The sequence below is a fragment of the Leuresthes tenuis genome, unplaced genomic scaffold (genome assembly GCF_036924035.1).
Source record: "Leuresthes tenuis unplaced genomic scaffold, fLeuTen1.0.hap1 SCAF_10, whole genome shotgun sequence".
Classification (NCBI taxonomy): Eukaryota; Metazoa; Chordata; class Actinopteri; order Atheriniformes; family Atherinopsidae; genus Leuresthes; species Leuresthes tenuis.
The window spans coordinates 16,032,362-16,104,450 of NW_027325364.1; the positions used below are offsets into that span (position 1 = coordinate 16,032,362).

The following is a 72,089-nucleotide window of genomic DNA, read 5'->3' on the forward strand; positions in this document are numbered from 1 at the left end:
ATCGAGACAGCGTTTATTTCTTAGATGTTTACAGGCATATTTGTCTTCGCAAGACACACAAATCTGTACTGTAAGCATACATAGATTATCAAAAGATAATCCAGAGATGAATAATCGAAATTAGATGGCAAATATGGTCTCCTTGCAACGCATTATTTTATTCTGTAACAGCAGAAAAACCACAGGGACATTGCAAAGTTGCACACTTTAATTTAGACAGAATCACAATGCTGTGGCATTAGAAGTGGAGATTCCTTTGTCATAGTAATGGTCTTACTTCTTTTGAGCAATTACGCCTCAGCCTATGATGAAACTAGCCTACAGGGTCAGGGTTTGCCTGGTCTGACAGACACTGTGACAGATGGAGCTCTGGGCTTTTAGCCATCATTAACTTGGACTTGAGGGCTCGTTACCACTCACATCACCCTATCCAACTTGAGAGTAATTCGTAAAGATCATGGGTTTGTCAACTCTGGTTAACTGTGATACGTGCCAGCTTTGTCACCGTTAAAATTGTATACTCGATAGTTTTTGTCCTTTTGCAATGGCAAGTTACTGTTTTTTTTTTGTGAGAACAGTTTTCTCTGCTTTCATATCGAGTAATACCCAGATTAAAAAGATGTAGTCATTTTATTTGTCCGAGTTTGTGCTTCATTCAACAGGTATGCAAAGAGTAAGCATAAATGTGCGTGCACAGTCCCTGTTAATTACAATCACTGCAGTCACACAACACATATGCACACGTTAGCCTCAGAGTTGTTTTGTGTCTGGGGTGAGCTTGCAAGCTGTGCATTTCCTTCTCAGCTTCTTGGTTATGTTGTGATAAAAAGGATTGAGGGGTTAAATGTTTGTCCAGCTGAAACAACACAGTAAAACTCCTTCTCGGTGTCTCTGTAGCCCAGTCGTCAGAGCTCAGGACCTAAAAATAGCCGCGCTGGCTCCACGCCCCTGGCAGGGGGACAGGTCAAATTATGAAGGAAGATGAAAAATTTAAAGGCACAGGCTGCTTGGCCACAAACCCAACACCACATCAGTGGTCAGATAGAACATTTGACTTGGCTTTTATGGGATGGAGGCAGATTGTATAACTGTGGACCTTGGTCTTGTGATATTAATTGAAAGAGCCTTGCTATAGGGCTATTTGGAGCCAAGTAAAAGTCAGGTTTCAAATTCTGTGTCTGCCTGTGTGGATGGTAATGTGTTGTTTGTAATTTCTTAAATTCACCGTTAAACAGCATCAAGGCTATTCTGAGGGATTAGGATTTCTTGTCCTAAAGAGGTGATCTTGACACAGTTTGAGAGGTTTATGTAATTCTAATCATGCTGTAATGCCATCTTACTCTTGGCTACCTTTGTGAGCTGAAAGCATGCTTCCTGAGGAGCAGTCCTGCCCTGGATACACACTGAACCTCGTGCAGACACTCAACTAATGCAGCGAGGTTACACTCCGCATCTTAAATGTGAACACTGTGTTCATTTAGTGTCTCGCTTGTCTTAATACATCCTGTCGGGTTTTTGTCACACAAGCGGCTTATGCTTAAATGCCTCTGGCTGGGTTTTTTTTTTTTTTCCATATCACCAGGAATTTTTCCACCGTTTCCCACAAAAATCAATGCTTTTGTGAATCATATAAAGGGCAAAAAACAAAACTGCTGACATAACATGCAGATGTCAAGTTTATGCGCCTCTTTTAGGCACAGCGAGGTTAAAGGGGCTGATTCCATCCAACATACCTGGGAGAACAAAATAAAGACATAAATAGAGTGGTTCAACAAATCAGAAAAGAGATGTAGGGAGAGGAATCAAGCCTCCATCTGCAGAGAGGGAGTCAGGAGACATGCCTTCTGGCAGGAGCTGAAGAAGACAGCTGTGTTTGGTGTGGTATTTTTAAACGCATCAATGCTGCTCCAATCCCTGCGCCTCGCCTGACCTATTTTTAGCCAGGGCTGGCCATTGTTCTATTTCTGTCACCTGTGGGCCACGCAGTTGTTGATTCACATGCAAATGAAGCTCGCTCCCTCCCCGGCTTGCATTACTGCCTCTGCGAGGTGCTCGGTACACAGCGCTGCTGCCGCTTTCCTTGCAACTCAGCTTTCCATTTTTTTCTCAGCCTCTCTCCGCTCAGACACTTTGCCGGGGAGAGAGAAAAAAAAAGAGGCACAGACTGGAGAAAAGAGGGAGCGAGGCAGATAAGAAAAGGAGCCGGATCTTCCCCATACACCGTGTCGGTGTTTGGACCAGACTGAGGCAGGGCACCCGTGAGAGTACCGTAGCAGCCCTGCGGAGAGAGTGCAGTTCGTGTTATTGCTCAACAGTCAGAGTCGTCTCTCGGAGGAGGAGGCAGAGGAAGGGACAGAGTTGCCTGTTGTCGCGGTCTCTCCCCTGAGTGGCTGAGGGGTGGCTCTTGGTGACAGGAAACGCAAGGCTTGCGATGAGAGCTGAGCGCTGAGTGGAGTATGCTGCAGACGATTTACGAGGGCGAGTCAAGTTTCTCCACAACAGAGGGGCGCGTTGGACACCAGCAGCTTCCCAACCAGAGCAAGATGCACAACATGAACAACTCAGGTGATCTCATAGCCTGGTGTTTCTACTCTTCTTGAGGAACCTTTTATTCATTTTCCCGCCCCTCATCTTTGCATTCCAATCTGTCTCTTTGCTTTCACTGAATCTCTTCATACTTAACTCCTATCTTTCATCCTTCTGTGTCTCTTGTGCACATATTCGCTCGGTGTCTCTCTCACTCTCGCATACTCTCAACTCTTTGCGCTCCTTCTGTGTGAAAAGAGAGCTCGTAGCTTCTCAGCACAGTAACGTGGTAGGACCAGGCACCTCTTCCTGAATCAAGGTATTTACTCTTGGAATTACACGCAGTGCTTCAGAAATTGTCGTTTCTCAGTGGGGTTGTCGAAAACATGCGCTAAAAATCCTGGCGTGGATGTAGCTGTTTTGAGTTTAAAAAGTGCTCTTTGTGCCGCCTGACTAAAATGAAAAAACTGTGTTAACACTATTCCTATGCAGTAGTTCCTCGAAATGAGTCACTGTGAACGTGACGGGGATGTTGTGTTTTGCAAGCTTCCATGTCAGCGTGTACTTTTTGGGGAACAGGAAGAACTATGACAGGAATACTGAAAGAGATCTGGAAGATTTCTCTTTTCCACAGACTCTAGCTGTTCTATTTTTGACCTGAGAATTGAACCGAAGAGCACACGGCTGACATCAGAATGAGTAACGTCTATTCACTGCATTGACTCCAGATGACTCATAGTTTTGTTCTTTTTTTCTTTAACGTGTGTTTTGTTAGTGCGACTACTGACAAAACTTTAAAAGATCATCTTCGGAAATGACAGAGTTGAGTCGTGGTGCTGTGTGAGAAAACATGGCCATCTGCATTACTTAGAAGCAAGTGCAATGAGAAAATACACACAAATGCTAAATTACCTAAAGATATAGATTCAGACCCTTGAGTTGTCACTAGGTAGTCAACAACTTGAGAAATGACATGATGTCAAATTAAGTCAGCTAGCATTTTGGTCTTTTAACACTGATTGTCAATACAGTACATTAACTCTTCAAGATAAGGAATAACAATAGTTAAGACGAGAAAAACGGGTAACAGGAAACATCCAGAGGCAATGGGATGAGCGTAACGAGATTAAAAGACAAGATAGCAACATGACAGAGGGATGACACACTCCATGCCGGTCAATAAAACAGGTTTTTTTTACTGTCAGACCACAGGAGCGAGGTTTTTCTACTTTTGTCTCGCAGCTTGTGAACCAAACAAGAGCTATAGCGAGCACATGAATTCAGGCTCCTTGCTTATTCTGTGGGTCAGCTATTCTTAGGTGAGTTATTTTGAGCTTATGGCATTAGCCTGCTAAGATTAGGCGTCTGTGCGTTATCATTCCATCTCGGCATGCTCCTGATATAACAGCGGTTTGGAACAGATATTTATAGAGAATTCTGTCATTTGCCTGTTTAATTTGTTCCTTCCAGTTTAGAATAAATCATCTGACTGTGACTAACATTATCTGTCTGAAAATGTGACACCAAACCTCTCTGTGAGTTTGAGGGGTGACGTGTAAATGTTGTTGTACAAAAGACACTTTCTCCTTAAGACAGAAACGGAGAAGATTGCAATTGTTCACTGTTTGATTTTGTTAGATTGTCTTCAATCATGAATTCGAATGCCGAAGTGACCCTTTTTGTGGGCTAAATAGGTTATTTATGATTTTTCTGAAGCGCAGTTCTCGACCTTTAATGTACTGCACTTCTCTGCCGTTTCATTTCAAGTGGCTCAGGAAAAATAAAAGGGCATAATCACAATTTTATTCTGATCAGTGTCAGCATCATCAAAGTTCTGAAAAACAAAAGCGGTCCTCAGGTGGGCTCTCAAACAGGGAGAGACTAATGAGTTTCCCCCCCGAGTGCAAAATATCATGCAAATATCAAAAGGGACCTTTCAGACAAGAACAATGCTGCTTTTCAAGTCCACTTGTCTCGTGTCCTGCATCTATTGAAGTTCTCGACGTGTGTATTTGAAGTGTTTACTGCTGAAGAGATGGTGCAAAACAACATGGGAATTAGTGGCATCACTGCCTAAAAGGCCACTCATTACAGGAATGAGGAGACTTATTGAATATCATTAAAGGACAAAGAGGTGAACTAAAACTTCAAAGGATATTAAGTATATTTTGCCTCTTAAAATGCATGTATCAAAAAGCACAGTTCAAAACTTGTGTTTTGTCTTTTTTTCTGTGGCAAGTAATAATGTCCTGACAAATCTCAACAGAAGGACTTCCCACTTTTCATCTATCACGGATTCTCCATATTTTCTCATGGTTTGGTAGATTCTGTTTCACGTGTTTTTGTTTTTGGTGAAATGGTTTGAGATGACGGCAGCACACGAGGCGACTGGACTCTTGGCTTCAGTGAGCGGCCTGCGTTGGTTCAACTCAGCTCTCTTTGTTAGTAGATAGCCTGCAGACCGCAGTTCTGGCTCAGCTGCAAGGACGAGCCTGAGTCTTAAAAATAAAGACCTGTTTCCTGCTTTAGACATACCAGCTGCTCAAAATAACAAGGCACTTAATGAGAGATCCAGCACCACATTGCAGGCCCAAGCATCAGCTTATTTTTTGCCCTCAAACATCTTCAGTATCTCTGTTTCTATTTATACAAGCAGACAGGGAATTTAGATCAGCAACCAGCTCTATTTCAGCTAAACGCTTACATCTTACACATTTAAAGGTTACGCTAAAAGGGTTCAGTGGAGCACAAATAAGCTTTAAATTTACGCTGTTCTAGTTATATTTCGTTTAAGCCAAAATATAATTATTTGGAAAATTAGTGAAAGGCATGTTACCCACCAGCCTGGAACATGATCTTGTAAATAACTCCAAATGTTTGATCCTGAGGTAGCTTGTTAGATATAATTTCATATGTTAATTCAATTGCATTTAAATATTCATCTTTCTTTCTTGTTACAACTTTAATACTTCTCAGAATATCTGAGCTGTTTCGTGTCTGAACGCTTTGTGCTACAGCAGTAGCTTTTACCCATGGGTACTTATGAAATGTTACTGTAAAGTCCTGTTTAGGGACACATAAAGGTGCCTCCTGGTACAAACAAACTTGTAAAGGTGTAAGAATAGCTACAAGAAAATAAGTAAGAAAGAAAATCTACTCACTCAAATTGAGTGAGTAATGCTCACAGTATTAATAACTTTCTTCTTCTCACTGTTATAGTTTGGATGCAATAAAAAAAAGCAAACAAAGATAACAGTCAAATGCTAAGGGTCATAGTTCTGCTACAGGACTATTTAGTGAGTCATTTTCCTAAAATTTTCATATCTATTTCAGATTCCTCACATTCAGTAGTAGGCTAATATCTACTGATGTGCGTCTCTGTCTGGGATGGGAAGCCTGCTAATGTGGCCTGAGGAAAAAAAAGAAAAGACATCTCAGATTAAAGCTGCGATTGTCACTCTAACCACCACCATAGCTAATGAGAGGCAGATCGGTTATAGAAATAAACACTTTGGGGACACTGACTGTGCGACGCAGCAGTGGGAGTGTGGTCACAGGCAATGAGTCACCTTATCCCCCCTTGGCAGGCCCCCCACAGGGAGGAATTTGGGCAGGGTGCTTGTTGCTCCCTTCTAAAAACAAATTTGGGACCTGTCATTCATAAATCTCTTGTTTACCAGCGCCTACAGACACTTTCCTCGACTCAAGGGGCACCTCACTTTCAAATATTCTCATTAGGTGTCAAGATCACCAGCAGTGCCGCAGGACAGGTTCTTCGTTTAGATGATCATTTGAAAAATGACCCAAAAGTTACGTGACACTGCTTTTTATTTTTGCTCGTGTCAAATTGAGCAGACTGCGTGAGTCTTTTGCACATTGTCTATATTAAGATCCTGCTCAGAGAAGCATTTTATATTTAGTACCAGTTACTGCTGGTTCCGTATTCTCCTCTGCTTAAGTAGTATTTTTATGACACGGGGAAACCTGATTTCAGTTTGGGTAGTTTCAGACTGCATTTTACATGAATGTGTCAACTGTTAGTTTCAAGCAACATAGGCGCAATGTGTTCTGTGGTTGAGTAAAGGACAGAGGAATATTTTTTTTTTACCCTTCCTTTTTACGTAGGCCAGCAAAGAGAATATTGTCAATCACGAGGAAGGAAGCTGTAACTTATACTTATACTACAGGAAGTGGCTTTAGTGTTGCCGAAACAGTGGCCAATTACCTTTTAGGCCTTATTATGTTCAGTCATCATTGTCATTCAGTTCAATGTTATAGTTGTTGACACAGTGGACAGAGAGTAGACGAGAATAGAACAGACACATGAGGCTGTTGTGGTTTCCTCAAGGGCCATTTCATACAGCGTTGGTTATCAAAGGTGGCTTAAGCTTGCACACCCCCCACCCCCCCTCCTCCCCTTCCATCCTGTTAAACCACTGTCAGAGATTTTCTGACGAAGGCTCAGTTTGACATACTGATCAAAGTGGAGATCCTTAATGCCAGTCACAGTGAGGATACAGAATGAAATATGAGATTAATTAGATCTCACAGTGGTGAATTCTCCCGGCGGTGGGTGGGGATTTTTTTTTTCATTTTTCTTTTTTCTGAGCTATATTTGGGTCCATTAGGCAAAAGTAGCACTAAAGCTCACTTACTCAGTGAGCCCTTCAATGGTTCACAGGTTCACGGCTGCTTCTGGAACAGCGCCTGTAACAAAAGGGTCCTTTGTCAAGTACTTACGAGCTAAGATTAATATTCCCTGTCAGGAGAGAAGTGCCTGTTCTACAGGTGTCTGTTCTCTGCGCCTGCCGTGTTGTTGCCCTCCTCTGTCATTTGATTGAAGCTGTTTTTAGAACAAAGAGAGGAAAATTACAGAACAAGAGTCTCCTCTAGTTGTCTTCACTTTCTGAACACGTTTAAAGGCAACCTATCTCTCAGCCATTGATTTTTTTTCTTTTTTAACTGAGAATCTTTGTGTGTTGGAGGGTTTTGTAATGCCTCCTCTCAGTCTGTCTCAAGTGGGGACTCCTTTCTTATATAAGAGCTGAAAGGCTGATATAATAGTCAACATGTCACACTGCCACTGTAGGCAGGAGATGACATGCAGTGAGACTCGATATCTGCAGAGTGGGGAGACATAATTACGTCGCCAGCGTTACCATGGCAGCGGCAAGTTAGGGTGGTGGATACTAGGGTGTGGGGGTTGTCACAGACCAGGATTGCGCCACTTGCTTTTATGTTTCTATTTATATTCATCACCGCCGCATACACATGGAATGGTGGCAGCGAAAAACAGAATACAAGACAAAACAAATGGTCGCCAGTGAGCTTCACAGCATCAGGGAACAGGAGGGCACTGCCTCTTAGTTGATGTCTGGCGTGGAAAGAGGCCCACTCTTTTGGCAAGCTAAGCTTTTCTTTTTAATTGTACATTTATCGTAGTTTGTGAGGATAAATGCATAACCAAGCCACTGCGTGATTATTTATGCGAGCATGTGAAGTGTAATAAGTTAGTGCGCTTCCATGCTGCCAAAGAACAGGTGGTGTGGTAACACTGCCGATATTTGTTCTCTCAAATGTGACCCTCGAGAAGATTAAGTCAATGAATGCACTCAATAAATCTCCCTCCAGCCACCGGAATTTTAAGTAGGTTTGACTATGTGTCTGGCCTCACAACGGAAGCAACATTATGCAGTCTGGACAGGGCATATCCTAGTCTGAATGTCACATCATATTCAGCTGAATAATGTTTGATTTGATTTGATCCGTGCTCAAATACAAACCTAAACATCCGTCTTACCTCTTGGTGTAGAAGTTGCTTAAAGACGTCATTTAAAGATAAGAAAAAAGCAGCTTACTGAAGCAACCTGATAAAGTCAGCTCGATACGGTGGTACGAATTGAAAAAAAAAACAGAGAGGAAGAGGAAAATACTGAATAATCATAAACGATCTTGATGGAATGGACAGATAAAGTAACTCTGCTATGTTTTCAACTGGCAATTGATTTTCTCTGTGGAACAGGCTATATATAGAGCATGGAGACCAAAGGGATGCCCTCTCACTTTGTATTAGGCAATTACTTATATAGAGGCAGTTTCTACCAGTGTGCACTCTGCAGCATCTGCACTCAAGGACAGAGATGGAAAGACCATAGCTACATGAATTTACAAACTCACAGCCCGCATTGTCTTGAATTATTTATGTGAGGAAAGGATATCTGAATTATGCTCTGGTACAGACAGGAACAAAAAAAAAAAAGACTTCCTTTGTTTATTTATATGACAGTGGGAAGACAGATTTCATGTAAATACTTTAAATGACCACTTCAGCTTTTCGTGAGTTTTGCACTGCACACAGTAACTCCCAGTAGACTCTGCAATGATGGATGCGATGCTGTTTGTTTACAGATGCTATTATAATTGCATGTTTCCTAGGATCATGGGAGGAAAAGATGTGCTTCTTATTTCTGAACTTTTTCTCTCTCACAAACACCATATGAAATCCTTGGCTCGAAATGTGTTTTGTTCTGCGAAATCATGCAACTACCACTTAGAGCCACTTCTGGTTGTATGGTTTGAATGACAAAAGGTACAAGTAGGGACTGACAAATGTTATCATCCCTTATGTTCTCTGCAACAGTGGATATTAAGCCAGACGTGCCGTTGGCTGTGGAACCGTTGTCTCCCTTGGACCTGCGCACAGATCTGAGGATGTTGGGGCCAGGCTCAGACCCAGGACTGTGGGAGAGGCAGCTGCAGCAGGAGCTGCTCCTCATTCAGAAACAGCAACAAATCCAGAAGCAGTTACTGATCAGCGAGTTCCAGAAGCAGCACGAGAAGTTGACCCGTCAGCACCAGGCTCAGCTCCAGGAGCATCTCAAGGTTAGCATTGCACGTAGCACTTGTATGGAGGTCAGCGCAGCACCATACACACTGGCACAGCACAAAACAACAGAATGCAACACAGCAGGACACAGTGCAGATACAGAAGAAAATCGTATACCTCAGGACAACATTACAAAGCGCAGCAAAAGAGAAACAACTCAGCAAGACTTAATGTTGAGCAATACAATCCAGCTCAGCACGAGTCTGGTTTTCACTGGGAGGCGCAGATTTGTCCATTGCAGAGAATTTCTGTGCTAGTAGAATTTTAGAGCTACATTTATCAGTATGTTCTCTACATGCTGATGTGAGCTGTGTGTTTCCCAGCTTCAGCAGGAGCTCCAGGCCATGAAGCAGCAGCAGGAACTTGCAGAGAAGGAGCGTCGTTTGGAGCAGCAGCAACAACAGAACCAGCAGGAGAAAGAGCAGGAGAGGCATCGACGAGAGCAGCATGTCTCCAGCCTGAGCCTCAGGGGCAAGGAGCGCTCCCGAGAGAGTAAGTGCTCAAAACCGTCATCATCACCATCTCATTGCTGTCAGGAGCTGAATTAAAATAAAACAAAATGAAGGGCCTCGGGCTAAGGCAAGTGTGACATTCAACCATTTCAGTAGTTTTCTTCTGTGCGTTACTGAAGCAGTGGGATCTGAGCAAAATATGCATATAACAGCTGAACAGGGCAATTTTATTCTAGTTGAATGTTGCACTGACAGAGAAAGCTCAGCATTCCCCTTGGGCCATGTACATGTTCTGTGATCATTATTATTACTAGGAAAATAGCCTTCAAGTCATGTGTCAGAGTTGCCTTTGTTGGTATGAGTGATTTAGCAATGAACTCTCTGTTGTACGAACGTTGCTGTTGAACTGGAAAGACTAGCTAAGCTAAATGTTAGATACTTTGTTTAAATTTTCATTATCTGTTGAAACAACTGCTATCTCCTCCCATAATACTGAGATCAAAACAGCACGCATTAGTACATACAAACAAAAATCCCTCTTGGTCTTAGTTCTATGTATACCCGCTGGTATTTAGATGATATTTGTTCAGTTTAGGTTGGAGATGCAGCCGTGAGTCAGATGCAGTTTTATTCTTTGTTGCTGGTACTGCATCTCAGATACTGTGCAAATGGAGGCAACACTATCCACAAGTAGTTTAAGAAAACAAGAAAATGTGTTTGCCTTTGCACTGAGTAGCAGCCCTTTAAGACCACCCCCTCACACTTACATGAATAATGGCATTTTCAAGTGGATCACATTTGGAACTGCACCCGCAAGGTTAAAAATTCATGCATTTTTCTCACTGTGTAGGCTAATTTTTATTGCCATTCATAAAAGGGACAAACTGTTCAGATTTTATATCTCTGGCTGCTGGGGTAAAGATTTCTCAATAACAGCTCAAGCTGTCTCGGAGGCTCGGTGGCAACAAGGCAATTTGCAGTGATGTTGCTGTGGCGGCTTTAGACCTTAGATAAAGACACTAATGATGATGGGGGCACGATACTTAGCCAGCACATGCAACTGATGACATAAAGTTGGCCAGTGACATTTAAGCCTTGAATTTAGCAGAAAAACATCTTTAAATAGCATGATGGAAATAGTACCAGATATAAAATTTCATTACTGTTTTTACCTCATAACTATTAACAGACAAGATTTAGGTCCTTGTCACAGCAGGTAATTTGAAACTCCTCTCTGCAACCATAACTATCTGATGGGGAAAAAGCTCTCTGCAATATCACTTGTGTAAAAGCAATATAGAACTCACTGACCACCAGGGGGAGATCTTCTTACATAAGAGGCTGCTCAGGAAAAAAAAAAAAAGAAACACCCCAAATAACTCAGTCACAAGAGATTAAAAGGGAATACATTATTTTCTATTTCAGGCCAGTTTTAAATTGCAGCTGTCAGTTGAATGTGATATTGAAAATAAAATGTGGGAATGTATAAGCTGAAATAAAGATCCAGGCAACTACACGTTAGGGTAACCCCAATCCCTTTGCTTCTGCCTTTTGGTCTCACAGGTGCAGTTGCCAGTACAGAGGTGAAGCAGAAACTCCAAGAGTTTCTGCTGAGCAAGTCAGCAAAAGATCCGATTGGCAACGGAGCCACTCATTCTTTCATCCACCACCAAAAACTCTGGTACACGTAAGTACTTTCTGTTGCTTTTTCCCGAAAGAGTTCGATTAGAATGCAGGAATTTAGACAAAAACTAATAAACATAACTGCATCCTATTGCTATGTGAAAGTTGGCTGTTTTTGTGTGCTATCAGGTCCTCTCACCACACATCATTGGACCAAAGCTCTCCACCTCTGGGCGGCACATCCCCCACCTGCCAGTACACTCTGCCATCACCCATAGAGAGCAAGGACGACTTCCCCTTGAGGAAGACAGGTCTGCTAATTTGCACGAGCACACAGCACAGACATAAAGATGCAAATGCATACATGCACAAGCTGTACATAAATCCTACCAGACACACAGGTAGTTTGAAAGATTTATGTGTGTCACCTTGTATTGATAATGATCTATTGACTAAACAGGGTTGCTAATACAATGAGTTTCTTTTTGACTCTTGTCAGTCAAACAGTGGGAATACCCATGGAGTATATCCTGAGGGTTGCTGATGACCTGCTAATAACATCAGTTATGCTCATTATGACCCCTGCCCCCTCCTCTTTCCTCCAGGGCTCCACACAAATTTCCCCAAAGAAGTGGCACATGCAAGTCAATTCAAACCTTCCACATCGCTGTTTTGGTTATTCTAAAGCGTAATAGCTGCACACCATTTAATTGCACGGTTTCACTTAGCAAAATAAAACTTGTCATTATTTAGAAGGAAACCAAATGTGTCCCTGAAATAATAAATCATGTTCCTGCTTAGACTGCTAAGAGGTAAAAGGGAGAATTTAGGCAGATTGATTTCTCCTGAGTTAAGAACAATTCTGAAAACAGGACACAGGTTCCCACCAAAAAGCAGCTCGGGTTTGTTGGTTTAAAGTTTGAGGAACCCTTTGGGAATGGCTGTGTAAATAGAAATAATTCCTGCCTCTGTTTTTGTACGAGTATAAAAGCTTGCCATGGTAAGAAGCTTCATAATTTGACAACGAGGTCACAAAATTATATTACGTTCCTTTCCCCTCGATGTCCCTTTTAATTACATCTTTAAACAAAATCGTACTTGTTGAGTTAGAGAACTACAAACCTGTCATTTTGTGTGTATACACAATTTAGAGATCAATCAGATGAATTATATCTAGTTAAATAAAGTGACAAGACAAGAGCAAATATTAGAAAAGTAAATTAGAGCTGTAGGATATGTTCTATTTGTTGTAGTCTCTGTGCTCCTCGCCATGCTAAGAACAGAAGAATATGGCCTCTGAAAATGTATTTACACTTTTGGGATACACCTTTGGAGTCTCAGAGAGAGTTTTAGGTCGCATTGTTTAGTTTTCAGTGTAAATATAACAAAGCAGGTTTAAGCAAATACGGGAAAAGGTAGAATTTCAGTCTACGTGCTGCTCAAACAGGATATAACCAAGCATACATTTACGGTCAAACAGCCTGCCACTTCTGGAGCTCACTGTCTTCCACTGATAAAAGTATTTCTTACTCTTTGGATTCCTAAACCTATATGTGGTCATTTCCTGCTTAGGCCTTCTTCCCCCACTTCCTGTCTGTCTTCATTAAAGTCCTCTGAGAGTTTGGCACGCGAGGGGGACGCACAAAGGTAGTTTTGTTTCCTGAGCCACTGGCTGTCACCAGTAACTGATTGGCAGGTGTTGCCGACTTAGAACTGGCACAGGCAGGATGAACTTCGACAGGACTATTTGTTTAAGCTAAGATAGCTCTCTGAAAACAAAGTAGAGGTGACTTGAATGCTCCAAGTCAGACTCCCCACTGTTTCATTTGGCCAGAATGCTGAGCACAAGCTTTTCTTGGTTGACTTGTAGGCTTTTATGATGTATGTAACATGCAAAAACCTCACAAAGGGTGATGAGTGAGTGTCTTTGAAAACACGAAAATATTACATTTGTATTTTAGTAAAGTACCTTATGTATTTACTTTTAAATAGAAACTTAAGTTTAGTGTGAGTACTAGCACCTGACTGTGCTTTAAATAACCAGTACAATAAATAATCTGTGCTTTGATCTCATGTCTTAGCTCCAATTAATACAGTAGTTGCATTAAACCTAAAAACACAAGATGTCTGTGACCCACCTCTCTTTATCCCACTCACACAAAAGGTGATGTAAAGAATTTCACATGATTAATGTGTTCACTTGGTATATATCCTCTTTGTTTCAATTCCTGGTACTAAAATAGACTGGACTGAGGGCACACGATAGTCTGTGGCAGGAATAGTTGCGGCTTAGCAGTAAGAAGTGCAACACCCTCTCTGGTCTTGACCCAGTTACCAAACGTGTGCATTTGGCAGGTGCTGGAAAGATTTTCAAAAAGAATTCTGCATAGGTGTAATTGTGAAGCTATCTATCTATCTATCTATCTATCTATCTATCTATCTATCTATCTATCTATCTATCTATCTATCTATCTATCTATCTATCTATCTATCTATCTATCTATCTATCTATCTATCTATCTATCTATCTTGCACAGCAGGTGTCCTGATATACAGAGACTACACCTCAGCTTTTCTCCAGCCATCTGTCCACATCCAGGCTCTAATGGACACACGTGCTCACACAGCTAGGAGAGACACAATTCTGATTAAGTGGAGATAATAATGAGATTGATTTATGACTGTGGCATATTGCAAGCATTAGTTTTGTCTAAATGAGACGGCGGAGCAGAAGTGACCCAGGTGTTCGGCGTACATGCTTTAGCGCGGCCATGTTTGCCTCCTGTTGCACGGTGCACCGGGGCTTTTTTTTTTTTTTTTTTTTTTTATCCCATAGAGACATCTGAGAAAGTGTTTGTTCCCGTGTTACTGTCTGGCGTTCCCGTGGCGACCAATTGGGATGCGTAGCTTGGTGGCAGCAGTGTGTAAAAATAGAAAGCAATCAAGGCAGCAGGGCGTGAAGCAAATTCATACGACTCCCAACAGCGTTTTCTCTCCATTTATCTCTCCTGCCTCCTTTCTTCCTCCCTCGCTCTCTATCATTCTACCTCACACCCACAGGATTAGAGGTCTGTGCCACGTATTAGGGAAGAAGGTTTTGGTGCTTTTGACAAAAGCCAGAAATAGCAGCATCTGGCCCACTCTCTTAGCTGTGCCCCCATCCCTCTCTTCCACCCCGGAGTGTTCCCACGTCATACACTTTCCTGTGTATAGCTGTATGATATACACATTGTGAAAGGCCTATTTAATTATTGATTAGAGCTAAATAATTGAAACGGGTTGCCCATTGTGTAACCGAGGGTTTACATAACTTCAATAGAGCTTTGTGCTCTGGCTTTCTCTAAAAAAATCAGCTTATCTATTCTGCTTGTTTATTTGAGTGTGTAAAGGTGGTTGTGGGACTCCATCTGAAAGGTTGATGTGAAGTCTTCTGTGTGACATGACCAAGTGAGTCACAGTGGCTAGACAGGAACACGGTTCACCAGCTGGACACAATTGCTTTCTGTTGCATTCATATAACTGATGGTTACATCATTCAGAATTGATTTCATGCTTTGATTCAACCACCTGTCTTTTTCGAATGTTTGAATGATACAACACAGTATTTCCATTGTTACAAATGAGCCTCACACATTTTGCAATGAGTGACATTGTCTTCTCTACCAAAAGTTTTTTAATTAAAGGTGATAATTCATTTGAACAAGTGACTCCGATATCTGGGATGTTTTTAAAGATTCCTATCTGATCTTCAGGTGTCTATTTAACTTACAGAATGCAACCCCAACAATCACATTTTAGTATCAAATTTAAGGAGAGAACAATAGAATTCTTGACCTCAGTCTTATCTAAGAAATAGGTGCAACATTTTTTTGTAACAGTCCTTAAGCAGTGTTGATGCAAGGAAACACACTGGCCAAATAAATCTTCAGTGACTATATTGTCTGCTTTCTGCATATCGTCCGTATTTTTGACTCTACGACAAAACTGCACTTAAGGAGGGACCCGTCAGTTTTGGACAAAGAGAACCGAGTGAAATCCACCCCAGTTAGGTTGGGGTTTAAAAAATGATTAGATTATCTAAAATGAGACAAGATGCCAATATTTGCTTCAGGTCTTTAAATCCATAATTAAAACCAGATGGACTTTCTGAAAGTAATATGTTTATTGTGAAAGATATTACATCAGCATTGCGGTGGCTCAATGCTGAGGGACTGTATTTGCAAGTCTGGATCATTCCAGGCCAAGCTGTGTGTTCGGACCATGTATTTGGGTATCTCTGGTTTGCATTAGGGGGAAGGGGTGTGGAGAAAGCCTGAAACATCTGCCATGTTTTTGTGTTAGTTTAACTGTTGCTACTGTATCAGACTGTGGTCACCAGGGCGGCAGGTAGCGGACTATTTCACTTAGGGCCTGTGTGTTGCTTAACCTAATTTGGTCCAGATGATGTGGAAATGGGGCCCAATCATGACTCATTTAATTTATCTGAAACCTGCTCAGAAACTGAAAATATGAAAGCATGACAGGATTTCTAGCTTTTAACCTGATTTACTTTTTATGTCTTTCTATGTTTCCTCTTTATTGCATGATACGACTATTTTCTTTGGTGATGTTATTTACTTAGGACTGTATGAACGGCTTAACTCTCTTAAAGTCGTCAGCGAAAGCTCACGGGATTGAAGCCTATTCATGTGATGTGAAGTCTTCATTGTGTAAACAATGCGCGCTAAGACTTACACAAAAATCTCCGTCCTTTACAATTTAGCATCTGAGCCCAACCTAAAGGTACGATCCAGACTGAAGCAGAAGGTGGCGGAGAGGAGAAGTAGCCCGATGCTAAAGAGAAGAGATGGAAACATGATGACTCCTTACAAGAAGAGAGCTCTGGAGCTAATGGGTAAGTTGAACTGTAACACTGTAAAAAAGAAGGTCTAACATATTCAGAAAGGTTTCTGCGTGTGATGATCACTTTTATCATCTGAAACAACGTAACCAAACATATATGTTTGTGTTATTGAGCTGCATTCTAAAAACACTGTAATAAAAGTCTGTGGGCGTAAACATGAAGCTGTTGTGACACTGGAGCCTTTGTACATGTGTGTTGTATTTAGAGTGTGAGCATGCAAACTCTGTCTAACGCTTGATGTTTCATAGACTCTGCGCCAACTAACAGTGCCCCTGGGTCTGGCCCCAGCTCTCCTATAGGGGCCTCCAGTGCCTTGGGGGCTGAAAATGGACCCTCCTCTCTGCCTACAACCACAAAAACTGAGGTATGTGTATGAATCACAAGCACAGGAATTGATTTGTCAAAAAAAAAAAAAAAAAAAAAGCGAGAGAAAAGAAGATGATGTGAATGTCAAAACAATATTTTTCATATCAGGGCTCTAGATTTATCTCTGCCCTTTGGCTTGCAGCCATAAAATTAGCCAAATGTCCTCTGCCTGTCCTCTCCGTGTCCATACTCTCCAATAAAAAAATTGGATACAGCTTGATCTATGTCTAATTACCTGAAGCTTACCTTCATAAAGATGTTACTGAATACTGAATGTCACAGCAGATATTCAGCTGTTTTAGAAGTCAAATATTTTGTTCTTCCAGATATGCTGCACACTCGATTTGACTTGTTTTTTTTCCAAGCTTGAAAAAACGTGTGTAGCTTGGCTGCTAGTTTGTTGTTGGCTTGTCATAGTATTTCTGTCATTGTCCTGGCTGCACTTCTGTACTGAGTTGTTCTGAGGAGTCCCAATAGATTCGTGGCTGAGTTACTGACCAGAACTCCCCTTAGAATCAGCTCACAAGCAGGTCATTATCGAATGTGGCAGATATGACACATCTCTGAACTATCTTAACAGAGCAGCTGTGTTTTCCTTAACCATCCCTGTTTACTCTCCCAGGGGCCTCCAGTGACATAGAGAGGGGGAGAAACGCCCTGACACAGGTCTGAAGGTTGGGGCTTAGAGAGACAGACGAACTGTGGATTTTAATTGATATCCCAGGCACTGGTAGCCAAAGACACCCACATGCTAACAACATAAACACACAGGATTGCTATTGTATTGGCCCAAGCTGAGACTCTCATGAAAGTCATTGGTTGACTGTGGGGCTTCTCGTGGACCCCATGCCTGTTGCAAAAGCAAGGCATGTTTGTACACCGTTACATTAGGTATCCTTTTTCAGAGGGAACGGGTCCCTTGGGTCAAATATGGGCCGGATATCCACATACAGGTCACTGAGTACTGGTAGGGGTTGGAAGGATAAACATGGCTGTTCCAAAACCACATGCTGGTCCACTGCTCTGCTGGGTACAGGAAGTATGCCCCAGTGCTGATGTTCTCTGAGAGAGTAGCCCGAGGGTGGGGACTGGGGAGCAGAAACAGGCAGCATGGCGACTGGAGACTGAAGAACTGAGGATGGAGCAGCAGATATCAAAGCTTCCACTGCTTTTTCTTTTTTAAGTGTGTATCATCCTCACAGGTGCTATTCTGTGATGGTCTCTCGGAAACTTTTGCTGCCATCATACAGACTTCTACCATTCTGTGGGCTGTTGATCGTCATAGAGCATTAATATTTATGCCACTGCTCATGTTGCCTTTTGAAATTGTCCATAGTGGGATTCGTAAATCAGCTACCTCCACATAAATCTGTCTTTCTTGCTCTTTCCTGCATGTTTGATATGTAGAGATGGCCTTCTCAGCCAAGACTATTTCGACCTGAGGGCTCCGTGTCCATGCTGAGCTTATACACATCTCCATCTTTACCAAACATCTCCTTGGGGCTCTCAACTGCATCCTCACCCATTAGCGTGAGTACAAGCTCTGCAGACATCTGTACATAAAATGTTGCTGTATCCACCAATATTGTCATTTAGGGGATGTAATGTTTCATCTCAGTGTGCAAAGAGCATAAGAGCCATCAGAGGCAGCCTGGATTCTCTGTGCGACCACAGGTCATTGACCTGTGGCCCCAAATGATTTTATTGACCTAAGAAAAATATTGTTCTGCAGTGTCTTGTGTCTGGCATGCTCTTATCCTCCCTTATTACCTCATTTATCAGAGCTTTTAAAAAGTCCAAGTGCACTGAAGTGCAACTCCTGATAACATAGCACATGATATATCATCTGTCGCTCTTTGGTACATTCCATAGAAGCCTGTACACCAGCTTCTAAACATATCTGTACCTATGGGAATGCTTTTTATTCAGAAAGAAAAGTTCATGTATTTTTTTTCTGTGCTTATTAAAGAAATTACTACATCTCACAACCAGTCCTAGTGCTTTTTCTCAAGATTTCTCTTCTTTCAGGCGGCAATGGGCTTGAAAGAGAGATCAACAGAAATCAAACATGGGCTGCCTGGGCACCTGTTGGGCCCCGTGCCCCTTCAGACAGGCTTGGAGTCTAAGGTGAGCCCCAGTCACCAGGCTCTCCTCCAGCACCTCCTTCAGAAGGAGCAAATGAGGCAGCAGAAGATGATCTCTGGTAAGACTGTGACCTGTTGCAATCAGCGCTATATTATTTTGTGTTGTGACATATTACATATTGTTACACTATAAATGCAACCAATTCAAAGTATGATTTTAGCTAAACTTGAGAATTTTTCTATATTCTCTGGTAAGGTCAAGGGTCCATGTCATCCCACCCTCAGTCCCCCCTGGCCATGAAGGATCGCCCCTCCAGCAGTCGGCCTAAACTACCCAAACACCGACCCTTGAACAGAACCCAGTCGGCGCCGCTGCCCCAGAACACACTGGCCCAGCTAGTCATTCAGCAGCAACACCAGCACTTTCTGGAGAAACAGAAAATGTACCAGCAACAGATCCACATAAATAAGGTATAGTGCTGGACATCAGAAAGTCATTCACATTTGGGAAGATTTTACTTTCAAATGGCTTTTCGTAGCATTGTATATTCTTTTTTAGGTCTCACAAAGTCTCTTACCGCAGGCAGTCTGATTTAATCATTTTAAGTACAGAAATGCTGATCTATATTTTGCCTTTTGCAAAAGTATCAGCGGCAGCTCGAGTTTACAGACCTGGGTCGTCGTCTGTTCTTCCCTGAAATCCAGTTGTTATTTCTGCAATCCAAAGAACTTTTGCCCGACTTTAGAAGGGGAAGAAATCCTTCCCCCTGCAATAATTCTGTTATCATAGCTTAATGCATCAGTGCTGTCCACATGCTAACTCTGTGAAATTTAATTCATCTAAGTTGGAAGGAGGGAAAAAAAAAAAATGCCCAGAATGCATTTTGTTCCGCTGTGGCAATATTTGTGTTTCTGTAAGCTGGCTGAGGTGACCTTGCTGTACAGAGTGTCATTATTCTGGTGAGTGACACGTGCAAGGTGGCAGACACTGTGAAAGGCAGCATTGTATGAACTCACGCATCGCTGTGCCCCAGCGCTGGGCCCTGACAGAGCCATGGGAACCAGCGAGCAACTCATACCCAGAAGTAATAGACAGTACAAAGCACCACAGGCATTTGTTTAGCTGTGCAGCAGTTTCCTTTTAACATTTTCTGTAGTGGTTGCTTGACAGTTGTGATCATTAAAAAAAAAAAAAAAGTGTGAAGTTGACCTGTTTTGAAAATAATAGCAGCAACTTCTCCAGAAAGACACCAACAGGGCCAACACTAATCACTCAGGCCAATGAGATTGTTAATAAAGCCTCTTTAAGTAGAGGTTATAAATGGCCACTAATCAGGGATGAGCCTTCAGTGTTTATTGTGAGGCAGCTCTGAAACATTGCCCTAATTAATTTTCTAGCCGTGGCTTGAATACGGTTATTTAACCGTTCTCAGTATTTTCGTTTAGTCTCTTTTTTCAGTGCCAGCAACCGTAGGAGGCACACATGGAAACTTACAAGAGCTCAAGGATTTCAGGAAGGGTTAAGACTGGAGTTTAATACTGCCAGGTTAAGGAGGCTAATACTTATAGCCGAAAGGATATTTATATCAGGCCTTGATTCTGTACATAGTAATGTTGTTGGTTACCAGCCGACAAAGGAAAGATACCTTTCTCTCTGTTTGTGGAGCCCTCTTGTGGGCAAATAATCTCATCATGGCAACAATAGTTCAGATCTAGGAAGGCAGAAAATCACGGAAGTGTCCATCTGCCAAGAATTCCTTAGTCTTTGTTACACATATTTTCTGATTATTCTCTCGTATTAAACTACTACAATTTACTTTCCTTTAATGCAAAACTATCAGCTAAAACGGGTGAATGTATAGTGCAACTGAGGGAACTGATGCTTTGTTTGGTTTAACCATCGCTGATAGAAGTGCGACACCATGTAGATGTGGATTAAATTTAGGTGTAAATTGTTCAGATAGAGAGTGACTGTGTTTGAATTCCTCCTAAATTTGCAGTCGTGGACATAGACACATTTTGATGGAACAGAATGTGCTCTGCTGTGTTAATATTCTCTCCTGTCAACTTATGTAAAAAGATTCAAACTTCATCAGAGCAGTAGCTCCATGAATTTATATAAAAGAAAATATGATAAAAATATAATCTCAACTTTCTCAGAAAACTTTACCACAAAAGACGTTACGATCTGTATTTTATTATGCAAGTGACTGACACTAATCCACCTACCTGGCCCAGTCACCATTACTTAAAGTTTATTAACTCACACGAAAATGTACAAAGGGTGTCTAATCTGCTTACCATCCTAAATGCTTACTAAAGCCCCCGGCACAAACATTTGTCTTTGTTTCAATAAACCTACAGTTGTTTTAATACATGCGGCTGCTTGTTTGCAGAAATTAGCATAAAAAGGAACATTTAATGCTTTGATACCCTTCACAATAATCAACCTTTTTGCTCTGTTCCAATGTAATAAAAACATGTGGAGGAAAACAAAGGAAAAATGTTCCATTGCATTTTGTAATAATCAACATTTAAAGAATAAGAGATGACTCATTTAGAGATGACTCAAGCAGGCTCATTTCCACAGATTCATAATAAGATGAGTTATATCCAGTAAAAACATTTTTTTTTATAGCTTTTTTATATTTGAATTTGATTGTTAAAGAAAGATCACTGGCTGCAGGATATAACAAGTAATATGGAGCCAATGTGTTTTGCAGCTGTTATCCAAGTCCATTGAGCAGCTACGTCAGCCCAGTGCACACCTGCAGGAATCAGAGGAGGAGCAGGAGGAGCAGCAGCAGCAGCACAGAGAGGAGAGGGAGAGCATGCAGGAGGACAGGCTGCCCCCTAGAGGAGTCATACGGAAGCACACGCTGAGCAGCAGTAGCAGCAGTTCGAGCAGCGAGCTCCCAGACGCTCACTGTGGGGTCATAAAGGTCAAGGAGGAGCCGGCAGATAGTGAAGACGAGGCTCTGACCAACCAGCGCTTAGAGTCAGAGCAGAATACCTATCTTCACCAGGTCAAAGGGAGACTGGTGATAAGAGCCATGATCTGAGAAGGCAAGAGGATGAGATCACCCACTTTCAACATTCACAAACATCTAGATACATGCACACACAGCAGCCATTGCACAGTAGGCCAATTCTCCCTGTCACAACGTATGACCTCTTTTCACCCAGCTGCAGCCTCACTACCCCGACACTCTCAAGAGACTCTGTTTGTGATCTTTGCGTAGTGATCTCTGTAAAATATGTATGTTTCACTTGTGTAAATATGAAGACGATTTAGACTTTCTTTCTTTTTAAGAGCTGCTTTGATCCTCTTGGGCCTGTTGAACTGACAAAAACTTGTATGTACATATACTGTGGATTTGGCATCAAAGATGATTTCCAGAGAGAAGCTAGAGCAGGTGTACAGCTTTGAAAAGCCTCCGTTATTTCCCTTTATGTACATTATTTCCACGGAAAATTTGAATGCTCCTCTATCTGCTTCATGATTGATAATAATCAGTAAGTCCTTGCAGTGTGTTATGGAAGTTAAAACACTATGTACTTCACTGTTCCCGAAAATCTGTGACAATGTTCAGTGTTAAACGATCTCAGAGCTGACATAATGAACATCTGTCTTAGAGAGAATGTATACTTAAATCCTAAGAGAGGACACTCCCGTAGGGCCGACTTTTGTGGTAGGAGTGATATTGCCACTGGAATATGGTCTGCTGCTCATATTACAACTTGAAGGATAAAGCACTAAATCCCTGCTTGGGTGTGCAGGCATCTCCCACCACATCCCAAGTCTCCATGTCTTTCTCTCTCGGAGGAGTCCCAGGGCCAGGGCCCTGCGTTAAGCTGAGCTCTCCTCCCTCTCTCCCTCTGGGTCCAAATCAAAGCTCGGTGGAGTTCCTGCCCAGCTTTCAGCAGAGGAGTCAGACAGCGAAAAAGAGAGAAAGAGAGAGGGTCGGGCAGGAAATGCCTTCTGGAAGCCAGGAGTTGGAGTGATTCATGTGTGCAGGAATGCTGAGAGAGAAGGACCTAAGGTTGGAGGAGTCCAAGGGGCCAGGCTTGAGAATTGATTTACTGTCAAAGCGAATTACAAAGTGAGTGGGGATATGGTTAAGGGAGTCCTTTTTAAAGGGAATCGCTTCCTTCGTATTCTCCAGTGGCATGCTTACCTCAACATGCAGGTTTGATGTTACTTTAATAAAAAAAAAAAAAAGAAAAAATTACGAAAAAACAAAACAAAAAAACAACCCTGGTCGGGACCTTAATTTTTCTTTTTTCTTTTTTTTTTCCTGTGAGCCCAGTTTTCCCAAGAAAGTGCCCATTGCGACATGTATAGTTTGTCTTAAAGTGATCAATTAAATGTATTGCATAGTCGTATACCTTCCTGTTTCATTTGTACCGTCAGCTAAATGTAAAAAATACTAGTGTGGGTTCCGTGTTTGGATTCATGTGAAAATCAGAATTGTCTGTCTTATACTGTACAGTCAGATCGTCGAGTTTTAATGTTGTTAGTGTAAGTAAACACAATCAGAACAATGTGAGTCTTGTTCTCTTGCTCCTCTGATTTGGTTGAAATGAGAACCCCTTTGCTGCCCAGTGGGGGGGTGGATGTGGAAGAGTGTGGGGGAGGGAGGGGGAGCAGTTTGCGTTTTTTTCTCTTTGTTGCCTTGCGTGATAAACCTTTCTTTTTTAAAAAAAATAAAGTTAATTTACCTCTGAATTTTTGTGCATCTTTGATTATTTGTGTTTTTCCATCTCTTCCAATACTTTGCCGAGGCACCAAATAACCTTTCAAAGACTCTTTTCCATAACTTGCCATCTTGCTCTAACTCAAATGGACTGCTCACGTCATTCGACCAACTTGCTTTTCCCACAATAGTTTCTACAACCCAGCTGTTTATTTTCAGGAGATCAGTAGATCTATATGTAGCCCTTTAAAGGGAGCTTAAGGGACTTTAAAAACATTTCTTTGATGTGAACAAGCAAGGCTTCATGTGGCAGTATTAGAACAGTCAAGATAAGGTGAGCTGCGAGCCACTGATATATGGCTTGTGTGGATACTTTCAAACCAAGCTTAAGCAATTTCACAGTGAGCTCAGTTCATGAGACTGACCTGGCTTTCTATACACGCAAGGATGAGACAAGAGAAGTTCCCTCGTGGTCCAATGTTGCTTTCTGCAACACCATTCTGAGAATTTAAAAAATGACAAGTCAGAGGGTCTGCTCTTCGTGGCTACATGTACCAAAGACATGTAGCCTTTGACAGAGGGTGCATGTTACACAACAACGCATTAAATTCAAACATGCACAGTTGTTCATGAAACTTTCACGAGAGCTCCTAAAGCACTTTCACAAAGGTTTAGAGTTACCTCACATTAGGAAGTATTTCACTTGAATTAGACACTGACTAGCTTTCCTAAGTAGGTTCCATCTGTCTTGGGCTTCAGGCTCTTGTGATTTTAAATGAGCTGTTACGAGGAAGAAAAAAAAAAAATAACGAAGCCCGAATCCATGTGCGCCGCCCCTCCCCAGCTACCCACAGAGCCAGTTGTTAAAGCAAACAAGCCTTTTTTAAAAGGTGTAAGAAGGCAAGAAAAACTTGAGCCGTCTTACTCCCTCTAAATGAAGTAGACTCTAAGTGAGACCTGAATTTTATCACCTACAGTGCTATAAAAATTGGTATTTCCATGCAATGTGCACACACAAACAAGAATGTGTGATAGATGGTGGTAATGATGACTTTGTGGAGTCATAAATTGAAGATCAGCAAGAAAACACATTCTTACTTTCAAAAGTGTGCCAGATCATGAAATAATGTCCACAGGAACTCAGTGTATGAAGCATAGTCAGAATAAAAGGCTCTCCAGGCACAGCGCTGCTGACAACGCTTACAACGCGCTTGTATGTATTAATTCTGGATGAACTCAACCCTATAACCAACACCACATGAATCACAATCAGTTATTTGATCAGCCTTTTGTTGCAGGTTTCATGACTGAGGAAGCCAAATGCAATCTGAAGTGAAATGATAATAAACTACATAAACTGATTCAACAGATTCGATACCGATATAGAAGTTTTGTTTGTTTCTGGAAAGTATAGTACGTGCTTCTTTTGAGTTTGAGTCCAGCAGTTTTGAGAAAAGTTGCAACATGAGCATGTTTACCATGTCGTATTTTGTGTTCCATGGTGCACCAAATGGGTTCAGGGTTACAGGTCTGGACTGGTGTCCACTTTAGCGCCTGGACTCTTGGAGCAATGCTGTCGTAATAAATACCATGAAAGTGGTTTGGCATTGTTTTACTGAAATAAGCAACGTCCTCCCTCAAAGAAACACAATTTGGATAATTGCACACTTTGCCGTAAAACCTCTGAATATCGTTCAGCATTAATGTTGTTCCCGCAGACGTTCACGTTACACAGGCCATGAGGGCTAACGGACAACATCATGGACGCTGGCCTGAAAGACCGGAGAACACAATGTCCGGGATTATTTTGAATTTGATAGACCACAGTGCTTTTTCCACTTTGCCATAGTCCATTCTGAATGCTTTCAGGGTCAGAGAACATGCTTCTGAATCTTGCTCCTATACGTTTTGTCTCAGCTTTAACCTGCATTTTTTAAAGTGGTGACAAACTGACAATTGTTTTCAGAAGTGTTCTTGTTCCCATGCAGTGCTTTTCACGACACAATCATGTCTGTATTTCTCCAGATTCTCTCGGTTTTCTAATTGTTTCATACAGCGCACCATAGAGGCTAATTGGCAATCCCACATTGAGAAACATTATTCTTACATTAATGAACAGTTTACCCAGAAGATCTTCCGCAAGGGGCATCTTGGTGGATGGGTGGGTAGCACTGTTGCTTAACAACAAGAAAACCCTGAGAAAGATAAAGTGGGAAAGAATGATTGAACATTTCACAAACTGGTGAACTCATTCTTTTATACTCGGACGTTACCGTTGATCAAATTTTTTAACCATTCACTTAGTTTTCTCCAGTCTTTTATTTTTCTATTTTTTTTTTTAAAAGCTTGCAGGCATTAAATTCAAGATCAGCAAATGTTTTCTTAAAAAAACATTATGTAACGTATGTATATGTATATAACATATGTGATAAATCTATCTCTACCCAGAAAAATCATGACATAATCATCTGTATTTACACTTATCATTTGCTGATGCTTGCTCTCACTTAGTTTCTGTACTTTGTGAGAAAACGCCCTAGAATGATTTGAATTAATCAAATACTTTTTTCGCAGCTTTTTAAATAAATTCTAACTTTGCTTCGCAGTCAGAATAAATGGGGCTGCGAGCACCTTTTTGCCCATAGAAGTGACAGCATTTTCTTTACGGAGTGCAAATACAGAAACATTCATTTTTCAAGATAGGGCGGGAAGGATATGAGCTCAGGGTACCCACAGCTGGTACATGAAGCACAGAGAACAAAGTTTACACATCCATACACTGAATCATGCTCTTTGTAGCATCAGTAACATGCCATCAGGGTCCACATTAACCTGAACAGAAAGTTGATTTGGCACACCAGATGGTTTGTTACACAGCTCGTTTCATGATTGCAATCTAGTGAGAGTCTGACTGCTATGCGAGGTAAAGTGACTGTCAGAGAGGATAAATTGTGATTATTTAGTCTGTGTGATGAGACTGATGTGTTCACTGACAGGGAATTGAAGATAAAGAGTGTTCAGTACATAATTAATGTGAATATCACTATCCCCAGAGCCAGTGAACTCCACAATGTAATCACTGCTCGACAGATAATCACTGTCATTTGTTACCAGAGCTTTGCAGATGGATCCCTAAAATGGTCTGTCACCACTCACCTGAGCACAGCTCATGATATTGTCCAGAAGCATGGTCAAAAGGTAACAGATCACCAGCCTCCAGAGGCAGAAAGAGAGAGAACAGAACACTTCATAAGACTTTTTTCCCCACAATCTGGTACAGCGTACTGCTCTGGAGCGGTGGGAAAAGGAATCCAGATTTACCTGAGCATTTATTTCAAATACATCTTTAGTGTCGTACAGTCTGAGTTTGTCTGCAGTTTCCAGTTCTTAAAAGTCAAACAAGATCAGGCAAAGCAAGCCACCCATAAACACCATGGGGCCTGAAAGGGTCAAATGGACACACTGTTAAAATAGACCATTTTTGCCTTTGGGTTGCATGATAGAATGCAAAGAACTTAAATAAGTTCAGAGGGTTTTGGCGATCAGTTGTTGTGGTCATAGACTGATATATGGATAAGGTGTAAGCCAGTTTCTGCTTTGGGTGCTTTTAAAAAAAATTTAAAAAAAAAAATCAGCATGCTGCCTTTGTGTAATGTCTGGTTTTAAATTGTTTTTATTCTAGCTGTCATGTGTACTGATTAAAAAATATGACTACCAGTGCTTTAGGGGTGAGGGCCATGCGGACAAGGTGGCATCCCTCCCATATGGGTACAGTTTCTACAGTTGGAGATGCTGTAAAATTTTCCCTCATTACTGACTTAGTCTAAAGTCTAACACATGCACTCCTGTGTAAACATGTAGGCTTTGATGCATGGCTAACTTTGTTGACCAACTCTATAAGAACTTACCTATTGCAGACAGGAATAACAAGAACTGTCAGTGTAAACTACAGATGAAATCACACATGATAATAGGTTTTAAGGGCTAAAGTAGAATCCTTAAGTTCACCTGACAGCTGCGGTCATCTTGACCCAGAAAAGCCAAATTTACCCAGTTCACTCAGACCAGCTGCAGAAACTTTTGCTGATTCATTCAATCCGGTGGTGAGTTTCACTCACACCTGTTGAAGGTCTTGCTCAGCTAGAAAAGCAGAGATGACCTGCTTTTCAGGTTTCGTCAGTCAGTTGTTCGTCATAAAATTTTTCATCATGTCTGAAAAAAAAAATAATAATAAAACAGTATTTGTAAAGCTACAGAAAGTGGTTTGGGATTAAAACACGACTTTGTAACTATCCAGTGATTTTGCTGGATCAAAACTGGCAATTAAACCGTCTGCTACTCTGCTGCAGTGGACTGTTGTGGTATATGCTGGATGTCAGCGGATCAAAGAAAACACTTTTGTAGTATTTGAGTTCTGCTCATGAGTATGTCGTGGTTTCAAAAACCATCAAGTGTGTTACAAAATTCATCAGCCACAAACACAAGATGAATCATAACTGGCTTCATGCAGCATTTGCTGGTTTTCCCAGTTCTATTCCTGTTCATGTGGTGGGGAGCAACATTTCAGCCGCAGGGATTTGTTAGAGGGTAGCTGTTAACAAATCTATTTGGTTTAAATCGTCATCGTTTTGCTCATTTTAGAATTTGACATGTATAAATGTGTTTGCCTCATAATTTGAGCTAAACGCGGAAGTAATTTGTCAGGTGAACTTTTCTAAGCCTTGCCCACCTAAGTTGAGGATGACAGAGCTCGTACAGGAAAATTTCCAACTCTCTTTTGTGCCTGTCAAGATTTATACGAATCTGGCATCGAGCTGTACAACGTGGTGTTTTTCTTTCCATGTGCTGTTAGCCATGCTCGAGGTGTGGGACAGTGCAGCACTGGCAGTAAATGGTGAGGCTGTTTTATGGGTTTGTGTGAAATAGAAGAAAAAAAGCTTGATGATTGGTGGGCAGTTGATGCATTCAGATCTTTTTTGGGCTGGGATGTCTGTAAGGCCATTCAGCATTAAATCAAACACGTCCCTTTCAGAATAAATACGAACTTAATTTGCTCAGTGAAGTATTTTCATTGATTGTGAATTCATGAAAACGATCTGTTATTGTGGTTCCTTGTTAAACAACTTGAACCACATCTAACAAAACGTGAAGAAGAAAAAAAACGTCCTCTTTGAGAATTCCACGTCTTCTTTTCTTGTCTCCTGAGATGAAACATCGATGACCCAACACAGATAGCATCCATATTACTGTCAGTCTCCCTGACTGGTGTCATCCATACTGTTATCTTAGCCTTTCAAGGATTAATATCCTTTTCAAGTTTAATGAGATAAGAGGCCTGGGGGAGTTCTCCTCCTGCTGTGTTCAAAGGCCAACCAGCTTTAGTAGCTGCTTTATCTCGGCCACTGATTGACCCAGCTGATAGGTGATACTGAGGAAGCACAGTGGCTCAGGAAAGTGGCCTCTCCACAGAGGGACTGGAGACTGGCAAACCTGGGCTCTCCAGTCTGTCAGAATCCCATCAGAGAGGCTCTGTATCCCCGGGATGCCGTCTCTTTCCTTTGATTCCTCTGACCAGGCACTTTTACGTGGCTTCCTCCCTCACTCTGTCTAAAAGCAGAGCCCGTAAAGCAAGTCTGCCACTCTACAGCTAGTTGGACAGGACGTGTTTGTAAGTGTTGCCTGAATGCACCGCCAAGCAAAATGACACCCCGAGGGCTTGTAAGGCTTGTGATTTCTTCCCCAAGCCTATGCCAAAAGACCCTTTTAAATTCCAGCTCAGATCTTCAAAAATGTTGCCATTTGTGGCTTGTGACCATGAACCACTGGGATTTCCTTATAATCTATATAGCATGTCAAATGAATGTATAAAGTAGTGATACAATCACCAGAGAAAGAAAGAGAGTCAGTAATAACGGCCTGAGAGAAACACCACATAACCTCATTCTTTAAAAAATAATCAAATCTACATCACATTATAACCTCTAAATAACAATTGAAATAAATCATTCAACAAATATACATTCAACACTTTGTCAATATGATAGAAGGTATTACCAACCTGACATTTGAGGCAATATCCAAAGGAGAGCTGTTCCAAGGGAATATTTTTCATAGGGCTTAAGGGTTCTCTCATTATCACCATATAATGGGAGAATAAAATAGGGGCCCCTGCAAAGGTCCCAGGGGGCATCTCAATGCAAGCAGGATGATTGTCCCTTATGCTACAAACTACCACAGGCTAATTTGGGAGGGAAACATCTGTGTGTGGAGTCGGGGCACGTGTTGGTGCAACTGAGTAGCAGGTCAGAGACACTGGGAAAAGCAACGCCTCAAGCTCCATTAATGTTGCTGTCGCCATGCTCGCTCGTCTGTGCAATTTCCAAATAACGTCATCACTCGAAGGAGCACATGCCTGATTCCTGCTACACCTTTCGGTGAATCAACTGCAGTGATGTGAAAAATTTTGGATAAACAATAGCTGATATTTCAGAATGTCCAGTATGTAGTGTAACAGAAATAAAATGTCAAATGAAAATGTCAAATGTGTGTCAGGTTCAACTTTGCCATTTTCAACTGTTTTTACCCGTAATTTAAGACCTTCTCCATTTATCAGTAAGACCACAAGATGTGGCTGAAAACTGTGCAAACAAGTTTGACCTTGTGTTGAAATTTCTTCTCTCACATTGAACAAGTATTTTATTGTCATTCAGCACAGTTTATAGCCTCAAAATTGTTTTAAGTTGAAGCTGAAAAGCAGAGTCTGATGTATGGAATTCATTTGAGGTCTGTTCTTCTTGAAGAAAAAAATGAAGTGAGGCAGACTTACATTCAAAGTATGCCTTGAAAAAGTTGTTTATCTTCGCTGCGTGAAACCGTTGTGGTATCCCCAGGGACCATGAACAGCTTGAAGTTTCTGGATGATATATGACCTCTGAGAAGTTTTAGAAAACGGCACAGTCTTAATGTGCCCCTGAGAGTCACTGTATAATTTACGTAGCTCATAATGAGGAATGAACTGCACAATTTCATGTTGTGTGACTGGTTTGGGTCGAAGCCAGACTGTGAAACAGCCCTGTGACAGATCCACGGTGCTACATCACAGTTTCAGCAGAACAGCTCAGTGTAGGCATGCTGTTGACTGAACATAACACGCCACCGATGCAGCGAAAGAATGTGTTACCCAGCCAGATGGGAATCTGTGCCCACGCTGGTGCTAAGAGTCGTGACAGAGCATTTCTTTTGATAAAGTGGGAAATCACCATCTCCATGAAGGGATCATGTGATTTAAATGCATAGGATGCCACAAATTGTGGGACAGTAAAGTTAATGGCAGTTCCCCTCATGTTTTGAAGTACAGCTGGCACTGCCACCTCATATGGCCTGGTGTTAATCTGCCATGAACAAGCCTGCATTATGCCAAGAGTGCAGCATACGTGAGTGAGAAACAGGTGGCCTTGACTTTCTCTCATTCCTAGTCCGATCCCTGGCTTCTGGACTTAAAGTTGGACAGCTCACTTTTTTTTGGGGGCGCGGGGGGATTTCCTCCCAAGCCATTTTATTGAAAAGTGAAAATAAACAGTGAATGTGACACTAGTGTTTACGTAGGTGCTAAGATTTGGAGTTTTTGGAAAAAGCGTATATGCTTGAATGCTGTGAGTTAAATTAAAAAAATGAACACAACTTTAGAAATAGTGAACATAAAGCTATAACCCGTAGGTAATGACCCAAAATGAATGACCAAGTCATTTTTCTATGCATTTTCGAAGGACTGAAGTATAGGAAGTTTACACTTGTATTTTGTTGTTAGATTTGACAATTTTTCAGACTATCTTTACAATGTCTATGGAAAAAGCACCAAGCTACAAATTTAGCAGCTTTTGAAATTCATTTGGTGCATTTAGAAATGTAACCCAGTTGTATTTCAACTTGAAATGATACACACACTCCCTTTCTCTTGTACAGGCACATCGTGTGGTCAAAGATTGATCTACAAACACAAGTAATAGCAAAAATCACTGTTGCAGGCTGCAACAATGCAGTGGCATGCATTTCAGACTTATTTTACAAATTATTTGTATGATATGTCTACATTTCATGAATTTCAAATCATATTGTTTGCAGAGATTGTCAAATTGAGCTTTAAATAATTGGGTATTGGCATTGGTAAATTCAGGTCTTGTGCTATGAAAATAAAAAATTAAATAAATTACAGATAGAAACTTTCACTTTGTTTCATCCACTAAATGATTATTTATTTTCTGCTTACACTACCCTTGTGAATTTGGACTTGAAACCAATAAACTAACCATAGCTTTACTATTTTTTTCTTTTTTTTAATGCCCAGATCCATCCAGATAGTTCAGGTGCCTGGATTACACCACACTGCAAGTGAAAGTGAAAGCTAGCAGGATCTGAAAAGAAAAAAAGGTTACATTTGAAAATAAAGATAAAAGGTACAGGCTCAAATGAGAAATTATTTCTGGTCCTCTGAATGAAAGTCAAGTGGTTAACACTACCATCCCACAGTTTTTGCATGCTAAACCTAATAAAAACAATCCCTTATTTTGACAGTTTGTCTTGACACTGCATTCATTTGCATGTCGAGACACAAGTACGCACAAATAATATAATCTGATCTCAGGAGTCAAATCACTTGATTTTCCAGACAGTTTCACAAACTGCTGTAAAACTTTGTTGGACAATGAGTTGGCGACACTGGTTTGTAGGTGCATCCCGGGAAAAGCTGTAGCTCCAAAAGTACAACGTAAAAAAAAGCTCTCCTGCTTCGTGTGCTTTCGTAGGTTACCAAGCTGACAACCACCTGTTTAAATTGAAGCCTATGCAGCTTTGAATAGTGGGAAAAACTCAGTTGAATATTGTCTGTCGTGGTGTAACTTGCTGCGATCAGTGCACGTTTTGACTGACATATGTTTCCACTCTGGGTTTACTGTGACTGACTTCGCTCTACTCATAACAATATGCATTGTATCATTGTGCCCGAAAGGAGCTCAATACTCAACCCATGATATGCTCTAAAACACATTTTGAGGTCTATTCCCAGCATGCTCACAGGGAAAAGAAGTAATTAGCCTCCCAGTGAAACAGCCAGTAAGCTTAGCTTAGAAAGGGCTAACAGCTTACGTGTCCAAAAGCTGGGGAAAAATTCCCTGCAACATCCACTAAAGCTCAGTAGTTAACACAGCATGGTTAATTTAGTATCTGTTGAGCAATGATAGTAGATTGATTTTATTAAAGATGGAGAGAGGCATGTTTAATATTTCTAAATGTGTCAAATCTTCATTCTTAGATATGCTAATGAGCAGGTAGCAGCTTAATATTTTTAATTTTTCTATACACCTGAGAGAGGTAACAAAATTTTCTTCTACCTCTGTACAAGAACACTAAATGTTATATGAAACAAAGTCCTACATTTCACTTCTGTTGCCCATTTCCTTGTGGCTGTGTAGGCTACTGTTTCAACAATGCTTCAATATGTATAAAAATGTTACTTTTTGCACTCCGCCATGTTTTGGGACTATGCACATCTGAAGTAACAAAAGGCTATGGTTAAAACAAGTGGGCTGTCAGCAGGAGCCAGATCCTCACAAACTCACAAGCCACCTCTGCAGGTGCCACAAAAAGATAGTTTTAAAGAATGTTATTGTCGAGATTTATGAGACAGTTTGGAGGTGAAGCAGGGCAAAGAGGGAACCCATGTTATTTTTGGTGCAGATCTGGATCTATTCACTTCAAGGTGGAAGACAGGGCACTGGCTTTGTTGGAGGGCTGCACCTACTTTGCTCACTTTAAGGGATGTATTTGTCTTTTTTTGTTCAAATTAAACCTCAGGTCAGGGCGAAATAATTCCAACCGACCTCTTTTTTTGTCGTTTTCGTACTATATAGTTTTTCTGTACTATCCTATAACTGTACGAATAAAACAAATAACAATCACACACGAGTGAGAGAATAGATGTGTCTTTATGTTTTGTAGTCACATATTGAGAAGTTAAAACAAGCTGTTTTGGGTGTCACACTGACTAATGCAAGTCTTCATGAGAAAAAGATGTTCGATTGCAATTCATCAACTCAGCACATCATCAACTGCTTCATAAATAAAGTTTGCAGTGCTATACCCCAGATAAAAGGAGAACACACGTCTATAAATTCCCCCATATACACATGAAAGACAACAGACTGTCTGTTTTGAAATAATGCCCACCTCATATCTTCAAAAGACCTATTTCACTGTCGTCACTTATGTCTTGGCTGCCTTGCAGCGTGTAGTCTTGTGGATTTTCAGAAACTGATAACAGATTGTCTGCAAGTCTATGTAACAGCGTGTGTCAGAACATGGCATGTTTTCTCTACATTAGGTTAAAAAGATCATACTTTGTGTTAGTGTGAGGATGAAGGACAGCTCCCGTTGGAGGGATGTGTGATGAAAATGTTTTTTCTTTTTTTTTTTACTTGATTGGCTCCTAAATTTGAATTATTTGAGACTCCCCCACTGGGGGATGAATAAAGTGTTTTTCTATTCTATTCTATTGTAAATGGAGAAAATCTCTTTCCTCCATCACATATACAATGAAAGGATGATTACTAAGGGCCATGCACTCTACTCTTTCAACATCATATTTGCACAGATATTGCAGTATATGGCGCAACCCCAGTTCTTTACATTAATGGACTTAGTCAGGTGTCAGTCAACGATTCCCAGACGGCTTGGGCAGGCATGGCAGATCCAGTGCACTGGTGCAGCGCTTGGATTAAGATGAGAGAGTGCAGGGAGAAAGAAGGAGGTCTGCTTTCCATAAAGTTCTGGTATCCTGTGAGACAGCTCCACTTCATAATCATAAATCGTCTAGATGGAAATTGGGGGTTCGTCATATCCCAACATAACAGGGAAGTTCCAAAATCAAAAGATGAACTGGCTGTTCTCATGACAGTTTAATATCAAAGGGATTTTTTTTTTCAGATTTCCCATGGTTTCTGTTAAGTTTCCTGGAAGTTTTGCAACGAGAGAAAGCAATGTTTGGAGGTCAACACAAGTTGAGTTAGTAAAGAGTATTTCTTTCTGGTAATCAATGTATAGTTTAACCCCCCCCACCAAAAAATAAATAAAAAAGAAAGAGTGGCTGTTCAAAGTTAATATCTAGGATTTGGGGTTTTGTGCCACCATCTGACAGACCAAACTCCTTCATCTTAGCACTGGAGGTTGTGCAGGACTCAGGTCCCTGGCCTCTCCCTTGCTTGTGCTCAGGCCAGCTCCAGCCCATGCGTGTAATGCTGTTTGTAATGAGAAATCTAAACAAGGAACAGCAGTGAGGCATGACAGGAATGTGTTTCCATTGGACGGAGCTCCATGCAAAAAAAGAGAAGAAAAAAGAATAATATGAAGAGGCAGAGATGTGTCCAGAAGGAGCGCTCACTTGGGCCAAAGCGGAAGACTAATGTTATTGTACATTGGCTGTCACTCTGCCAACCCCCCCTCACCAATTGGTTCCTGGTCTCCCTACCAGCTTCTCCCCCTCATGCTCCCCTCTCTCCCACTGCTCTTCCAAAACTCTGTTTGCTCAGGTGGACAGTGACACAGTTTTAAATGAGTCCCAGTCGTCCCCCCTTCTGCATCCATGTCTGTAGACCGTGTCATCGGCTCAGAGTCCGGAGGGGCCTACAGAGAGCTGGAAGTTAAATCCTCAGCCAGGTTAAGTCTGGATGAAAAGTAGCAGGAAGTCAAGTAACAAACACTTGGAGGTACAAAAGAAAATAAGAAATAAAAGAGGAGACAACATAACACAGATGCAAAGAAATAAGCAGAGTAAATTGCATTAAAGGAGAGTAGACGGGGAAAGATGGTGAGATGAAGATAAATCAGGCCACCCATTCAGAAAATTAGAGTGTTGGTTGTGGTCTGTAGAGGCTGTTTTGGTTTATGGTCCATGGAGGATGTCTTGAAACAGCAATGTTTGGAATTTATTTTATCATGCCACACCGTCTCAGACCCCTCTGTCAGGACTCTCATTCTGCAAAGACTAATTACAGTGTAAACACAGCATTAAAGTGTGTAGGCCACTCAACTTCACTATTTACCTTTTCTTCCAAACAACCCTGACATCCTTCCACAGATTGATTCAGTCCACAGAAACCTCCTCGGCTGGTGTTTATTTGTTTTGAAACTGGCATGCAATTCGTGCTGAAATGGATGGATACAGATTTCGGTGAGAACACAAATAACATAGCTCGGTTTGAAAGACAGAAGATTTGGTCCCACCTGCAAACTGCAACTCTGTTTCACTCTTCAGCTGAGCATAAATAGGTTTCCAGGCAGAAAAAAAAGGCTGTGTTGAAATTGCCAAAAGACATTCAGCAGATACGCTAAATTATTAATTTGTGGCTTTCAAAAAGTGCAATTTCTGCAAGGAGACAATTGAGCACATAACTGAACAGCTCACTCGTAAAAAAATAGAAAAGACAACCAGGAAACGGCTTCATTAGCACATGCATGGGGGCTGAGGAGTGGTCACTCCATGTCAGTCACCTGCATGGCCGAGCTAGGGAACCTAATTATTACCACATGGACCCAAAGGGCCGGAAGAGAACGCTTTTAAGGCAGACCGAGAGTTATGGCCTCCCAGATCTTTTAGCATGCAAAATAAACAAGAGAACTGCTACTGCAGGCGAGTTTATGTGCTGAGTGCATCGCAGTTTGAATACTTTGTATTTTATTCTTCATTTTACAAAAAACGTGTAAAATCTAAATGCATTACTATCTGATTACACTTTTATAATAGAAAGCAATTCGTGTGTTGCATGCACATTTCCACGCTACGTTTTTTTTCCTATTTTACAGGATTTGATCCTGAATACTGCTGCTGGAGAACTTCATTTGATATGTTTGATTTTGTCAACTTCATTTCAATTGTTAGCGATCGTTATTTCTTGAATTTTACGACTGCAACAAGGCTGCTTCCAAAAGGAATATTAAGACAGAGGTAAGTTAGGGGTTAGCAATGAGTTTAAAAAAAACCCAAAAACGTCTTATTCCATAAAAGTGACATCAACGAGTTATTCTGTTTGGGATTTGTTACAAAAGCAGTTTTCATAAAACTTTGGGCTTTTAGGAGGCAACAGAGGATCTCCATTTTATGACTATAACTATAACTATATGAGAAAATAATCTAAATATTCTAAAAAAAAGTTCCTCAAAGAAAATTTTAGAAGGGATATACATACTTCCTCCTCTGCAGCGCTAATATCATTATGTAATTCTACATATCTGAAAGAATTTCAGTGCATGAGCAGAGGGTAAAAAAAACTGTTATCTCTGATCCTAGACAGCACTGCATCAAGAACTGTCATTCGTCAATAGCTGATATAACCACGTGGGCGTGAGATTACTGTGAGAACCCTTCGCCAAACACAATACGAAGTTGCATTCACAAATGCTACCATAAAACTTTACTGTGCAAATGAGAAGCCTTGTGTTAACCGTGTCCTGAGGACTGCGTTGACTTCTCTGGACGCAGAGACATCCGAGACGAACCATCATGTAGTGGAAACGTCTTTTGTGGTCAAACCAATCAGTATTCAGTATCTTTTTTGGAATAAATGGATGACCAAAGAAGAAAAGGAACATTCAGACTCTTAATGGCAACGATTCCACAAGCCAGGCTCTGTGATGGTTGTATCAGTGCCCTTGGTGAAGCCCATTTATACTTCTGGGATGGCAGCATTAATGCAAAAAGGTCATTCAGATTTAAGAACGGCATATTGCTGCCCGCAGGAAGACATCTTTTACAGGGACACGTGTGCATATTTCAACAAAACAATGCAAAGCCACATTCTAAACACATTACAAAGGCGTGTCTCTCCACAACAGAGGATGTATGGGGAATTTTAAAATTTTAAAAGAACAATCCTGCACTGTCGTACATTTTTACAGAAATATTGGGACAAAAATAACAGCTGAAATGCTTGCTCCATTGGTATCATCAATACCAGGTCGTATTTTAACTGCTGGGAAGGAACGGTAACATTACATTCAAGTGGTAAATACCTTACTGTCAAAAATGTTTTTTTTGTAATGTGTAAAGTAAATTAAAAAATGAAATAGTACTAATGACACAGAACTTTAGATATACTGAGATCAAGATGGAAACAGCAATTAAGTATTAGCGTGCTTGTATTAGCAAACATCAAGTCAACAACAAGTACAGAACTTAACAGCAATTTTCTAAAGCAAATTTGCCCACTGACTGTAACCCCTTCGTGTTCATCAGTATTGGAGCGTGCAACTTACAAAGAGGCCCGCATTCTTGTGTGTTGTGTGATTCTTATGCTGACACCTGAGGAGTGTTGACATTCAGGCACGGCCAGTGTACCCGGCAGCTGCCTGGGAGGTGTAATAGGTTGTCTTACAGAGCACAGACAGGAAATGAACCCTGGTATCTTGCTTGAATCAACTACATCTGGACTCAATTATTCATCCTAGTTGTTTTTGGCCTGTGATAAATGATTTAGACTCACTGCTGACACCATTTCTCAAGTACAAATATAACTATGACAGAGCTCAACGTAAAGAAAAGGACAAAAGCAAAAGATTTCAAGCAAAAGAGTAAAAGAAATCATGCTCTAGTCGAGATTTTTGTTTGTGATGGGACAACCCTGCAAATGTTTATATCATATTGTTGCATTATAGTTGTTCTCTCTGTTGTGATAAAGTGTGTTCTTAGACAATAAATCCACATAGTTCCTTCTGTAGTTTCAAAACAAAGAAAACACATTATTATCCTTATCTTGACACAATGATCTGAACCTCAAACTGATGTATTTTGCTGCACTTGCACGCAGGGTGGAGAGGAGCAAAAACATTCAAATATCTTCCCGGTCCAAATCAAACACTGGCATTTCTAGTGTGACCACAGGAGAAAGTTTAATAGCTCCTTGGAGGTTATGAACTGTTGACAGTTAATAAGTCATAAAATTTCTCCTTGAAGAGGATGCGAGATTCCATCGGCAGGGCACCCAGTACAAAGAACCGGAAAGTCAATATCTCGCAATGGACGTGGGCTGGAATCTCTCCATTCCCTCTCAAGGAGAGCCTCAAGAGCATGTCCCTCAAGGTTTCCTGATTTCTCGAGGCGTGCAGGAAAAATGACCACATTACTGAGTCATTTTCCACTAATGTACTCTGACTTTTCTTTCACTTTTAGAGAATGGGCGCAGAGCATTGGAGGCAACTGGCCGCCATGATTGCACCTTATATCATTGTACTTGTCATGTGTTTTCTTTGGCCTTCGGGATGTTTGCCATGGTAACGGCACACAGCGGACTGGCTGAGCTGACCCATGCTGTCCTCTGCATTTCCCGGCTTAGCTGTGATGAAGGGAAGTCTCTGCCCGGGTGATTCTTAGCCCCTGATGAGGAGGGTTCTCAATTTCAGCTCCAGGTTCTGCAAAGGGCCTCACGTCCCTCTCTGCTCCTTTAGCACCACCGCCGCCCCCCTCAACCACAAAGACTATCCCGCCATAAAACGAGCAGCTATTTTTTGAGCCCAACTGTACCTGATTAAAATGTACCTTCTGTCTTCTTAAATCCAACAAGTTCTGGTCATGAAATCGTTTTTTCTTTTTGCATTCATTCAGTTGTTGGCGAAGAGTTCAAGAAAAATCTGAGTAGCACACTATTATCAGACAGTTTGCTTCAGGAAAACATCAGGACTGGTGCTTTTTAAAGTTGAAAAAATCCACCTGCTAAGGCCTCGTATCTTGTTGGAGCTCAGTAATCAACTTATAAACTATCTTGTTTCTTTGATTTTAATTTGCTCTGAAAGGTAAAAAGGATTGTTTTCCTCCAATTGATGCAATTTCTTCCTTGGGGTCTTGTTGTCATCGTAATATTGCCCAGGCAACCAGCAGTGTTTCCAGGAAATCGCAGCGCTTTGCCAAGATATAGTCCAGCACATAACCCTTAGATAAACCACAATATGTCAGTTTCACAAAGATTGTGGTTTCAGTTGAAGTATTATTAGTAATTGCATTGACATGTTGTGCCCCTTAGTCATTCTGACAATTCCAGTATTAAATCAAGACCACAGATTTTCCATTTTATGTGCTGTGTGCGCCTAAACATAACTATATGAATTTGTATAATGCGTTAGATTTACAGACAGATTGTCATATCATAGAAAGTGAAATAATCAGGAAATTGTAAGGAGGTAGTTGTGGTGGAGAGTGGGTGGTGGACTGGGATGACACAGACTGGGATTCAACGTCTTGATCCTGCCTGTACCGAGATCGAAGAAACGTTGAGGTTTTGTTTAAAAGTTATTGAAGATTGCGTATCAAATCACAGTTTTTTCTCAGATGCGGGGACAAGATTTTTCTTTTCAGCGATTCACAAGTAAGTTTCTAATCTTTCCACTCAAGTCCGGGGTCCAGTCCCAGTCTAAGACATTCAAATCCTGAGTTTAAACTAGCCAAACATGCTCTTTACCAAATATAATCCCACTGAAAACTTCTAGAATTAAGCAAATCATCAATGCTTTTTAGAATATTTAGCTATTCACTGTGACTTGATTGGATGCAGTTGTGTATCTTGGGATTGGGGTTTTGTCAGCTTTCATGGTTTTTGAGGTCATTCAGGAAATTATTTGTAGCACACTCTTTGTGCTTTTTGTAATATATGGCCTTGGTTTTGAGTCCAAGTATGAAGTCCAAGGGAAGTCACGAGCCATTGGTGTTAAAGTCCAAATGGAGTTGTAAGTCTTTTTTGATTTGACTTCATGTGTGAAGTCATCAAAATTTTAACAGGAGTCTGGCTCGGGTCCACATCTCTGCACCAGGCCACAAACTTTCCCGAGTTTAATCAAATGCGGCCGTCCCAATATGAAATGAATACGGCACATTCACATTCAGCAGCAACTTTTCTTCTTGATGGTAACAGAAAACAAAATACACTTTGCATTACTTTCCTTAAATGGGCACATTTGATTTTGTAAATTTGTATAGAAAGGTCTCAAGCAGGCAGAGTTTTTACTTTGCGACAGAACCAAGATGGCTGTTTCTTTCTGTTTCCAGTGTTTGTGCTATACTAAGCTAATTGTCTTCTGGCTCCAGCTTCATATCAACTGGAAGAACATGGTGGTATCAACTTTCTCATCTAATTCCCAGCAAGAAAAGCCAATGAATACATTTTTCAAATCTCATTTGATATCAAAGGAGAACATGACAACCTGATACTTTTAAGGTTTTCACATATATCAGTGACAAATAGGGCCTTAAGACGACAACTGCACTTAACATGCTGCTTTGACAGGTGTCTGTGCCATATTCAGTCACACAAGCCTTAACAAGTGGGCTGTACAGTGGGCTGCGGACGTGCTCCATGTTGATGATGAAGTACAGCTACATGTTGGCAGGAGAAAATCAACAGAGGAACAGACAAACGCGCGAGAGCAAAACCAACAATGATTCAGCTGACTTCTCTGAAAATGTAGGACATCCTTATCCTGGGATATCCAGAGAAGAAAAGTTGTGTTTTTTCTGTCCTGTGGGGTTGAAAGAAGAAAATCTATTTACAAAAGCACGAAAATATTTTATCACTAGCAGCAGGGGCAGGAGTGTTTTAATGACCTGATCCACAGGGCTCTGGCTGGCTGCAGGCTTTCTCAAAACTGCAAAGAACCCAGTGGTTTGCCTGCCAACCCTTGGGGCAGTGTTGAGATGAAACAGATAAGATAATTGTCTTTAATGAAATCCAGATCTTTTAGTCTGTCTGTACCAGAACTAGCTGGGCCCTTTTTTCCCTTTTTGTGAAATTTTTTGAAGGGGGGGTGCTCCTTATAGATCTTGAATTTGAGGAGAGACGGTGGAAGTCAGTCTCTAATTCAAACCAGAGCTCTTGTACCAGCCAGTGGAGCTTTGACACCGTTTGAAGTTCTGCAAGCGAACGCGGCTCCATCAGCCCGCCGGACCCTGTTGTCATGACAACTCTAATTATCTTCCTTTACGGCCTAGTTTTTACACAGGAAAGGAGCCATTATGTTCTTTGGGCATTTGCATCTCTCTGGGGCAAGTGTTAAAGGTCAGGGAAAAGAACCAAAATAAGAGTCCTACAGAAAAAAAAACCGCTGTGCGTGCGTGAGAAATGGTGACTCACTGCAAAACATCTAAAGCTTTGGCGAGCATTTCTTTTGTTAGACATTTCTTGGATTACTCACTGCGACATATGTTTCCAAGGACAGTTGAAAATCCAGCTTTTTGCATGATTTTGTAAAAGTTACAGGAAAGAAAATCTTCAGGAGCTTCTTTTTGATGGACTCACAAACACGAACCCATCCCAAGTATTAAACTTTTCTCTTTAAACTGAAAGAACTTCACCCTCAGTAAAATGCTATATATTCTGTAATTGCATGCATTGTGAAATAATCAGCCATTCTAATGCTTCATTATATCTTTTTATTAATACTTCAAGTTTTGCCCTGAAACAACAGACTTCTAATCGTAATACATTATTCATCCTTTTAATGTGATAATACACTCATAATGTAAAATAAACACAGTGCTGTTTTTCCTGATGGCTTTCCAGTCACGTTCAGTTGCCGACCATGGAAAGTCGACATGCTACATGTATTTCTTTGGCTGACGTTCTTTGGTACCAGACTGCTTGGTTCAAAAACAGCAGAACATGGCCCAGACCAAGCGGCTGCTCTCTCACGAGAGATGCTGTGGTTCACACATCTTGTTTGTATATTTCAAAAAGGGGAAAGTGACAGATTGCCAGTCAGCTGCTCCAGAGTCTTTCCAAATGAGGATCTGATTCATAGCATCAGGAATTCAAGCTTTATTTCCTCTTTTGTAAACTGCAAAAGTATCATATGCCGACCACTGAAGTCAGGCGCAAGATATGATTTAAATCTAGAATGACAATGGAGTGATTCAAATTGGCCCTAAATGTTTTTTAGAGGAGATGCAGCCTCACTCCAGAAGAACATTTCTTCAATCTTATTTAATCTTATCTCTTATCTAATCTATTTACCTTAACCTGTTTTTCACCAGAGGGGGCCAGCTCTACAAAGGGTTTTCCTAACATGTTAGACTTATAAAAATGATCTGATACTTGCACTAAAATCCTGTGTTATATATGGAATCAGAGACTGAAAGTAAAGCCTCTCATCATGCAGATCTTATCAGTCTGACTATTGCAAATTATTGAATGAAGAGCCTTAAGTGGTGTTGCTCTTCCAGGGGTCACATATAGCTGCGAATCAAAGGGGGAGCCAGAGGTTGACCAAACAAATGGTTCCGCCTCTGCCCTCATGTAAAACTATCTGCCAAACACCACTGGTCCTCTTTGAACTTGATTTAGCACTAAGGTCACAAACAGCCGGTCATGTGTTGAGGAGGATGAAGCCAGTACCCTGATGACATGGAGATAGTGGAGATGAAATGAGGGTTATGTTGTCCTACACTGAGATCCTCAGGGGCTTCTCAATAGGGGTGTCCTGCTGCAAAATTACACCTTTATAATATTCTATCCATAGAAACAGCTCAGATCCTTTTTTAAGTTTTTAGAAATGTTAGGTTTTTTTTACAATCAGGGAGGTATTCATTGCAGTTGTACAAAGAAAATGGACTTAGAGAATATTGAGAATATACAGATGTACTTGTATACAGCCACATTAGTTATATTACTATTTAAAAGTAAGGAACTAATTTTCAAATAAGTTCAGTCAGCGTCAGTGTCAGTGAAAAAAACTACACAAACACACTATATATAATAAGCATTTGTCAGCGGATGGAGCACATCGACATTATAATGGGAAATAGACTGATCACAAAATGCCCTTTCAGTAACAAATGCTTTTAATACCATTGTTGTACTTGTTATTTTCTTGGTCATCTGACCGGGAAGGTCCTCCATCGGTGAACTGAAGAGTCTGCATCTTACACCAAAACTCCTCCTGGGATGTGACGAAATACATATTGAGTCAGCTTATGAAAGGTTCAAATTACCTAGAAAATCACAGATTTCAATACATTTATGTTGACTTGTCTGTTTGAAATTCAGTGAAAAGATTTGTATTTTTGTATTTATTTATTTATTTGTACAGTTCAAAAGAGTATAATCATGCTGTAGTTATATTTAGCAGTTCTATAAATCAGTTCGAAGGTGCAAGAGTTGTTTCTTAGATGCAGTTTTACTCGTAATCTAATCTATTTCCAAAGAAGCCACAAAGGAGCACAGTGCCCGTGACTTGAGATCAAGAATCTGAAAACTGGCATCTTCAGTTCAGATGAGGACGACACATTGAAGCAACATTCTGTAAAATCTAATTAGTTATTTAATCATTAACTTGGTACCATCCTGTAAGTTTTTAATTCAATATTTTCTGCCATTTTTTTGGTTGTTTTATACACAAGTTGTGTCATGAGAAGATTTATTATCCATAGCAAAGTATGAAGAGATGGTTTGCTCCGTCTTCATTTTTACTCGGCTGAAATACAACCAACGCAGTCTGTGTCAGAAGAAAGTTTGGCACAGATAGTTTGATTTTCTCTGCTTCCACGTAATGCCACTTCCTGCTAAAAGCTCACCAAGCCAGATAAGAATCAAGTATTTAAGATGGTGCTGGAGGAATAAAGGGGATCATTGTAACTCTAGGTAACAACACATCAATTATCAGCATGACATTAGAGTCCTGGCATTCAGCATCGGTGGGGCCGGTGGGCCAGCAGGTTAATGAAGGCAAATGGGATTAATACCCAGGGAGAGGAGCGCCCTTAGGGACAGGAGCAGGGATGCTGCATCATTACAGCCCTGTTAACCCTGGGGCAATACACAAAGACTGCATGTCTCAGTCTGTGCTGCAATGAGGGACAAATTGTCCTCTGCCTTAATTCATATCCAAGAGGAGGCTAATTAAAACTGAGGCAGTTAATAGCTTGTATTCAGCAACATGCAGTTTTTCATGGTGATAATCAAGAGTTTTAAACATTTCACTTATGTTGATAGCTTTTATATTCATTGTGGGTTTGTGCATTTATTTAGGGGGACTGGTGTATGGGCTTCACGAGATTTACAGGATGTGTAGCCCAGTTTCCAACATGGGTGAAATTCATCAAACACATTCTGCGTTGAGTTTTTTCCCCTCTCTTCCCTCAGGAAACAATCCTTTGTATTCCGTGCTCAATTCAAGCCTACAGTTACAGCCCATCTTGATTGAACATAAACAGGAATGTTTGAAATCATTCCTTTGGACTACGGCTACCCTCCACTTCATCTGTATGTTTATACTTCCTGTAAGGGGCCCTCTATTTATGGACAACTGAAGAGCACAAATAATCATCTCCCACGAGCAAAAAAATCTGCTTTTATTATCTGCAAAGTTTTGCAATGCCTTTGTGTACGCTCACGCTGCCTTCTGATTGCCTGTTTATTATTCCAGCGTTTCTGCTGAGCCAATGGGGATCTGGCCAATTCCTAAAGGTGCCAAGCCTTTCCCAGCCCTTTCCTGTCTGTGACATCATTGTGTATACCTCTAAAATACACTGATCCGTGTCTTGTCTGCAGCCTGGGTGGCACACATCACACGCAACAAAGGTTAAACATAAGGTGCACCGTCGTTGCCATTTGGACATGCTGGATGCAATCAGATCGCATGCCAGAGTCATGCCGTCACTCTTTATGACCAGCATGCCACTCTCTGTGATGAAACGCTGACCTGTTGTAGATCCATATTTGTGTTTCTATAAGATGTCAAGCAGACTTAAAATGGCCCATTTGACATGTCCTCAAGAACCCATATAGATTAGTCTGTTGCATCTACTTTTACTGAAGAATCTCAAGACGTAATCTTTCAAAAAAATGTTATGTGCGATTGTTGACCTCAAGGGTCACAGGTTCAGGCAAAAAAAGCTTTATTAGTGTTTTTAAAATGAACAATTCCTTCATTTCTGTCTAGTTCTCCTCAAACCCAAAGGGATTATTAAAATTCACAATGTAGGCTTTGAAAGAGCATCCTCTTTTAGGACTTAAAAGACAAATAATACAGTCTGAGTTCTTCCCAAATAAAAGGAAGTCATCAGCAAGTCAACTAAAACAAAAAAAAAAAAGTCATTTCTGTCAGTAATTTGGCCAAGAATACACAACCATTCCTTTCAATGTTTTGTTCTCAAGTGTATGAATAAATCTAGTCAGAGCTCAACAGGTGTCCGTCTGCATTATTTACACTTTAAATGTAGCTGAACCTGCACTCGATCACTTTTTTTTGGGAGGGGAGTCATGTCGTGTCTGTGTGAGGTTAGAAACACATCATTCGTCTCTCTCTGGGATCAAACTTATTGATTTCAGGTTCACGGAAGCTTCTCGTGTATTTCTACTTCGATCAGCTTCTTATCAGCTGAAAACTCTGCAGTCAGAGAGTTTATTAATCGTTCAAGACATTATAGAAAAAAAAACTGTTCTGATTTCTTAAATTTGACTTCAGTTTTGCATCCAAATGAACTTCAACTCATTTCAGGAACAACATTTCTAAAGGACGTAATGCAATTCCCTTGTTCGTTTTGTGCCCAGATTATGACCTGTGAATTTCCAAAACCCACCTGTTGATCTGCATAAACTGAAATAAAACTGTCAACAGTTTACGAGTTTGATTTAAGACTGTAAGACTTTCGTCCTTAGCTGAGAGCACTTTTACATTTCGAGTGCAAATGATCGATTCAGACCACAGGAGAGAAAATTCGTTGTGAAGCCAGCAACATTTTCCTTTCTAACAGAGGGGATCTGAAGACGAATTCAAATGATAAAAAAAAAGGACCATTGTTTTCTTTTAAAAATCTCATTAGCTAGAACATTCAAAGCTGAATAAAAGATATCAAAAACAAAGTTTTGGTACGCAACCTGTTGCTTCTCTGCCCCTCACTGCAGTGAATAGAAGGGGGTGGATATTTCTTTGTGATATATGAATATCGTCTTCTATAATTTGACTCCTCAGATCTACTGCCATCTCTAAAAGGACACAGCTGCAGGTGGCTAATTTCTGCAGCAATAAACGTCAGCGGATTAAACATGTGCTTCAAGGTGCCATCTGCTGAGAGACCTACCGAGACTACAGATGATTATCCATTTTTTAGTTTTTTGTCAATTTCCAACCAGATGTGGCCTCATTCCTCTGGCTTCTTTTCTGACGCTTTTCTTTTTTTTATCCAGCCATGTTTAAAGTTGGGGATTCAGCGATGAAATAATCCACATACTAAAAACATTGTGTCCATATTGCTCCAAAGAAATTCTCATTTTCCAATAGTGTGACGTGTTTTTCTGTCACATTAACAGCAAAAGTATTCACTGGGTTGTGTGGATCACATGGAGTCAGTGGTGTTGCGTTTAAATCAGATTTGTGGATGACTGAACTTACTTTTCACATGTGTGTGACATGAAACACCCTCTCATCAAATCACTGAGTTATCAACGTACTCACTAATCAGCAGACTTCAGCACTGAAGCTGTGTATTTCTTCTTAGCCTCTCTATTCCTTTGTCTTGTGTTTTATTCTGACTTTATTTCCAAGCAGTTTAGCTACTCCTAGGTTTGATATTTTCTCTCTGAGCAACTGTTTGTGGCAAAGGTCTGAAAAAAGGACATGCAGTTTATTATCATTTGTATTATTATTGTTGTTCTTATTATCAAGAATAATAACAAAAACAATAATATTGATAATAATAGAGTTTATTAATTGAAAACCCGGAGGATTTCCTGCTTCCTTCTCCTGTTAAGTGTATAAATTCATGTATTAATGACAAACATACATTATATATAATATTTTAAATATATATGTATATATATTATATATCATTCAGTTACATATATATTACATATATTTATATATTATATTATGTATGCACTTGCAAATAAGGAATCAAAAAGACGAATAAAGGGGAGTAGAAAAAAATACGATAATGTGTTTAAAAAAATGCTAAGTTGTAACTACTGATTTATCTGTATTTTTTTGTTTAATTCATAAATAACCTGCTTGACGTCATCTTACAAGATAAATGTGCATTCAATTTTGAATAACTGAATGACATTTAATTAAAATTAACGTTAATTATTAGAATCATTATTATTACTGTTATTGTTATTATTAGTTTGATTACTTTTGATAGTAATTCTAAGAGTAATACTTTGATAGTAAAACTGTTACTTTAACATAGTTTATGTCAACCTGACTTGGGTATTATTATTGTAAATATTGAAAAGGTTTTTCATGTTTCATGGGGTGATCGTCCAGGTCTGGCAGAAGCTCACAGCTGTGCCACAGCCTCAGTCAGGCCGTCGTGCATTTTTTTTCCCCGAAATGGTTGGATGATAAATTCTCGCTCGTTCCTCAGGTACTCCCCTGCTTCAAACCTCCTCCCTCCCGTTTCTTTCTCTCTCTCTCTCTCTCTGTCTGTCTCTCTCTCTCTCACACACACACACACACACACACACTGAAGTACACTCCGCTTCCAAGCAGTCTGAAACTTTTAACTGCTGACCCGTCCGTGTTTGAAGCTTTAAAAAACATCCTGGCTTTCATTTGGCTGTATTTCCTTACAGCCAAACAAACACCAAGTCGACATCCCACACAACCATCAGCGCGACGGACTCTCCCTTTTTTTTTTCTCTCGCTCGGCCTACCTTTTTCTTTTTAAAGTCTCGGCGCGGTCTCATCCAGATCTGTGTAATTCCCTGGAGGGGAGTCCTTTTTAATAATCCACTGTAATCAACGCGACACTTGGAACATCTGAGTGTAAAACTACAGCTTGATAATAAAACAAACCAAAAAAAGGCGTCTGCGTGGAGGCAGAGCTGCTCCGAGCTCTCTCTGCAGAGTAATGCACTGCACGGCGAGTCTCTGCAGTCTGAACATCTGCTCATTTCACGTGACTTTTTTTAAAAATACTAACATCTGTTCTAAATAGGTTTCATTCTGTGCCTCCGCATCGTGTCAATTGCCAACTCCTCTCTTCAGAAATGGAGAGAGGAAACTTATTGAAGGTTTTTGCATTGCGTCAGGGGTCGACTTTGGTTATTGTTGTTTTTTTGTTGTTTTTTTTTTCTTTTTAAATGTAACTTTTGCAGATACATGCCACTCAAACTGCAGCTTACTCGTTGTTTACCTGAGAGAAAAACCCCCTTCGCAGTAAAGCTTTTAAGCAGAGCTGGTTGTGGCTCTTTAGGCCTTGGCTGTGATTGCGAGGCATTGCTGAGACACTCAGAGGAGAATGGCGTTTATGTAGCCTGCACCTTCGCGGCCTTCTTAAATTTCATAGACATCTGGGAATTCCATACATGCCTCGCAAGCCAATTACACACCTTCAAACGGACACACAGTTTGATTCGGACAGCGAGAAAACACTTTCCCAGATCACCCGAGATCAATCACAGCGCGCTAAAAGTGGGCTGCGAAAGATTTATTTAGTGTAATCGAGAATGCCTTCCAAGGGGTTGTTGCGCTGCAAACCTGCGAGCTCACACGGGGCTGTTGTGCACATGACAGATAAAATATGATTCGAGGATGTGTAATTTCTGTCGTTATGATCTCGGCATATAGTAGAAAGCCTCACTGCTGTCTGTGTTCAGCTACGGGCTGAGAGGAGACTGTTGGGCCCACAAGTAGGCTGACATGACCTCAGCATAACTTATTTACTTATAATGGTGAGCTGCAGGAACATACTTTAATCCAACTCCAAACAAACCCAGGGACGGAGATAGTGTGAGGGAAACTGGAGAGGCTTTTAGATCTTTAATTAAAATGTAATTTAGTATAAGCTTGGTTTTTTTTTCTGCTGCAGATTTTTTTTTTTTTTTACCTCCTCCTGCAATAAAAAGTCTCTTGTGTTTAAAGCATGAGTTAACGTTGGCTTTCCTCAAACAGCTTGAGTTACAAATGACGTGAGAGACTCAACAAGTTCTGAAATTCTTTTCTTTCTTTCTATAAAAGATTAGAGCGTGTTTCGCCGATTCTTACGCTCGAGCCAATAATAGCTCCATCTGTTTTCCCCGGTGACTAGCAGCTTTGAGCTTTTTGTTTTTAATTCGTGGTATAAGTGTGCACGCGCAAGCAGAGTCCACGTGACGCTCGTGCGAAAGCAAGAAAGTCAAAGCCAAGTGCTTCCATCGTCGTTTTCTTTAATGCAAAAAAACATATACAAACATTTACAAAGAAAATGGTAATAAAAAATAGCAGTGATTTTTGTTATTTTCTTTCTTTATTCATTTATTTATTTGAGACACAGGATCTATTCTTTCAATGTAACACGTTTCACCAATAAATAAATAGATGTATTCTGAAAATATTTTTTTTTTTGCACAGGTTAGATCCACAGAGTCAGCCATATAATGTGAGCCACGCCATCAGTCTCACACCGAAAACCGAGACTTCAATGATGCACTTTGACCTCTACAGAAATAAGTCCAGAGGCATGCATTAAACATAGAAAAATAATAAAATAAAATAAAAAACAAAAAAAACAATAGAGTTTTTCAACATTCGTCGTCAACAACATGAAAACTCATCAGAATGGGGTGTGTGGAGGTATCGGCCTGTCGGGCCTCTACAAATGGATCCCCATGCAGAGCTTCAGTCGTGTTTGGTGTGATCCCATGTATCCAGCATTGGACTCCAGATTGTCCCTTCAGAATGTGATAAGTAGATTCAGCAGTCACCTGTTGGTCAGACAATGTATTAATTGTCACTAAACTGAGCAGAAAAGCATGCAAAACCAAGCTGTTCTGAGTTGTTGGGACTATTGGGCTGCATTGGACCTCTTTACAACCACTAAAATCGATTCTGTTGAATAGCCTTTCCTTATTTCAAGCCTGGATCATGCAGTTTAGTTGAAAAACCAAGCGTACCATTTTGGGCATAATTTCTCCAGATGTTAGTGAGATGTTGACATGGACCAAGCGCCCTCCATCCTCCATACAGAGAAGGCGTAGCTCAGCCTCTCATGAGCCACATAACTACAACTTGACATCTTGGAGTCCAGCTCGTCGCTCTGCAGGACCTGGCAGAGGAAGTCGATGTATCTGGCTGCAAGTTTAAGGGTCTGTATTTTACTGAGTTTGTCCGAGGGTAAAGTGGGGATAATTTTCCGCAAAGATGCGAACGCTTCGTTGAGAGACTGGGTCCTCTGTCGCTCCCGGACGTTGGCCATGACCCGCTGCGACTGAAGCTCCTCGAAAGACTGGGGGCTGCTGCTGCTGGACTTCTTCCCTCTTTTCCCAGGGGTCGGGCTATCTGAGTCCTCCCCGTTTTTCCTGCTCGGTCTCCTCTTCCTCCCACATCTCTTCGGCTGTCTGTCCAGCTCCCCCTCGCTGTTGCTCAGGCTGTCCACAGGAGAGACAGGGGAGCTGCTTGACTCTTCCCCCAGATTTTCCTCAGACATCTCCACCTGGGTAGATGGCGGCCAGAGACAGTCCGGAAAATGATTCCCCTCTCATGAAGTCGAAAAGTTAGTCCACCTGAAGCTCTATGGGCTGTGAAGACACCAAAGACTCCATAGATGGGTTCCTGGGAGGGCAAGTCTTTTCTGTTACTTGAGAAACTTAAGCAGCTCTTATAGGCTGCATGGCGTAAAGTTTTTGGGGAGGGATTGGCCAAGAGGATGAATTACGTGAAGCAAGGGGCGGGAGCATCCGATGACTAAAGACACCCTTTACAAGGCCAGAGTTTCAAACGATAGGTTCTATTTCATAAGACCACTCTATTATTACAAAAAGCGAATACAGTATCAAACATTATGATTTCACAACACGCACAGAAAACAACAACATGATAATCAAAGGGAAATGTAAATTATGCTTCTGCCAAAGACAAAATATGAAGCCAAAGTATATTTATATAATAGAAAATGCGCATTTAAATCAACACAACATATTTATTGTATTTTCCTTGCAGATCCTTTGTCCATCAATCCATTTTCATCTAATTACAATAACTTATGTCTGATCTTATGTGTGTTTGCAATAATCTCCATGATTGCGCTATACCTTGGCACATCTTGTCAGACCTAACCCAGGTGGATTTTTGATTTAAGTTTCCTTTCAGTCTCACTTTAACCTCGTGAGATCAAAGGAATCTATCGTATGCCAAGACTACATTATTTACAGCTAGCCAGTACTGCCTAAAACCTTTACTCGTACCCTTGAGAGGACGTGTTTTTTTGTGTATCTTAATGTATTGCAAATTATATGAAACTGGATATATGTGTCATTATGCGTCTAGAAAGGAAGTGATTTCCCTCCTGTTGTTTCCATTCAGAGATGAGAAGAGGACAGCTCTGTGTGTTTTGCTCTTTGGCATTAACTAGACTGGTGATACAATATCCATCTTGTTTAGTGGAGGATTACTTTGTTTAGATTGAGAAGACTGTGGTCCACAGGAGCTGCATCTGGCTCAGGAAACAGGGGGGCAGTCAGGGTCAGAGGTCACAACACCAGTGAAACATCCATTTACATCTTAGTGGAGGCCTGAGAGTGAGGGATTGTTTCAAGGAAAACACAGGCTTGTTTAAGTATGACATGAATCAAACAATTTACATGTATTACCAAACAGATCAGCATTTTTATTACGTTTTACTTGCTCAAAAAAAGTGTACATTGTCATTAATTTATATCACTCTGCCAGAGAGAAAAAGTTAAACTTGTTTAAGTTTAGAAGTTCCGTGTTTCTTATTTAGTTAGTGATGAAAATGACAAAAAAAAAAGGGAAAAAAAGAAACACCAGTTCAAGTCTGTTTAAGGTGAGTGTACCTGTCCGGTGGCTCTGTCCATGGTGCTGATCTGGCATTCTCTGCTCTCTACCTGGTGCCCCTCAGGTAAGCAAGCAAGAAGCCACGTTATACGAATCAGTTCGCGCTCATCTGCTCTGTAGTCAAGTCAATTTATTTATAAGCTTGTTGCAAGACAACAAGCCTTTTGAATTATTGTTTTTTTTTTATTTAAAAAACCAAAGTTAAAAAAAAACTTAAAAAAAAACAACAACACCACATTGAGGTTTAATAAAAAAGTAGTGGTGCTCTTAGCAAGGGAGAAGATTTAAATTGGTTTGTTTAGCAGTTTGATAAGCTGCTGCTTAGAGTAAAATGCAACACATAAACAAAGTTTTAATCTTACATATTTATGTTCAACCTGACAATGGTGTAGCCTATCCTTGCCCAATGACAGCTGGGATAGGCTCCAACCTCCCTGCAACTCTGAATTGGTTTAAGCGGGTAAAGAAAATGGATGGATGGATGGATGAATATTTATGTTAACTGAAGGTGTTTTGGTGGTAATTTTCTGTAAACAGTGACATATTTTAACAAAGCAGATTTATTAAAGTAAATACGAAGTAAGTAAAAACTTTGAGTCAAACACTGGCTCTGGATCACGTCTTTCGTGCTTTCTGTGATCATTGAGGTCTCTCCACTATAATATCCTCAGAAATGGAAGGTGAGGTGGGAGGTATTCATTTGGTTGCAATCTGCTGTCTCATTGCTAGATGTCACAACATCCTCTACTGAACCTCTGGACTCCACTGGCTCTTACATGAAAAACAGATCAGTTACAAATCATGATGCACTGTTACACATGGGGTGTACTCACTTCTTTATTGCAACACATGGTAACTTGCTCAGTCATGGACATGGTTGGATGCACACTCGCCAATATAGTACACCTATTTTTGGTTGAGGTTTAGACCACAACAGAAAAAGCAACCGCTGCGGTATTGTAGATGACGCACAAACCCCTTAATCATGTCAAACCTATGCTCTCATTTGGTCCTACGCTATCCCAACTGGTCACTGACATATTGCATCTTAAAAGCCTGCAATGTTAATTTCAAAACGGTATGACTTTAAAGGTTGTATGTTTGTACAATTAATTACAATCCCATAGCAGCATCTTTTAGATTAAACACTCCTAGAGGCAGCAAGAGATACTGCATATCTAAGATATAAACAACATGAAGGATGTTTGTCCATATCCTGAAACATAACCCAGTTTTTTTTAACAGAAATCTTGAATGCTGACAGCAAATGAAGCAAATGTTATTATGAAGTCTTCGCTGACAAACAAGCAACAATATCATAGTTAGGAGTTTGTGAGGGAAAAGTCACAGACAGAAAAAATGAGAGACTTGAGTTCAGGACTACAGTCGGGTCTCCACAGCGTTTTAGATTCACATTTGGAGGAGGTGAATAAAATAAGATGGATGAAAACGGAAAAAACTTCTCATGCACAAAAATGTTTATACTTCTGCTTGAGGTGGGTTTGCCTGTTTTAAAGAAGACTTGATGCGTATAAGGGGGGAAGGAAGCAACTTTGTGAATCACATCTGACCTAGGAAACATTATAATCATGCGACTCATCTGCTGTTTCTAGTCTAAGCTGGCATACAATAAATTCATGACCGATGTTTTTCCAGAAAGCATATAATATCCCAGAAGTATATCCAGATATTCTCCATTTTCCTCCTGGGAATGTCCACTGCAGTCATTGTTTTTGTCCTTCTCAGGGTTTGTTTCAAATGTGGACAACTACTTTCTCAACTGAATTAGAACTACAAACATTCAGATCAGTTAATGGAAAGATGTTTGATTCTCATCTCTTTTTTTTTGCAACTTTTTAAAAGATCATTTTAGATTTGCCTTGTTAGTGAAAAGAAACCTTATTCTCTACCCTTTGCCTCCTTGTTTTCATACATTAACTATGTCACTATTCAACTTTCAAAAAGCTGTGCCTTATTATTGTTTTTAGTTGTACATAAAAAGCAGTCCTTGCTTGTGCCAGGGGTGCTTTGATTAAATAGTTAGCATGTTGTACTCTTAAGCTGCAACAACACAATCATGCTACATTTTTCAAAACCAATAATACCTAAACTAGCAGGGACACTCTCCACATTTGCATTTTTTTGGCAGATTTTTCTGTAGAGTTCAGCTCTCTGCTGCTGAAGTAACTCTGAGAAAACACAGCTGCTCCTCAAGAAAATGATGTCACCAAAAGACAACTCCTCTAGTGTTGATCTTTAATAAAGACAAAACCTTCATCAGTCACTTACAGACTGTTGGGAAATGACAAGTACATGAAAAGGAGATAAACAGCACTGGCTCTTTTTCAGTGTGATTTAACATGTTTGTACCCAGTTTGGAGCAAAGGCAAATAACTGATTAGGAAAGCTTTTTTCCTTATAAATGCACAGTGAAAGTGTTATGATAAAGACAAATGCATATTACTGACTTGTGCAACTTGACACACCAGCTATGAGTGACCCTAAAGCGTCATAACCACCCCTCCCTGAGGTCACATCGCGGCAGACACTATTCAGGCTATCACTCACTAAGTTTTGGGTCAGAGCCAGATCCACAGAGACCTGTCTATTTTTTCTGCTCGGGCCTCGGAAGGCAGTGTTTCTCTATCGGCCCTCTCATATCTATTGAAATAACAAACCACAATCCTCCACATGTACTAGTCTCCCACAATTGACAGCAAAATTCATGTTCACTCCATTAAAGTCTAACCACAATGGATCCAGTGCCAGCTCGCCAAGATGGATCAACTGCACAGGATGAGGAAAGACAGAGGTACGTTCTTCAAAGAACAACTCCAGATAGTCTCTAATCAACCCTCCAGACTAACAAGGTCAAGCAGCAGAGTTGGATGACAACATTTTCCCCCAGCCATAGTCTCTAAATGTCCCATTCTTTAGAGAAGTCCAGACATGGTATCAGGGTTTTTTTTTTGTTGTTTTTCTTTCTTTTCTGATAGCAGAGGTCTGGTGGTGATGTGAGAGGATTTGGGGCATTCAATTGGGAGGTGATGATGAAAACAGTTCTTTATAAGCTGTCTGGACACATGGGAGCCAGGAATCATGAAGTTAGCTGTAAAAGAAATCCTTTGAAAGCCGAATGCTTTGATGTTTCAGGTTCTAATCGTGGAGCAAGTTGGCATTGCAGTAGCAGCGTACAGTTTAACTTTGTGTGAGAACATATAGCAAAGGCTGCCCGCTCATAGTGTTATCTCATGAAAAATGTGGATTTTTGTGGAGTGAAAGGCTGATATTGTGCATGAAGAAGTGCACATGTGTATATGCACGTGTCTGAAAGAAATAGAACTTTTAGATCTATTCATGTGATCCTAATGACTCTGTGGGATATCAGACAGCTCAACTGCACAATGACACCTTATTAGCCATTAAGACCCAACAAACGTCCAGTATGTTTTCACAGCTTGGAAGCTCGGGGTGATGCAGGGTCTGTGGAAGAACTGGCATCCCAGCAGTATAATCTCTGCTTAAAACACACATGCACACACACAAAACAAACAGAGACCCTCCTCCAATGGTTCAAGGAGGCGGTTGACTGGTCAGACTTTACTCACAAAACAACAACAAGACTCTCTGTATGGAGGAATGACAAAAGATCACTGAATTCTAAATGGAGCCTTACTGTTTGTCAATGAAAACTAATAGATGAGCATGATTTCGTTTAGTTTGTGCTCTTTCCACAGCTAACGTATTCTGCAGTACCACTGAGCCATGCTGTCTGTGGCTATAAAATATGTTGCCACCCAGCAGACCACACACACATTCACTCAGGCCGCTGCAGCGTGGAGACCAGCGCACTGACCCATGCAATGAAAATATCTGTTCACAGAGTAACAGTAGCTTTATCATATTTTGTCTGGACTATGGGAGCTTAACAGGTGCTACTGTGAGTCTAGAAATACCGAGTCGGTTTGCAACGTTGCCCATTAAATACACTCACAAAATGTATTCTGTCAAATACAATAATGCTGCAATAACTGCGACAATATAAATTCTTAGATTGTGTCAAAGCTTGCAATGAATGAATAAATTAGAAAGTCACACTGAAACTCACTATCTTGAACAAGGGCATTGCAATAATCAGACTTTTATTAACTAATCCATGAACTGTTCTGGTATCTGGATTCTGAACTTTGATCTTTTTATTTCATGCTTAGGTGTTTATTGGCATATAGAAAAAATATCTCATGGCATTTTGTGCAACTGTCTCAAAATTATCAGTTTAAACAGGCAGAAAGTCCAGATTTCTGCAGTTGGATGCGGGAGGGACCTGGAGATAAGTTTTGTGCAGACACAAAAGAAATTTCCCAATGAAACACAAACTCTGAGAATCCCAATGAATAAAATAATTGAAGTTTTGTGCCCATATCATGTTATGCCGTGATATTTCGTTGAAAAATCCCTCTGTGATGCTAAAATTGAAATTGTGTTTTTTGTTGGAGTATCAAATATCTTAAAGTTTCCTTTCACATCTTGTAATCATACAAATATGTGGAGGAACAACAATGGTCAAAGATACAGCCAGAAGGTAACTTATTTTACAAGAACTTAAGAAGAACTTACTTATTTCAGCAAGATGATGCAACTCCCATAGCCGTCCTGAAGTTCTGACTTGTCACCTAATGAAAATGGTCCTTGGCTATTGAACAGTTGAAATCCAAAATCACAAATGGGAAAGCATTTTACATTTTAACAATTGATCAGCTCATCTCCAAAATGTATATAATGTGGTTAAAGGATGATGATTAAACACATTGTTACCAACTTTTTTTAAAACCTATGTTGACTACCATGCTCAAAATTAGTATATATCATAAAAAAAAGAAAAGAAAATCTAATTATTATCAATAGTAGCAATAATAGCTAGGGGGCCAGCAGGGGGAGCACTTAGAGTAAACAGACTCTTGGAAGAAGCAAGGAAGAATTCCAGGATATATTCTAAAAGAGGGTGTGGTCCATGTGAGCCTTTTGAAAAATGGCGGCCATTTTAGGTGAGTTGGCCTGTATGGCCTTGTTTTTGCTGGCATTTTTAGTGATTGTAGGACTGTTTAGGTGAGTTTGTCTGCTGAATCTGCTTGTGTGTCTTGTCCTGCCTCCATCTCTGGCACCCTCTATACTTTCATTATCCCCTACCCGAACCGGGGTTTGAATCCCATTCCTACTTATCTTTACCTCTTCTGTTTCTGCCCTCTACCCGAACCAGGGTTTGTATCCCCACCCGCTATGACTGGTGTGCAGTTGGTGAGAGGCTGGGGTAGTTTGTGGTTGTGCACAAAAAGATGGTTGTTGTGGTGTGAGGAGCAGTGGTGGCTGGCATTAGGGGAGTGACTCTGGGACGCCAGTGATCACCGTCTAGCCTCCTGGAGGTGTTGTGGGCCCAACTAGACGAAACTCTGATAAAAGGAGGTTCCCACCTGATGACCCCAATGACATGTTGGTCAGCACTGCTCACTGCTATATAGAGATTGTAGGGAATTATTCACAGAGTCTGGTCCATTTTTTTTCTTTAGCACAAGTTTCTCGTGTTTACCTGGAATCCAGCCCCATATCAGAAAAAGTTGAGATGATATGAATGAATGAATAAATACATAAAATAGAGAGTGAGTCTTACATTTACTTTGACTTTTCTTTCATTGCAGACAGTATGAATTAAATTAATTCCATGTTTTGTTTGGCAAACTCATTTGTATTCCTGCATTTCAGCATAAATGAAATAATATTAATTTCCTATCAATTTCATTTGACATTTAAAAAAATAAAATGTTGCATTTTTGGAAAAAAATATTGGGACACTAAAGTTTTGGCTTTTGCAATGTTTCCATTTCTTCTCTCAACACTGAAAGGACATTCTGACTTTGAGAAAACCAAGCAATAGAGCTTGTCAGGAGCTGTTTTTTTTTTTTTTTATTCTTGTGAACATATCAAGCTGTGCAACAGAGCATAGTCACTGTTAGTGCAGTATTTGTTTTAAAATTCTCCACTCTTCCTCTTTTGGGGAGGAGAGGGATTGGGACTTCAAACAGGCCGGTCCAGGACCCTCTTTTCCCACACGCATGTCCTTGTAATGTGCATAAAATGTGGTTTTACATTGTCTTGTTAAACATGCGTAGATATCCCTAGAATTGATGATATCTAAAGGGAATATATTTTTTCTGTATTGTTTCTGCTATCACTGAAATATGAGTTTTACAAAGGGAACTCCTATAACCTGATACCATCACAAAGGCTTGCTAATGATAACAGTGTGGGTCTTCCTTTTCTTAAAATCAGTACATATTTCCACTGTGTGATGGTCCAGAGAAGTCGATGCCTCCTCTGGACAAAGTTCATATAAGGCTTCTATTTTAGTAAGTGTCACTTGTGAATTTAAGATTGAGATCTAAGGTTGAGTCACTAAGGCAACAGGTGAACTGGATTTCTGGTGGTCTGGATGTCCCTGAAAAACTACAAAAGGAGGTAACCAGAAGGCATCTGGTGCCTGAATCACCTCAGCTTACGTTGTATGATGCAATTCCGTTGCATGGCTGAGCTCAATCCAAAGAAGCCACAGGATCACATGCACGTATGACCTTAGTGTCATCTCATTGGCAGGCCAAAAGCCTGAGATGGTGTGTGAGTTGGAGCGGTACCAAACAAACCCCTCCACACACAGCATGGGCTCAGGAACTGAACTCCTGTAGAGGAGCTGAACTCCTGCATTCCTCAATGTATCCCAGGGGGAGAGACAACAGCCAGGTGTGGGGATGCTAATATACCCCTAGCAATTCTTGGTGTGCCTTGGTGTTGGAGTTCTCTCCACTGAGAGAGGGTTGCCTCTCTGTGCCTGCAAGTTGCAGGAATTAAGGCTCTGACTGTGGTTTGTGCACATCAAACAGCAGCTCAGATTAGACTATCAGCAGCTTGGACTATCTGGGTTGTGTCCTGGAAGAGGTGCCACCTAGGGATTCAACTGTTCTTCTGGGTAGTTCAGTGCACATCTGGGCAATGGCAGAGTAACCCTAAGGGACATGATTTGGAGAATTGGCCTCCTTGATCTGAACTGGAGTAGTGTCTTGTTTTTTGACTTCTGTGTGAGTTGTGGATAGTCTATCACAAACACATTTGGCTTGAGGTGGTTCACAAGTATACCAGGCCAAAGACTGATGATAGATTGTGTAGTTGTATCGTCAGACCTGCAAGCATCAGTCTTGGATCACTGGATGAAGACCGGAAAGAAGCTGTCAACTGATCGCCAATTTATAGTAATGTGGATCAGCTGACAGGGAAGATTACCGACAGAGCTGCTAAACTCAAATGGGTTTTTGAACTGGAAACATCTGGCGGAGGGAATCCTCAACTCACACCTTACTCGCTCACTTGTTCAAATTATTAGCAATGTTATTTATTGTAGGGGAAGATCTATCAAAATCCCTTCCAGTTTTTCTGTGAGGATCATTGTTTTTAGCCCTTTCCATGATTTTCTCATACTTTTGCTGACAACCAGCTGCTCTGAACATGGCTGTTAAGACAGGATTGAGAAGATTTTTGTGGGGCATAAATCCCCAAAGTATTTTGACCAAAGCGTGTAACACATTTCCTCAGAACCCTAATAAAATGGTCAACCTGTGAAAAAAAAAAAAGGGCATGAATCTTTTCATAATGTTTTCATTAACATTTCACATATAATCCAAACTGGTTCAGATGGAGGATAGTTAAAAATATACACGCGAGAGAATGATCATATTTCTAAGCAGAGCATACCAAGTAGATTCCAAGTAAATTGCAGAGAGGCTTCAGTTTATGAGTGAAATCCAAATGCTCCATAAGGCATGTCAGATGGATTAAAAAAAAAAAAAAGAGGAAACATTGCTTCAAAAGCACATATGCTACTGTCAATTAACTGTTATTTTAGCCAAATGACCAAAAAAACAAAGAAAAAAAAACTTGCTCCTCATCAAAGATAACTAGTCAAATTATTTTGGTTTTATGCTATTGAATCTGAGGTATTTCTATGTATTGTGTCACCGCCTTAATTCAGTGGAATTCTGTGGCGCTCATAACACTGAAAAATAACATTTATGATTTAAAAAAAAAACAGCAGCATGTCTTTCCAAAAACAATACTCCAATTACACTTGATAATACACAGACCTCTCTGTCAACAGCTTTTTATTTAGATAATTTTCTATTGTAGAAAGTCACCATGGAGAGGAAAAAAAAGGCAGAAGGAAGAAAAGAGTCCCACATTCCTGACACTATGGAAGAAAGCGAACTTATCCTCGAACTGAAAAGATGTCAGTTATCATGTTATTCCGCAGCATGTATTCAAATAAACTGAACACGGAAAAACGCAACAGGACAGGAGAAAACTCTCGGTGGTGTTTTAAAACGAGTTGTTTCTGCAGCAAGGCATCCGTGGAATGGACAACGTATTTTTATAAGAGCACACCCACATCCAGAAGTGCTTTGAAGCCACACGCCGGGTAACAGTCATGACGACAGGAAAAAAAGAAATGCTTTTCAAAAGTGTTCCCCATGAGCTAGTTCTTCTTTTATTGACAGTGAGCATAACTGACTTGACAAAGACTACCTTTGGTGGGAATGTCATCTGTCATGGTCTCAGTATGAAATGACAACAGGAAAAAAAACAAAAAAACGTTGTGTTTATCATTATCTGTGGCCAAAAGTCCAACGAAATGACCCCAGTGAAGCACATACCACATACAGTAGACTTATGTAAGTGATGAGCATAATGACAGTGGTCCATAATGGTTCTTTCCTTCGAACCACACGTGCTTCGAGGACTCCCACCACAGCCCCTGGTAATAAGGAGGAGAGAGGAGGTCAAACAGAGTACTCCAGCTGCACATGAGGATGAATAGTGTACAGGGAGATGCTGGGCAGAGGTTTGGGGGTTGTGTGGAGTACCAGGGGAGTGATCAAGGCAGAGGAGACAGAGAAAGGTTCCGTATTCTCAGCCAAAAGCAACAGAGAAAGAGGATCATGGTGGTTGCTTAAATATATATGTATGTGTGTATATATCTATATAAAGATATACGTGTATGCATATGTATAGATAGGTAGGTTGATGGATATATCTAGTTAGATGGGTTGATTTTTCATCACCTTCAGTTTTGTTATGATATCTTTCAACACATATACCTATATCAGTGCTAAATTATATGTGGTACAATAACAACACTACCTCTCCTCTGAAATGCAGCTGTGTTCCCATCTCCCCCAGATTTCTGCTCACCTTTGCCCCTCCCAGTGTGTCAGTTAGAGGTGACCTCCTTCCCTCCTCCTTCAGTTTGGCCAATCTGTCAGGACACAATAGGCCTACCTCTACAGCTATGTTGTTTTTGGAATGGGAACCCCTCGGCCCCGCTTGTTCCCCCACTTGGTTGACAGAAATTAACCAAGGAGACACTATCCTTTGACAGATTTATCGGCCCTCCTTTATCACGACTGATTTGTCGTTTTTCCTTTTTGGTCTCAGGACGTTGCTTGTTCGAACTCATCAATGTGGACGTTGTTCGATCACGGCCACCCAGCTTTTGCAAGATGTGAAAGTATCAGCTTGAGGAGAGGCGCTGAGTAATTTTCAGACAAGGCTTTTATTGTCACAAATTGACTGATTTCTGCACTGCAAGACCAACAGAGCTGTCGGGGAAGAGTGGAGCTTAAAACTGTCAAATGCATGAATCGTAGTTATGAAGTGTAGACACCTGCAATATATGGCTCGTCTGACTATCTGCTGGAAATTCTTAAAGGAATCTTGTGAAAACAGAAATGTCTATATTACAACAGTAAGCAGCTGTGGTTGTGGTGGAAAACTGGCACTCTACAACAACTAAGTATTATGAGATATATTTAATGAGATGCTTTTTGCTACTTACTGTAATATCTCTGGTCCAATGGGTTTCTGAGGGTAACTGTTTAACCCCAACAAACTTGTTTGACTGCCATCATCACTTTTAGGATGTGGACTGTCAGATTCTTTTTGTGTTTCAGACATCCATGACACTTTAGAAACTATTAACTTGTCAGATGCCTATAAAGTCCATTGAACTACAGTAACCTCGGAGTGCTGCGCAAATAAGGTTTGATAGATTGGTTAATGTTGGCATTTAGCAATTCCACCAAATTTGATTCCTTTGGGATCTTCTATTGAAGTATCGTTTGAGTTAAGGAAAGTTTTGTGGATCAAAACTTTGTTCTTCTTTCCTAACCCATTAATTATCTCATGACGGCTCAGCTTTTTTTCTTAATACAGCTCAGATTTACATTTTGAAGGGGCCAAACCTTACAGCTGAAAACCACTGCACTGTAAATAAAGCACTTAAAGGTCTTTTTAAGTGCAGTGATCGTTATTAAGAGTTCTCATCAGACAGCAGTCGGGTCACTTTTCTGCAGGACCGCTTCTTCCACTTAAAGCTACGTTTGGCCTGACCGTTCTTCTGGGCTCAGGATTTTGAATGCATGACATTTGTTAGTGGGGAACATTTTCCACTGTCGTACTCTAATTTATAGTCGATGGACTTACTGGAGCCATGAGTTGCAAAACTGAGAAATGAATGCGCCAACAAAACCCAAAACACAAGAGAATTTCAGACGAGATGACCTCCAAACGGATAACACAACGAGAAAAATGTTGTATTTCTTTACATCATGTTTTGTTTTGTCTTGTTAAATTCTTTTTTTTTTTTTTGGTTTTGATTGTTGATGTTCCATATGTGCTAATTCATTTAATAGAATAAAGTACTACCACTGCTACCCTGAAGGCCTGAAGAGTAATGCTGTAAATACAGTAAGCTGAAAGCATATAAAGACTGGTGATATGGTTAAAAAGGCCTCGGAATTTAGGATGAAATCCTCCTTTGAGCTGATTTAGTCACTAGGGTAGATCTTTTCTGAAAAATTAAAACATACTGAAATTGATTTAGTGAAGTGCTCCTCGTCAAAATGTAGTGCTGCCGTCCTGTACATTCCCATGTCTCGTCCCCAGACTCCTCCATCTGGTTTTTAGATTATTGACAAACTGGGAGTATCACTGCTGGTACGCCAGACCTGTCGGCAGACGCTCTGTTTGCACCTCCTCCACACCATCATGGTACACCTGACAAAACTTCTTACTGCAACGACAGGATGTGATCACATCAACAAAAATAAACTTCCCCACAGACGGAGGAGAACCTGGAGCAACATTTCAGTAAATCGAGGACTTTGTTGTGGTTTGAGGTGCAGATGTGGAGGTTTTATATAAAATAAAAAACACTTATTTGCGTCTTTAATTTTCTCCAATCTTCATTATCACAGTGTGCCGTCATGACGAAACTCAGATTCTGTGCGGCTGGCTAGTGGAAAAAGTGAGAGTGAAAATAAAGTGAGGTGTTGAAGGATGTGGACGCTGATTACTCATAAAACCGCTCTAAATGCTGCCAAACACTTCAGGTTTTTTTTTTTGTTGTTTTTTTTTTTCTCCCTGTGACTCATTTGGTAACAGAGCTTCCTCCTTCCCAGCGGTGGCCATGGGAAGAGGCTCCATGCAGACTGTTAGTCAGAAGAAAGGCACTGATCTCGGGCAACAGTCGACACCTTTTAATATTCAACACAAACAGTTCCTGCTAAAACTGGAAAGTGTGAATCAGCAGGTTAACGGGAGATGCCCTGACAACTATTTGGACCCCCTGGCTCTTACTTTACAAACTTTGTTTTCAGTCATTATGCTTTAGTATGTATGCTAAGATGCAGCTGATCTGAAAGGGCCCATTCTGAAAAGCCATTGCAATGAGGAAAGACAGCTGACTTATTGTACCTTTATATTATTCTTGAACCCAAATTTATGTCAAGAAATCTGCTGTAGGGCTTCTGATCGGGTTTCTTTTCCTTAAAATATGGAGTCCAACAACGTTTCGGCATGCATTTCTCAACATTTAATCCTTTGCAGAGTGACAAAACATCGGTGATGAATGAAGTGCAGCCTCCGAAACTGTAAACCCGCCGTTTTGTTCAGACTTTTTCTAATTGCTGAACTTTCTCCTCTTTCACATCATCTATTTCCAAATAGTTAGAGTCCAATCTGAAAGTGGCGGCGGGTAGAGGAGGATGGGGAGGGGACCAGGGGGCCCAGAGATACTACCACTACCTTTGCAGCATGCATAAATCACTGGGCTAATAAATTGAAAGCTAAATGACTTCTTGCCCTCAACATATATCATGGTGGCAAACCAGATGAAGTCTTATATACCCTGGAGGACAGAGGAATGCTTCTGTTCATAACAGTGATTTGTGGACGGCTGTTGCGGCTGTAGGGTTCAGAAATTAGTTTGGACTCTGAGCACGCTGACTTATAGCAGCAGGTTTACATGTACGAGATGCACGTCATTGTGTTTAAATGTGTTTGTTGGGATAAGAAATACTGGAAATCATCAAAAATTGCTTGGTGCTCTGCAGTGATAATAAGAAACAAACATGCTCCCCCCCCCCCCCCCCATCTATTGTTAAATGCTTTTGACAGCTACCTCTATGGAGATTTTAACATCCAACTAAAAAGTGCAGTTATGCAGCATTGTTTTGATTCCTTTTTAACTTTGAGGCATTTTATGACATTCCAGAAAATCCTGTTTTTTGGTCTTGTTTTGTGAGACATGCATGACATAAAGAGATTATGTAAAGTTATTGCTATTCATCAAAAATGTGTTGTTTTGGTTATGACACATCACAGCTGACGCAAATGAGCACACAGCACTGGAACCAACCCCCAATGTCTGTACAACGGCGCCACCCACTGGACCGAGAGCGTCGGCTCTGTTAAAGATGAAGACAGTTTTTGCTTTAGTGTAACACAGCAAACCTAGAATGTACTGTGTGTACATGTCACATAATTTTTTTTCTGTATATTTGGGATTATTTACAATTTTAAACAACAGTAATCTTTGAATTCAGACAAAAATATCAAAGAGTAAAACGTTAGAAGTGTAAAAGCGGAGCTCATAGAGTACATTAATGTCTCCAATGTGTTCCATACATGAAATATATGCTATATATATGTTATATATATTTTAGTTTTACCTGATTTTGTTGTATTCATGTTTATATGTATTATTTCAGAACGTTACTTTACCAGCATCATTGTAAAAATTTTTCTTTCTCTTGTTTTTAATCTTTTTTACTCGTTTCCTAAATTTCCGGGATTGTATGCAACTGTTGCTAAAGTCAGACTAACTTCAGCTGAAACTGCGAAAAGAAGAAGTTAGTCTTTTCTTGCTACTAGTAAAGTGGAACAACCTAAGAAGATGAAGGGAATACAAACGAAATTTTGTTAAAAATAACTTCACAGTGAAACTTACTCACCTTTAACAAGCAAATTAGATGCTTTTTAAAAAATTTTTTTAAAGTGAGGTCAACGTGAGATTTTTACATTGAAAGGGAAAATGTCATTAGTTGGTTCTTTTCTGCTGTGTTACTTGGAAAAAACCACAGCACTAAAGGTTGACAACATATTTCCAGTTAATGCATCATCCAAAGTGATACAAAAAGAAGTGATGCCTTTGTAAATGTAAATTTGTAAATGTCTTCTTGGCTGGTGGTTGGATTTGAGCTCAAACAGAAATAATCTTGTGCCAAATTCTCCTTAATCCCATCTCATCACCACAGCAGAGCTGAGCGGCAGAGATGAGCCTGGTTTGTGGGGTGTCACCCTCTTCATGGTCCTGATGACGAACAGGATCTGTGGGAGACGCTCCTTAACACGTGATCTGTCGTGAGCTTTTGGCTTGAATCGCAGAGCAGAAATGTGCGTGAAGCATGGTGTGCAAAAGTGACTTAATTCCATCTGTTGCAGAAAAAAAACCTGTGTGCTGACTGATGCATTACTGGAAACCCGAGGGCTGTACTTGGAATGTACAGGTCTGGGAACATTTTCTCTGTCACTTTTTGTTCTGCAAAGAAGCTAGCGGAGACAGAAGAAATGCTGTTAAAGGTACTTTCCCTGATACAGTTAAAACTTCATCGACATACATGGGGCTGAACTTGCTGTTAGCAAAGGTTTGGCAGGAGCATTAATCACAAGAACAACTTTTTTTTTTTTTTTTTTTTTTTTTTAGTCAGTGTTCACTGAGGAACGTCAGCAGCTCATGTTGGCTTTAGGCTCAGACTGAAACACAACAGTAGTCTGAAGACATTTAATTGAGAACTGTTGTGTAATATTTTGGTCTTAAACTCAGTTCCTCATTTTTGGACTTTTTAGTTTGTTCAATTGGTTTTCTTTTTTTTCTGATCTTTTGTCTCTCCACTTAAGGTTCCCATTTCCTACTGGTACCCATCTTGCCACACTCTCTCTTGTTCTGCTTCCCCTTCCTTGCATCAATTTACCTGATAAGCGCCATTATACATACGTCTTTATTTATACCAAATATTTGTTTTTGCATCTGAGCTGTTATCAGCTCCTGGGCTTTACCTTTGTTGTTTGCTCTCACTGAATTTGCCAGTAGCCCGTCTTGTTTGCTTGCCTACAGTGCCTAGTTTTTTTTTTTCTTTTTTAATGTCTTCTTGGTTCAACTTGCCATTCAAATTCATTTATCCTTTTTCATAAACCTTCCTCATGTGCTTTTAGGTCCTGTTTCTTAAACACACACATGACAGTCAGGTTGCAAACATTTCATGACTCTGACAGGCAACAAAATCCATAATAGATAACTGTTATCTGCACTCTCACACTGCTGCTGCTATAAAAGGCCCGCCAAAACAAAAGGGGTCACATTTCATTAGTCGCAAAGTTTAACGCCTCACTGCACCTCAGAAATGGGCACTGGATGTCTCGGACAGTTTGTATTTGTTTCACTCAGAAGTTTACACGGTGACAGCAAGAACAACATGCACATTGTTGTCTTTGTTTAATTAATTTGTCCGTGCAACATTTTGCTAATCTTATACTTATCTAATGTTTCAATTTGAGAAACTGTTGTAAAAACAGAGGCAAATTCTCATTTGCATTTGTAATTGGTGCAGACATAGAACATGTAAACCCACCATATTCAGACAGGCCGCATATCTTCAAGAAGGAGACAGTGCTATCTTTTCAGCATCCATCATCTTATGATACAGAGAACTTGTTGAGACTTGATATTTAATCGTAAACATTTTGTAATAGCTTTTATTGCTCATCCACAACGAATAATGTTAAAACCAGAGAATTAGGTAGAAATCTGACTGGGAATCCCTCCTCCAAGCTAACACTCAGCCTTTTCCACTGAAACACTGACCCTTTGTCCTGTTTCCTAATGAAGGATGGAGTGAGGACAGAGCAGTGCTCTTCAGATACCAGCGGGAGCCCAATGTTCTGGTCTCCCCTGCACAAACAGAGCAAATTTAAAATGTGCCATTAAATGTTTAAGACAAAGTCTACTTCTGTAATTTGTATCCGAGGCCACTGAGCTCAAGTTTGGACATATTTTGCCTCTATGTGGTTTTCAGTGTTTGAATATTTAGATTTCCTTCCTGGAGTATATTTACAGATTAAGAGAGATTACATTGTTAGTTTGAAAAACTTTTTGACCTCATCAAAATTTTCACCTTGTAGCAACACTTAGTGTTGACAATAATGAATTTGACCCAGTTTAAATAGTCCCCCATGTAGCATCAGTTTAATTTCCCGGACTTTTGTTTTGTCATGGTAAAGCTCATTGTACTATTCACCCTTAAGGCTGTTGTGCGCCACAACTCGGTCTCACTTGGAGATGTAATCAGTTTAATCTCTTGCCTGACACCGTTCTACTTGCTCGATTTACTTTTGCTGCGGTGCATTCAGGTAAACTCAGAGCTGTGCTTTCTGTTTGACAGAGAATTAGCACATAATACTCTCAGCAGAAACTGGCTTCAGCAAACAGTGCAGGGAAAAGCAAACAAGCCAAAGGAAATCAATGGGGAATGCTGACACACAAAGCCATTTGTTTAGACGGTGTGGCTTGAATAAAACTGAGATATAAAAGCTATCTTACACTGTATCATCTCAATAATGAATGTGACAGTTTTTTGTAATCATTTTGTTTTTTTTTATTTGTATCTGCACTCAATAGTGAGACTCCAGGAGAGTTAGCTATTCATTATAGCTATCTCTACTCTCCCTTTCCATTAGTAGGTAAGTTGTTTTGATGAAAATCACAAGAAAATCTTTATATTTATTTCTATCTCACGAAAATACATACAGTTCAGTATCAAAGATATCAGTTTCAGTGACTGAAATGTACTTTACTGTACATGGCACTAAGGTTTCATTTGACCCAAAATACATGATGAAAATACAGACATTGCACTGTGCACTTTATTAAATTATCTGCTCTCTGAATACCTATAACTTTATGGTATAAAAATAGCACTAGTATTCAAACAAACACAGGTTTATGACACACGGTTGGTTGCTTCTTTTGCAACTTCTTTCATGCAACTTTGACTTTGGCAGAACATTTTGTTTTATATTCAACATACAAACTTTGACAAATAATAAAGACTAATATACTTTCAGTGTAGCGCAGCCCTTGAGATTTCAGTGACACTTTTCACATTTAACTGCTTCCAAACTGTTCATCCAACTACAGTATGTTACAGAAGACCGTTATTATTTTTTAATCCCACATCGACAGAAACCACAAAGAAGCGGCTGGCCCAGATTTGAAAAAATAGAAATAAAAAAATCAACACAATACAGAGAGAACTGGGAATTTGACTGAATGAATATAGAAAAATCTGAGCACTGAATGAACGATTGAGACAAACTTCCATGCAATGGTTTTTACAGATACCCAGGATAGCAGTTGGGTATTACTGACCTCATAAAACAAGACTGAAAAAGATCCACCAACAAACATAGCATCTTAAAGACAAATGGCATTTGTACAAATACATAAATTTACTTTTCCACGGTTTTCCTAAACGGCTCGCTAATTATTAGAGCATATAGTGCATGTGCTGGACAAACAAAAGGCTTTTAAACAACAAAATGATGTAACATATTCATGAATTCCTCTTCACTGACACCAAAATTGCTGTGCAACATTCCCAGGTGCAGGCAGGTTGTTTTTAATCACCGAAGTGCAAAAGGTTTAAGGTTTTGGGAAGGCAGAGTGCTGAAAGATGTCGAGGCAGTTCACCATGATGAGCGCGCCTGTCAGGTGCCTCCACTGTCTGGTGGCGGGGTTTTTCATTTTATCCAGGACCAGGTGCAGATCCTGGATCATGTCCCTGTAGCCGTCTCCATAATGCAGACTCCAGGAGTACAGGAAGTCATAGGCAGGCTTCCACATGGACTGAAAAGGAACAATACACAATGACGAGATTTATAGCGCGATAAAATTCACCGCATGTCAGGGTTTCCATCAGATCAGCATTATCTACAGCAGTTTCCAAACCCTGGTCCCACCCTGTGTGTTTTAGATGTTCTCCTGCTCCAGCACATCTGATTGAAATTAATAGATTTGTTTCAGAGTGGATCTAAAACAGTGCTGGGCAGGGGGGGTCCATAAACCAGGAGTGGGGAAACACTGACCTACTTTACATCCATCACTTGCTGTGCTGGTGTGTACAGTTAAACTGACCTGGGGGCTGACTTCACCGTTCTTCCCTCGGTGTGGTGCCTCATATCCAGCAATCTGAGCACTGGACAGTTTTCCCATCTTCTCAGCAAGCTCCCGCCAGCGAACTCCCAGCTCCACAGCAGTGGACAGGATGACCGTGTTCTTAATGATCTGCGCCACAAGAGCCACTGAGTCCATCTTCAGCAGCCCCTTGTTTGTGATAATAAAGACAAATGAGTTCAGCAACAGAAACACGGAATGAGGGAAATGCGACACGGTTTTCTGTCCTGTGAAAAAGAAAGCGCATTCTCAATGAATCAGTACCTAATAAAAGTCCTCTGGTTCTCACAGGTCTTAAACTTACAAAAGATCAAGCTTAGATGAACAACAACACATGGCATATAGCACCATTTAATTATATACTGAAAAACAAAGCCAAAATTTAAAAGCAGTGAGTGAAACACTCAGTATGCCCTTACTGTTTCCAAAGGAATGGCAAATGGACTGCATTTACATAGTGCTTTTCTAGTCTTGTTCACCGCTCAGCCACATTCACTCATTCACACACAGACACTCCTACAGCACTTCTCAGCCTTGTCTTTTCAGCCTTACAGACTCCACAGTGCTTTTTCTCTGTCATATATTCACTCATACCCTGATAACTGCATCAGAGGCTAAGTGGGGTTCAGTGTGTTGCCCAAGAATACTTTGCTGTGTCAGACCATGCAATGCTCAGAGAAAATACAAAAAAAAACTGCAGCTACAGTTCAGACTCTACAGGCCTCAGCTAGTATGTTAAATGTTAAAGCTTATGACAGCATAATCATAAAATGATGAAACAAGTTTGGCTTGTTTGGAAGGGATTGCCAGGAGAAAGCCTGGTTAGACTCATTGAGTGTAACATTGAACTCCCCTGCATAGCAAAGTACTCTAGTGTCAAATGTGACGTCATCTGTCTGAAAGCTAAAGCTCGGCCCAGTCTAAATCAGGGAACGTAATATCGATCTCAAACACACCAACACATCTGCAACAGAATGGCTGAAAAAGATGCAAAAAAGATTTCCTTACAAACTATTCCAGAGCATACATCACACAGAATGTCACACAGAAAATGATTACTTCAACCTATTGCTGCTAAAAGTGATTCTACAAGGCAGCGCACTGTGGAGCGTACCTAGTTTTTCGACACACTTTTGGTTTAGTTTTAGTTAAGTAAATCAATAATGACACAGTGTAATAGGTCATGTGTTTTTGTTCATCTGAGGATGTATATCTATTTCTAAGCAAAGGCATAAACCCCAATAACTATTTAATTATGTCCTCATGGGTAAAACCTTTGAAATGAAAGAGGGTAGACTTTCTTTTTCACATGCACAGAGTTTTGAGAGTGTTGGTTGGTTGGATCTTTTCCAACCGCAGAGATTCTAAAAACGTTCTTATCTTTCAACGATGTGATTTCATCAGAAATTGAAAAACAGAATTTTTCTCTACTTACCACAATTAGTTCATGCAGGAACTTCCTCTTACTCCTCTCAGTGTGGCAGTCCTCCTTCAGCTTTTCCAGAATGCAGGCCACCTTATCAGCCTCAGTTTCAGCATACCTCCATTGGATTGTCCCCAGCGTCTGGTTTCTGTACCCTACAGCATCTGCAAAACCTCTCCAGCTGCTAATGTGCTCCGTCACCAGTGTCTGGATGGCAGAGTACATGTAAGTAAGCTTCTTGAAGGGCAGCGTCATGTTGTCTAAGAGGATCTCTGTGCTGATTTGAACGCCAGTGAAGTCAATCACCTGGTCCTTGGTTATGAGTTTGATGTTTTTGCAGTGGACCAAGCCAGTCCTGCCTCTGAGGAATCCGATATACCACTCTTTTACCTTTGAGTTCCCGACCGACTTGACAGTCTCCCTGGAAAGCAGGGCCACTGTGTCTCCCTTGAAGTACTCGAGTAGGTAGTCTACACGTGGCTGACGGAAAACTGCCTTCAGGGCTACTCCGTACCACTGCAGGTTCACAGGTCTGTCTTTGAATTTGGGTAAATCTGGATAATTTTCCTCTGGAATGGGCAAGGTTCTTACCGTTTCAGTTTTCTTTTCTATCTGTCTCTGCACCCTTTTCTCTGATCGGACGGGTGCTGCGGGAGGCGAGGGC

General features: G+C 40.6%; 3 protein-coding genes across 7 annotated transcripts in view; 1 reads left to right on the plus strand and 2 right to left on the minus strand.

Annotated features, from left to right (window-relative positions):
* The first annotated feature begins 1,850 nt into the window (after positions 1-1,850).
* hdac9b (histone deacetylase 9b) lies at positions 1,851-23,481 on the plus strand. 3 transcript variants are annotated; one of them, XM_072394436.1, is made up of 11 exons: positions 1,866-2,565; positions 9,167-9,408; positions 9,736-9,904; positions 11,428-11,551; positions 11,677-11,798; positions 16,250-16,381; positions 16,639-16,754; positions 18,164-18,286; positions 18,785-18,959; positions 19,097-19,311; positions 21,564-23,481. In XM_072394436.1, the coding sequence occupies exons 1-11, from the start codon at positions 2,457-2,459 to the stop codon at positions 21,900-21,902; spliced, it is 1,866 nt and encodes a 621-aa protein (XP_072250537.1). In that variant the 5' UTR covers positions 1,866-2,456; the 3' UTR covers positions 21,903-23,481. The 3 variants fall into 3 exon arrangements, with proteins under 3 accessions (XP_072250539.1, XP_072250537.1, XP_072250538.1); XM_072394437.1 differs by lacking the exon at positions 1,866-2,565 and adding an exon at positions 2,612-2,845; XM_072394438.1 differs by lacking the exon at positions 21,564-23,481 and having other exon boundaries at positions 1,851-2,565; positions 19,097-19,317.
* Positions 23,482-49,822: 26,341 nt separating this feature from the next.
* twist1b (twist family bHLH transcription factor 1b) lies at positions 49,823-51,131 on the minus strand. Its single transcript, XM_072393299.1, has 2 exons — positions 50,438-51,131; positions 49,823-50,248 (listed from the first exon to the last, which is right to left on the minus strand). The coding sequence occupies exon 1, from the start codon at positions 50,968-50,970 to the stop codon at positions 50,464-50,466; it is 507 nt and encodes a 168-aa protein (XP_072249400.1). The 5' UTR covers positions 50,971-51,131; the 3' UTR covers positions 49,823-50,248; positions 50,438-50,463.
* A 17,466-nt stretch (positions 51,132-68,597) lies between these two features.
* The window catches only part of macc1 (MET transcriptional regulator MACC1), a 6,751-nt gene continuing 3,259 nt past the window's right edge, over positions 68,598-72,089 (minus strand). For all 3 annotated transcript variants that reach the window (XM_072394441.1, XM_072394439.1, XM_072394440.1), the window contains exons 3-5: positions 71,438-72,089; positions 69,964-70,152; positions 68,598-69,675 (exon numbers count right to left, since the gene is read on the minus strand). The exon at positions 71,438-72,089 is cut by the window's right edge and continues 1,384 nt beyond it. In XM_072394441.1, coding sequence (XP_072250542.1) covers positions 69,472-69,675; positions 69,964-70,152; positions 71,438-72,089 — 1,045 coding nt within the window. In that variant the 3' untranslated portion in view covers positions 68,598-69,471. The remainder of the gene's footprint in view (positions 69,676-69,963; positions 70,153-71,437) is intronic.

Coding starts and splice junctions, on each gene's coding strand:
- hdac9b (XM_072394436.1), top strand. CDS start 2,457: ATGCTGCAGACGATTTACGAGGGCGAGTCAAGTTTCTCCACAACAGAG. Junction 2,566..9,166: donor GCACAACATGAACAACTCAG/GTGATCTCATAG, acceptor TCTCTGCAACAG/TGGATATTAAGCCAGACGTG. Junction 16,755..18,163: donor CTACAACCACAAAAACTGAG/GTATGTGTATGA, acceptor TTTGATATGTAG/AGATGGCCTTCTCAGCCAAG.
- twist1b (XM_072393299.1), bottom strand. CDS start 50,970: ATGTCTGAGGAAAATCTGGGGGAAGAGTCAAGCAGCTCCCCTGTCTCT.